General features: G+C 40.2%; 3 protein-coding genes across 3 annotated transcripts; 2 read left to right on the top strand and 1 right to left on the bottom strand.

The window, feature by feature from the left end:
* Positions 1-11,852: 11,852 nt before the first annotated feature.
* On the bottom strand, positions 11,853-12,179 carry LOC125381706. The gene has a single exon (XM_048399151.1). The coding sequence runs from the start codon at positions 12,177-12,179 to the stop codon at positions 11,853-11,855; it is 327 nt and encodes a 108-aa protein (XP_048255108.1).
* A 22,556-nt stretch (positions 12,180-34,735) lies between these two features.
* On the top strand, positions 34,736-53,334 carry LOC124137654 (multidrug and toxin extrusion protein 1-like). Its single transcript, XM_048399150.1, has 10 exons — positions 34,736-34,808; positions 41,814-41,926; positions 43,195-43,296; positions 44,536-44,546; positions 46,470-46,540; positions 47,055-47,154; positions 49,497-49,539; positions 50,176-50,220; positions 51,302-51,399; positions 53,202-53,334. The coding sequence occupies exons 1-10, from the start codon at positions 34,757-34,759 to the stop codon at positions 53,332-53,334; spliced, it is 768 nt and encodes a 255-aa protein (XP_048255107.1). The 5' UTR covers positions 34,736-34,756.
* Positions 53,335-54,669: 1,335 nt separating this feature from the next.
* LOC124137631 (multidrug and toxin extrusion protein 1-like) lies at positions 54,670-69,244 on the top strand. The gene is made up of 9 exons (XM_048398740.1): positions 54,670-54,767; positions 56,135-56,202; positions 57,045-57,153; positions 58,487-58,562; positions 59,489-59,558; positions 62,554-63,331; positions 63,866-63,960; positions 64,509-64,560; positions 67,484-69,244. The coding sequence occupies exons 1-9, from the start codon at positions 54,716-54,718 to the stop codon at positions 67,804-67,806; spliced, it is 1,623 nt and encodes a 540-aa protein (XP_048254697.1). The 5' UTR covers positions 54,670-54,715; the 3' UTR covers positions 67,807-69,244.
* Positions 69,245-72,089: the final 2,845 nt, after the last annotated feature.

The following is a 72,089-nucleotide window of genomic DNA, read 5'->3' as shown; positions in this document are numbered from 1 at the left end:
CAGCCACGATTTTCAGAATGATAACGCCCGTGCCCATACTGAGAGAGCAACAAGAGACCTCCTCCAGCAGAATGGCATTAGAACCATGCAGTGCCCTGCCCTCAGTGCCAATTTGAATCCCATTGAGCACCTGTGGGAGGAGATTCAAAGACGGCTGAAAGACGTCCGACCAAGGCCGACAACTGCAGCTGAACTGCGTCAGGCGTCCCTCAGAGTGTGGGCTCAAGTGCCTATGGTCCTCATCAACCCCCTCATCCATTCCATGTATCGACGTTGCACGGCAGTCATCAATGCACATGGCGGACACACGAGATACTGACTTATGATGCAATTTTCTCAGAGACTAGTGTTGTGTTTCACTTTAAGAACATTTGAAACTTTAATTTCAACCTTGATGGTCAGTTTTGCCAAGTTTCATCTTTTTAATATGTCTCGAAGTATGTTTACAGTGTTTGGACAAATAAGGTTTCTCATATATCTATTCATGGAGACGTTTATTTTGCGGTTCAGTATATATTGAAATACTTGTGGGATGTTCATACAGCGTACATATGAAAGCAAGATGTATGGTTCCTTTATCTTCTTCTTGATTTAATGGGTTTTGTGGATACTTGATACAAATGGCAAATGCTAACTCTGTTGCACTTTTTCTAGAACGTCATTTCACTTAGGACTAATAAAATATTTATTTGAAACCTTTACGTTACTCTTGGAAGATCGTTTCGCGACAGAGCAATTGTCTTACACGGAGAGAAGACACACACACAGACACACATTATAGTCGAAGAATGGCGAAACCTAGCATAGCTTTGGTATCCAACCGTGCTGAAGTTTTGCTTCTTCTTTGTGGAATAGTTAGGTTTGTAAATAGTCAGAACTGCTTCGATGCTGCAATACAACATGACAAGTACATGGAACACCAGGCGTTCAAGAAGCTCGGGAGTCCGTCTCTGTATGACTGTGCGTCTGAATGCCTTGCGTCCTCTATATGTCTCTCCTTTGGTTTTGAACACAAGACACGTACATGCCTTCTAAACAGAAACAGCAGTGCTCGTGTAAGCATTTCTCCAAGATCTGGGTTCGACTTCTGTGATATCCAACACTGGCCCAAGATATGTCATTCTTCACTCTTTACACGTTTTCCTTCCACACGCTTCACTGACCTTCACTGTAGCTTCACTACAGGGTAGAATAGGTCTTCAGCACCCAATGCTAGGCGTAAAAGTTTTACACCGCACTAAGCAATATTTCAGCTATATGACGGCGGACGAAACATTCCAGTGATTGATATCATGAGCATCGATCCACGCAATTGGGATCGATGACATGCTTCAACCAAGTCAGCGAGCCTAACCACCCGATTCGCTTAGTCGCCGCCTATGACAAGCATAGTCGCCTTTTACGTCAAGCATGGGTTGCTGAAGACCTATTCTATCACGAATCTTCACGGGTCTGCCGTAAAAGGCGACTAACAACAAAGAAAGAAACAAAAAAACAAAGAAACCAATCTCATTAAAATCAGATCTTAGTTCTCGCTATCTCTAAACAAAGATCTGAGGACATCCCATTACAGGTCACGTCAGAACCACCTTTTATCCGACCAATCAAAGCGTCGCTTACCAGATCATGAAAGTGACAGAAGGAATGTGTTTTCTAATCATGATACCTCGAACTCGAATGCGTTAACACGGTGTATCCCAAACGATAGTTACGGCCCGTACGACTGATTCCGTCAAAATTATCGTCTATCTCTCGCTTCAGATGGAGAAACATTGAACGGAGAAGGCGATGCACGGTATATGTGGGAAGCACTGCCATAAAATCTCAACCTTATATAAGACAATCCGGATTGTTCGTTTGTTCAGTTTTCGTAATTTTAATCGAGAACTGTGTCAGCATAATGTTCAAGCGTAGTAAAGTTCGAGAAAGCTGCTTCCTAATTGGCTGATGTCGATTTCTTGTTAGTCATTCCAAGTTCGCGAAAGGTCGTTCTGACGTGACCCGTAATGGGATGTCGTCAGATCTTTGTTTAGTGGCAATGAGAACTTAGATCTGATTTTAATGAGATTGGAAACAAACAAACACAAGCTTCACCAAATTGTGCTTGACTGAGTCACAGATGTGGTCGTGAATGTAACTTGTTGAGGATAAATTCATAACGTTGTAACTTAAATAACAAATTGCTTATTGTGGGGCATATTGTTTTCTGTGCAGTTCATTTTAGAATTGACTTTCACTTATTGTGAGTTCATTGGAGTATGAACCTTCATAGAGTGAGGGTCAAACTGTATGAACGTCGGAGCTTGCGACAATTTTTTATCATAATTTCTTACCTCAAAGGATGTAGGCCAAGATCTATACACAATTTTGTTTAGTACATGCGATTTCATGTTTACACTGACAGCCACACAACAACAAGCTGTATCATGGAATAAAATAGTTCAATGCACAACTTGCTCTTCAGAAACATCTTACGCAACACATGTATTCAAATAATATCAATATTAGATGAGACAGATCTGTTAAGAACTACCTCAGTAAGTAAGTCACAATGACAGCGTGTCGTAATACTATTATGTCAAGTACAAGATGTCAAAATGGCCGACGCGATAAACGTGACCGGAGAGATTTCGCGAGTTGCTAATGAACCTATGGCGGTTACATGTTTTAGTCATCATTGATCAATTGACCGATCATTGAAAGGCGATTAAAGACGTATCAAAATGACACTAAGGTTAACTCATAGATTGCCGTAGACTGCAACTGTTAGCCTAGACACGGATCGAGTCGATACTACCATAGTTTAGATGTGCATTTCTTTGTTTTGTTCACGAGGATGGGTCGTAGCGAGTATATTCGTGAACGAAGGTGCAGTCAAACTCTCTGGCGTTTCTCAATGTATACTAAAACGCTGAGTTCAAGATTGAAGGGTCTAAATGATCAGAAAGAACGCTTCTGTACGTATTCGTGCTTGGGACGTCCCAAGGGTTTTCCCAGGAATGTGGAAGTAGTCCGTCAGTGTTTGCGTCATTTCAAGAAAGAAACGTATGAACGAGGTGACCGATCACTCGTCCAATTGAAAAGCTGTATATCGCATAAACTTCAAATAAAAACATGATATTAATATATTCCAGGGTGAAGTGCTTCTTCAATGTATCATATCGTCACCTCATTAACTTATAAAACCTCTATAGATTGGGTACATCATTGGCGGATCTATGAGTTGGATCAGACATGAGGACTGACAGGGATAGTTTTCAAATGACAACATATACTTCCTGATAATGTTTATGCTTGTGGACTTTGATTATATGTACATTGTCAATGACATGCTGATGTTACATATTGTCGTTTTTACAAGTATTTCTCATTAGATGGATTCTTATCTCAACACAACGAGTGACATGTGTCTAATGATTCTCAGTTTGCTACCACTTCGACAACTGGGGTTCTGAATAGCATTAAAATTACTTGGTGTCACGTGGTGGACACCAATCTTTTGAGCCGATAATTCTCATCATAAACTTGAGGGGCCATGACCTTTTGACCCAGTTGGTCAATAGGTACGTCTTACATCTACATATACTACGAGCATCTGTTTCATATAGTGCATGTATATATGACTGTGATATAATGCAGTGCGTCAGAGTGATCGATTTTCCAGTCAGCTGTTAGATAGGTGCAGGTGCCCGTGGAAACTAAGGGAGCTACCCTTTGATTTGTTTCTGAAACAAATTACATATGCCTCACATTGTATGCCCTTTTCTTGCAGTCTATTCAGAAGTGTTTTATTAAACTGTGACCTGACAAAGACTGCAGAATTGGGGATAAACTCCCAATGCCCATCAAATGCCCCCAACAGGGAGCGCCTCCACTGGCCTCTCACAGTCAAGGCTCCTGGCCTTCACATGTCGGAGCTTTTCTCGGGGTATAAGGCTGCTACCTGAAGACTGAAACCAGATGCTTAGGGTAGAGGGGGCTCGTCCATCGTGTCTGGCTTCTCTTCCCGGCGAAGGAAAGATAATTCCCAACCCTACTGCCCTGGCTAAACGTGTAAACTCCCACAGCAAATCGAGAGTCGGACTACCGAAAACAATCTGGTCAACACCCTTTTTGTGACACCTCTATTACAAGCAGTACTGTCTCATACCTTTCCCTCGGATCTATCAGTGATGCTGAGAGGATGAGGGTGGGGCTGTTGCATGGGCCAAGATCGGCGCACTGGAACGACAGCACAAAACGGGAAGCAGCAGTATAGTAGGTAGAACATGGCGTTCGGGGTGAAGCTCTCGGGCAGCAAGGTGCTGTATCAACCCAGTTAGCCTGCTCTACTGGATTTGTGTGGAGCATCGCTCTCAGTTCCTACCACAACGCCGACCAGGGCACAGACTATTCCTTTGTCTGCTGCAGGATCAGATGTTCCCCTTACAGTATGCGTGTTGTTTAACGCTGCACTCAGCAACAATCCACCCATGTGACGGTGGTCTCTAAATAATGAACATCAATCCATGCAATTGGGATACCATGACATGCATCAACCAATTCAGCGAGCCTGACCGCCTGACCACCTGATCCCGTTAGTCGCCTCTAACGTCAATCATGGGTTGCTGAAGACCAATGCTGACCCGGATCTCCTCTTACAGAACCTTCACAGAGAGATGCCAAGCAAAGATGGGACCATCTGAGATACACTCTCCACGCCACTGCTCTCTCAGCCTTTGAGAAGAAGCAGGGGGCTTGCTCGAAGTCCACTCCTACATGCTCACCCTTGTTTTTAAGGCAGGGCATGAACCGGTAACAGAATGCAAACACTGTATCAACCAGAAGCCCCTACAACCCCTCAGAACAGAGAGAAGCAAAGTCCAGAAAACAGCAAAAATGTGTGAAGTTGTGTGGCTCGATTACTAGACTGTCAGTTTCAGATATGATTATTTACAGACCACCGTCATTCAGTTGGAATATTGCTGATTGCTTTGTTCAACAAAACACAAACTAAAACCTCGTGCTTTACTGTTGATGTTTGATTTAGTTTACATAAACTGTTTGATTTGTGAGAGTGCGAACGTAATATAATTACAGTATGATAGATATACAACTTGAAAAACATATCATAACAGCTGATGCATCTGAATATACAAATAAACTCTTTACAATTATTAATTTCATAAGCGATAACCATGTTCATGTATATTTTTCAAGGCAAGTCTGTAACATCTTTTGACAGGGTTCAAGTCTATAAGTACAAAATTGACCATTGCGTTTTCCACACGAAGCATAAGACATATGTCCTTACATCCAATGATGCAGTTATATACTGTACACTAGTCGCACCGTGCGGATTCAGGGACAAAAAAGGTCCCCAGTAACCATAACTACATAAGATTAACATGTATGGGATGCTCTGGCTGTGTTACTTGGTAGCTCGTTTATCTTCGTACCCCAGTGGCAAGGGGTGTAGCACATGTTATGTACCGCTGGTTCCCCAGATCCAGATTTGATTATTTACAGCCGTGATGTAACCTGAAAATTGCTGACTGCAGCGTTAAACAAAATTTTCTCACACTACACTCATATGTCATAATTTTAAAAACAAAAACAAGGGACAAATGGAAAAACTTTGTTTTATAACTTTTGTAAGATACAGTCAATATTCTTATCTAATTGTTCGCTGTCCTTACTGGATGTCCTGAAAAGATTTGTTATGAAACGAATCTGTTATTTGGTTTTTCTTTTACAGAAAACAATTGAGAGCTTTAAATATTAAATGCTGAAAGTGGAAATTTGATCTTAGAACTTGACTTTTGCCATTTCTGAGGGTAGATTCTAAAGCAAGATATATGAGGAATGTGAACTGTTTTCAATATCTTATCCTCGAATTAGTTATTTCTGACAGGGTATGACATAATGCTTGATGTAGATACCACCTGATAAAGGCAATTGTGTTACAATATTTCAAGGGCAGTTCCTGGGCTTCACATGGGCGATAGGTAGCTATCTGACGCCTTAAAATCAGACGCTTCGGGCAGAGCTCGAGAGAGCTCATCAGCCTTGACTGGCTGCTCTTCTTGGAGAAGGAAAACTCTCACTCTAACGCCCCGCTGCCTTGCAGCTGTACTCATTCTACAGTCAGATTCCCTCAGGCAGTCTTGTGTGTCTTCAACATCTTTCAGCGTAGCCTCTGATACTAAGTAGTACAGGTATATATTCTCGGAACGTTCGAAATGCAAAGAATTCTTAAATTTACCACAAAGTCTAAGACAGGTCAAGAGCTGTCGTAAGTTGGTGACAAACATTTAACATGGTGGCTTATGTTTTGATTTGATGCAGGCAGGGTCACTAAAAGAGCATGTTTGTATCGTGACCACGTCAGACCACCTCAGACCACCAAGACCACATCAGTGGGTATCGTGTGCCGCCTCGTGATGCAATTGAAAACTTAATAGATCTTGTCCATCCCTATCTTGAGCGTCCTTAAGGTATTTCAGCAAGAGGTGCTTTCAAGCAGCACTTGCTTATTTACATGGAGTATCACGTTCAATTGATTCAACACTTACTGCATTTGTCACTACTCTTAATTTCATAAAGATTCCGAAAGATGCACCAGCAAGACGCCTCGTGAAGGCAGAATTTTATGCCATTGCTGGTTTCTAAACGTCATCAGGTATATTGATTGGACACTTATTCCGATCATGGGGTCAGCTTATGAGGTGGGTTACGTGTGCAGAAAAGCGGTTCATTCCCTCAACATACAAGCCATGCCACACTTCTACACACGATATCAGATATGACAGCATCATCTTCCAACATAGTCTGCGTGTGTCTGGGTTTACAAACATAATCAATATCGGTCTTCACTTCCCTGGGGAACTGTATAATGCTGACTTTCTCCTACTGCACTGTCTGGTCATAAAAAGTTATCATTGCATACCTGGACTTATGTTTGTAATGTAGGTATTTAATTTTATTCAAAATTTCTTTCAATATTGTGTATATTAATTTTGGCGAAATCGTATGTGATGAAGATCTTGTCCGATTACGTTCAACATGGTTAATGTTCAACATGGGTCCATATGTTTAAAACTGGGATATTCACAATATATGTCGGTTCTGATTACAAGATTACGTTTGGGCCGGTAATGGTCCTACTACAATGAACACATGTTTTGAACACATTGTATTGACATTTGCTGCCTCTTTCCATCCTATAACTGGTGCACATGCTGTCGGAGTTGGCGTTTAAGAATAGGGTCTAACTGAATACTGATTTATGTTTTTTCTTTTATTATGTAATGGGCGATCTTTTTGTTCCAAAGGGCAATAACTCTCAATGATGTAAGTGACGGTCCATCCTGTCGCTTCCGGTCTGGGTCCCTGATCAATGTGCGCTGTGACAACTAGTGGCATGTAGGGACGGGGCCAAGCTTAACCATCTGTAACTAAGACACACATCGGCATACCTGAAAAAAAACGCCATGAAAAACGGTATGTAGCCACGGCATTTTCTATGTCAGAAAGCAGCGATTCATTCTGTCAGTCTGGGGTAACATGTCACATCGATGTAATAATGTCATTTTATTTATCAGCCGTTGTGTTATTTCCCACCATAAGTCCTTAACTAGTGTAGCATTCCAATCTTAACAAATAATTTTCATACTGCCACTTATATATAATGACTGCTAAAATGTCATACATGTGTAATCACACAAGGACAAGTATATCAATATGTCAAATAAAATTATAACATTGGGCAATGCAGATATCTATTGGTGTAAAGAGAAAAAGAATAGCATTCTTAATCGTTTGTGAGGGAAACTGAAACATCAGTTTAGAATAAGGAAACATACTAAGGAAGGCCTTATGAAATTAAGAATGAGCTTTATCAATTACAATAACCTGATCATTGTGAAGGCAAACTGGATGTAGGCCCCGCAATGCTATTACAATGATTATAGAGATCGAAAATAAATATGAATATGTTGTTTTTAAGTTATAAGATGAAAAATTGTAGATGGTATAAGTTGTCGTAATTTCACTTGGCTGAACTATTACATAACCCATCACACCGTACATCTACCTCATTAAAGTGACATTAAAACCACCACATGCTGATTTTAGTATCTTTTAATCTTCACTAGCCAATAAACGTCCCACCCCATATCACTAGCCATCACCATGACACGCATATTACAATTGTTTACGACCCACTAACGAGATTCAAGTCTTTTAAGGACTGGCACATGGTCACTATGCAGCATGGGAGAAAGGCGGTAAACACCCCTAAGTGTGTAAGACAGCGCAGACCGTGTGTGTATTTATTCGTGCTTACGTTAACCGTCGCAGCTAGTACTCGATGTGGCGTTCTCACGACACTACAATACCTACATTCCACGCCCGAAACTCTCCCTAACACAGGTACCGCCAAATCTTTGACCGTCAACGTTACTGGCAGCACGTGCTTGACGGACCAAATCACGCTGTCAACTTCGAAGAGGGTAACAGTGTGCATCAAGGAAGCCTCCCCAATTGTTGACATAAGACAATTTCTCAATAACAGAGCTACAATTATAGGTATAGCAAACGGTCATTAGCTTGTGTATTCCCAATATAGAATGAGTTCACAATGCTTTGTAACCCATAACCTCTGCAGCAAGTATATGAAATACAGACAGTAAGCCCCGCACAAAGAACTGGAATTGAACTGTACCTGGCGTAATTGCTTCGATGAGATTTGTACCCATAAAGTTCTTTAAAGCGGCTAAACTCTGGAAAATGTAGTGAAATATCCTGCCCAGAAGGTTCGAAGCACTCTACAACATACTTCCTGGGAACATGATAGGCAATCCAGTTGGTACAGGGCTGTGAGCTTACATCCGAGGTCACTATGTACGCTTCTGGCGTACGTTTTCGTGATAAGCGCTCCTATGGACTCTCAATAACCAGTCTCTGGGAATGGTATCGCCGTAAATACTGGACATTTGACGGTTATTTAGAGCAAAGTTATTCAGCTCTCTGGTTGTCTTGCATGGACATAATTGCTATACTTATTAACTAATGCCAACTACCTGAAAGCATCAACCTCTATTACACAGCTCCCTTCTTGGTAGCATACCAGTGTCACGGGGTTCTGCAACTGTTGTTGTATTTCAAAGAATTAGCACTTCTCACCAGTTCTGTTTTCAAGGGAAGGCCATCTAGAAGATATCTGGGCTGAAGAAACAGGTCACAGTGCAGCCAGCCGGCCAGTCAATTCAACTTCTCTTGTAGGAGTCACTAGTGTGTGTCATCTTTTCATCCAAAGGCTGCATCCATCCTGCATGTTTATGTAATTCATTTTCCCACTTTCGTCCCTGTACCATCCTTGGCACTGAAGGACATTTGACATCACATCCAGTCTGTAGGTTAGGCAGTTGTCAATGTAAGCTCTGTAGGGGTAGGTGCCTAATGACGGTGTTATTTCGGTCTGATTTTGACCCAGCATTACAAGTACCTGTTTAAACATGGAGTGTAGTACATTGTTCACAGGCCCTACATTATCTGTAGTGGCGACGTCAGACCCATTTCCCTCGATTCTTTTGAATACCACTCTCAAATAACACTGACTCAAATCTATGTCATTATTTACAGGGTTAAAATCAAACCGTATCGGCCCCCCACTTGTAATGGTGGTAGTAGGGGTAAACCGTACAGCCACTATCCTGCATAGAAGTCACAATGGCTTGCACTGAAAACAGGTCCAGCTCTGATTTTGAACACTGTGCTTCTTCAGGACGTATCATCTTTTACCGCACAGCTATTCTGCTCTTCTTTATCAATTTCTTACGTTTCTTACCCGCGATAGGTGCTGAAGACAGAGCATACAGAGATTCCCGTTTCACTCCTCACACACCGTCGTTCAAACTTCTTGACCTCTCCTTTTAAAGCTTTCCCTAGGGGAAACATTACTGTATACAACATCGTCCGCCAGATTTGTAAGAGCCCTCACACCGCTTTTCAGGAAAGACTTACCTACATTTTTTAACAAAGGCATTGCTATCCCACCTAGAATATTCCCCAGACCACACCCCCTTTGATAATAATGTCCCGGATATATCGCAATATCCCCGTATTCGTACTGGGGCCCAACGCGTTGGCGCTTCATTATCTGCGACGTCTGAAGTGTAAAACCACAACAGCTTTATCGACCTGAAATGCTTTTGTCGCTTTTGCTGTTAGTTATGTCATACAAAACACAAATTTTCTATTTCTGTGAAGCTTTATACCTTAATATGTATAATTATCAACAATTTCTAGTATCTTTCCCAAAAAATAAAATATCGATTTGGTGGATTTGGCTGGGCCCCCTCCAAAGATTACTCTTTTGGTTTTTGAGATATTTACATTTAGCCTCCATTTTAAGCAATATTGATTAAAGGAATCTTATGATTTTTGTAACCTAGATTGGGTATCGCTAAAAAAGACTGTATCGTCTGCATAGAATAAAACTAAACTATGTAACCCTACTGTAATGTCATTTCCTGATGTACGATTCAATCAAAACGCTTTGCATCCTTGTTTTGTTAATCACGGTTCCAGATCATTTAAAAATAGTGGTGGTTACAGATTTTCGCCCTGTCTGACACCTGAATGGCAAGGGAAATACCCCGATTCTGCATTATTTGATTGTAGCATTTATGTAATATTACTGTACATATTAGTTAGAAAACGGCCCTCAATTCCACAGTTTTGCATTTTCGACCACAGTCCTACTCTCCAGACAGTATCAAATGCCTTTGTAAAATCTACACCACATGAGACACAAGATTGAAAAATTCCGAATATATTGGGGGAATGCTATCTTTTATGTGATCATTCTAGGAAAAATCTAGTCCGGAAGACTTATTTCGTTTAAGCTTCTTTGCAGCTTTTATAATTTCTTCAGTCATTACATCATCGTTTACGATTTTATAATCATAAACTACCGGGCAAAAGAAAGTTTTCACCGACTTCACTTGACCAAACACCAAAAACAAAGGCATATGTGAGATTTATGATGATTAATTTATAAACAGAAATCATTTTCCATGAATTAGAATGAACATGCATTGTAATGCCGATATTGCATTCTCTGCAATACACAAAGAAAGAGTCAATGGGTCCAAAATAAAAATTACACAAATCAGGGTTCATTGAGAAAGTGCATGAAGAGTCCATTAATGACACAGTAGTCATGTAACACGTCATCAATAGCGAGTGTGACCACCCTGGGCATCCATGCACGCCAAAACACGCCTCCTCATTGACGTCGACAGTCGGCGGATAACGTCAACAGGAATCCTGTTCCATAAGTTCCATAGAGTCTGTTCAAGTTCCTGTCGGTTCGCTTGAGGTGGTACATGTTGTCTCAGCTGACGATCAAGATGATCCCAGAGATGTTCAATGGGGTTCATATCTGGAGAACAAGCTGGCCAGTGCAATACATTGACGTTAACGTTGTTCAGGTGGTCTTGAACAATTCGGGCGGTGTGAGGCCTTGCGTTGTCTTGTTGCAAAATTAATCCTCTTGGCTGATGTTGAATAAAGGGCACCACAACAGGTCTCAACACTTCATCCCTGTATCGCTGAGCATTCAGGTTTCCTCGGATGATAACCAGCCGTGTTGTAATCTGGCCACAAATGCCACCCCATACCATGACGCCTCCACCTCCAAACGGGTGAACCTCTATATTGCAGTTTGGCGCCAGTCGCTCTCCCCTTCGTCGAAAAACTCGATCTCTGCCATCGTTCCTGAACAGACAGAACCGACTTTCATCTGTAAAGAGCACTCTCGTCCAGTCACGTCGCTGCCACCGACGTACAGTTCGTGCCCATTGCAGTCAGCGTTGACGGTGTAGACGGGTCAAGGCCATTCCACGGAAGGGTCGGTAGGCTCGTATACCAGCCGTACGAAGTCTTCGAAGGACTGTTCGTCTGCTGATGGCATGCCTTAGTGCTGTTGCCGCCGTTGACGTCGCCGTCACACATCTGTTTCGGAGGTGAATCTGCCGGATGTAGCGGTCTTCGGCCGGTGTTGTCACTCTCGGTCTTCCCGATCTTGGCCGGTCTTGAGTCTCTCCTGTCTGTTGGTAGCGGATTATCAACTTGCTGATGGTGGTTTGGGAGCAGTTGAAAGTTCTGGCTAACTGACGTTGAGTAGCCCCCATATTGGCCATACCGATCGCTCTGTCTCGTTGCACTTGTGTAAGTCTGGGCATATTCTTTGTGGTTTTTTTGCTTACTGAATGCCTGCTCTGTCAAACGTCGGTATTTATGCCACAATCACGCACGTGCATTAGGACCAATGTCTCAAAATCACGTTTTGCACGTTTTCAACAATGCATGATTTGGAAAGTTGCGTTCGAAAATCTGCGTTATGGTCATGTTGCATTTGGGCGAATGTTTTCTGCGGGGGTTCAAACCTGTACCAGCTTTTTTGCTTTTTATACAACTATTTTTAAAGTGAAAACTTTCTTTTGTTTATAATAAAGATGCATCAGGAGTTTTCGAATTGTTTTCTTTCTCACTTTTAGTTAGGATCTTCCAAAATTCTTTTGGTGAGTGGTGAAGGTTTTGACGAAATGTCTAATTTAGATTGTCTTTATATTTACGTGATGTATACTTTTCTTGTAAATCTTTTCCTCTTGGTGATATGCCAATCTATTAAATTCTGCTTTTGATTTTTTGAGACGCTTTTTTTGCTTTATTAATTTTCTTACGAGATTGTCTGCATTCTATTCTGAACTAAGATTTTTTTTCATGTTGTCTGGGTTATTACACATATTTTCAGTATCAGTAAATATTTGTGTTTACATCAGGTTTATATAGGTTGAATATTTTTCTCAGAGTTTTTGTTTAGCTTATATATGGTAGATACATCATTCTTACTGCCCTCTGCATCAACCTCTTTATTGATAGATGTTGTAATTTGAGCACTTACTTCGACATCTGTTATTTTATCATCTGTGAAGCAAGCATGACATCAAATATTTTGTCAACATATTTGTTTACATTTGATTGAGTTAAAACAATATGATTATCATCATAAAGAACAACATTGACATCAATATCACAATTATTATAACATTAACATTATACAAATATGTTTGCCATTGATTGACATGGAATCCTTGCTTCATGGACTCTGTTAAAAATAAATGGGGTACAGGTATGAAAATTCAGGACATCTGTGACATCAATGTTATTATGTGCGTCTGTGTTTGCATATGCTTGGGTAAAAATATTTTCTTCATCAGAATGTTTTTCTTTATCTAAGGGTACATGAATATTCAACATATTTATGACTTATGTTGTATCATATATGTTCTGAACACCAACTGTGTTTTTATTGGTGTTGCTCGGTACATTTATCGTAAACGCTTCCTTGGAATTATGTATAAATAGGGTGTGATCTGTGGTATTCAGACTACCAGATACATTGTGAGCATAATTTGTGTTATCATCATCACATCTGTCAAGATTTTAACACACAAAAAGATTAGTACCTCTAAAATAATTTCTTTGTTTAAAATCCATCCGAACAATTTTGGGGGTCATTGTTGATTATGTCTGTGTGAAGTTGATACTTTTTTAAACATGGGACAGGAAAGGTAGGGTGTGTTGGGATGAGGTCAACTGATTGGGGGGGGGGGGGGGGGGTATTAATTTGGTAGACTTAAAAAACGGGTAATCCAAAAATTTGGAAACGCTTTAATTTACATTGTATATCAACATAAATTAACAATTATTAGTTTTGTTACCACCCATTGGCCACAAGTTCGAGCCATGCAAGAATGGGCTTGGACAGTTTGCTCTTTCGGCCTGTGTTTTACGTTTTTTGAAAAGAGGGAAGTAAGATATTCGTTCAGGGTGATGATCCTACAGTTATATGTAATGATTCGTACTCGAAGCATGGACAGTTAGTACTACGTAAAGTCCCAGAATAAATACTCCCTTGGTGATACCACAATATTATGTCATGATAGGTAAGCACAAAACACTTTACATTTAAAGAGACACATTAATCTCACTTAAAAAGACACATTAATCTCATGTAACACACGAGCGTTTGACCATCGTCTCTCATTCACAAATAGATGCAAAAGTAATGTGTTTTAGACACGAGTAGTGCTGTGTTCTATTTACAAGCTGTATCTATCGCAATATATAGCAAAAATATTGTTAAGCATCTACCAATAAACGTCTGGAACATCCGATTATATTATACGGTTAACTTTACTGGCCAAATGCCAAAATTGCTCCAATCTATTACCACAACTAATATTTTTGAATAACTTTTCCACCTCCAACTTTGAGAAGTGCATTTGTATGTTATATTTCCAGACTCTCTCTGGTCCCTGTTTAGGAATGTCATGTCCCCTGACCACCAGCTGTCAAGTAGATCGACATGGCCGTGCAACATGTGTTCCAGGTATGTTGTAACTGAACTTTAACGTTTACCACAACATAATTTCACCTTTTCACATATCACAATACGGGTACTTTTTTAACAGCATGTAATGAATATAATAGTTAAAGCGTACGAAAGACTTACAGTGCCACTTTGGTAGTATAATTGTATTTTTTAAATAGATTTTTTTTTCTAGTTATTTCAATTATTTAATCGTTAATTCAAGTTTTTCTAATCTACAATAACTAGAAAACGATCGACATTACGAGAAAATACGTGAAACTTCGAGAAAATAATCGAAATTACGAGAAACAAACTTGAAATATCGACATATTATAAGTATTTGTAATAACGACAAAATATTCAAAATATCAAAACAAAGTAATTGAAATAGAGTGAAATTATTTTAAATTACCAGTCTGAGACAAAAATCGAAACTTTGGTCAGTTGTAAAAAATATTCGGAATAACGAGAAAATATTCGAATAAAAGTAACCAAAATAGCACTATTAGGCGTTCGTCGGCGATTGGTGTTGGCGTTGGGTTTGCATTTTTTGGATTAGGGGAACCCGTATCCCTGTTGCATGTGATTATCTGTACAGAGTTTCCGGGCTGCGGGCATCCTCCTAATGTACTCGGGGCCAGCGTGAGCCATGACGGACACTACCAGGGTGCTGTGGCAAGGTATTCATGTAAGAAGGACTACATGGTCTGTCATCAGAGAAACACCAGTGTCTGTCAAGCCTCTGGACAGTGGGAGAATGTGGCAAGTCTCTGCGGAAAGTTCAGATGGAGGAATCCAGTACGTATAATGATGTTCCATACCACATTTTCCATCTGAACGCAAAAAAAATGATCTGTTAATAAATTTAGGATACAAAGATCAACATGAGCGCTATTAATTCTGTAACAATGTTGTACATAAAACATGTAATAGGGCCATATTAACAATGTGCCCTGTTGGGACTCCGGGGTAGAACTGGATCCCAGTAACCTATGTTTGGCAAAAGGGTCGACTAAAATGGATCGCGAATTCATGCTCTGTGGACCCGTGATGATCCGGAGTAGAACAGGTCTTCAGCAACCCAAACTTGCTGTAAAAGGCGACTAACAAGATCGGGTGGTCAGGCTCGCTGACTTGATTGATGCATGTCATCGGTCCGAATTGCGTGGATCGATGCTCATGATGTCAATCACTGGATTGTCTGGTCCAGACTCGATTATTTACAGGCCGCCGTCATATAGCTGGAATATTGCTGAGTGCGGCGTTAAACAACAAACAACAACATGCTCTGTGACTTAGCTGATTGTATGACATGGTGCCCCAATGGAATGGATTCCAGGGTCTGTTATCGTCTGCAAGAAAGCTAACTAACAGGGGTCAGGTTACAGAGTTAACATATCAACTGCCATGGCTGGCTGGACCAACATCTTTGCCAGTGGTCAGGAATTTTTTCTAACATTTGCATCTGTCAACTCTTAATGTCTTAACTCTGTCTATGCTCCAGTGTGACTGTGATTAAGGCTTCGTTGTAAAACACAAGGATAATTTTTTTGTAATTGACCTGGCACAGGCCTTTAGTGTCACGTGTTTGCAGCTACAGCCAGAGATCTTGCTAAACTGTTATTAAATAAGGCTTTTCTTTGTAATGCTTGGGTCGCACTAGGAGATACATCACTGTCAGACCTTAGTCATTTTGACAAAATTGTTCCACGAGTCCATGATGTTTTCTTGAATGAAGAATTCAGCTTATTAACATTTTCATCGACTCTTGTCGCTTTTGTTTGTTTGTTCACCGATGAAGATTTTACACACAATGTTTGTATTGTCTCCAGTTTGTCTCCAAATTCAAATTCCTAGATAACTTTATTGGTGTTCCGGATATGTTTTTGCAATTGGGCCATCTAACAACCATATAACATTGTGAACGAAGTTTCAAAATATGTCTGTAAGAAATTACTATAAGGGAAATGGGAGGGCTAGACTGGGCAACATGAGGTGATGACAGCAGCACTCCATGGAGGACAGAGCTTGGCAAGTGAGACAATATATATGCCTGTCATTTAAACCATTATCTGATGGTTGTAGAATGTGATTTTAATTGATAATGACCACAGCATGCGTAGCCTCAATGAAGATGCTATTCGTCTCTGAATATCCCATCTCACCGGGGCTCCTTTTCAATGTTGTTGTTTTCAATTTTGTTTCTATTCAAATTATATATTTTCAGAGACTATGCGTCAGTCTAATGTTTTCTTACAAACTATGATATATAAGGAGCACGTTAACTGTAACATGTTTAACGTTTAGGTATTACAAAACTAATATTTTATTGCAAAATTGCCTTCTGCTAGATGAATGCATTGCAAGATCAGGATTTGTAGGCTTTCGTCATACTCATTGTATGAGTCGAAATCATTGAGGGAACTGTTTTAAATCTCATTTTTTGCGATAATTTGTAATTTTAGATCACACCAACCTATCGAATCCATTTTTTAAAGTGTAAATGTTGACACTGAACATAAAAACTGTTTTAAAAAACAGCCTTGATATAAAATTTGTTTCTTAAAACTGTGAATCCAGCATTAATTATATTTTTAGGAATATTTCAAAGCCTTTGTAGATCGGTGGTATGCAGCATTTATTCCGTTGATAGCTTGAACCGTGTGTAATGTCACGGTCCTTATCGCGCCATATACAAGTGGTAGTAGTTAACATCATGTCGTGGATAAGCAAGGATACTGTCTTTTGTCATGTATAATTGACTACAGTATTTGCATTTTATGTAGAGTGCAAACATCCCGTATGATCTGCCATGTTGGCCACAAAGCAAGTTCCATGTTGTTGTCATGGCTACTCCAACCACAGCTTTCAGGTAACGAGGATCTCTAATCCACTGCCTCATGTGAGTGAGTTTTGTTTTGTGATGATTCAAACAGAATTTCAGATGAAAATTATATGAATTGATCACTGAAAACCAGTGGGGACACTAGATGTTCGCGATAAGCATGAATAAGTGGAGTAAAGTTACAAATTTGACGAATAATGACGAAGTTTGATGCAATTTCCTATTTTTTAACTTATGCCATATGCTATATGTTGTCATGTTCGGTCAGGTGAGCAAATGACTGTCTTTGCACATATTTGTGGCGGTTGCCACCAGAGGGGCAGGGTAGTATCACCTTTTGCATCACCTGCATCACTTCTGGCTTTTCTTCACACATCAATCTGACACGCCGTGATATAAGTGAAATGACTTTCAAGGTGACGTTAAACCAAACCCACTGCAACACTTATCCAATTCATTTAATACCAGTTATTTCCCCAAGCATGGAAACAATCAATCAAAATTCATCATGACAAGTGAAACACAATCAAATGTTCACAATTGGAAAATTAATATTGGAGGTGCAACGTGCCATTCAAATAGAACCGTTTTGGTGACTTATTATCAATAAAATAGAAACCATCTATTCTAGGATATTGGCAAATCTATGTGTGTATTTAATCATTTGAACATAGGTACCATTTATACCATGTTTAATCATTCAAAACTTCATATGATGTTTTCAGATAATGGTGTAGTTATTAAACGCCTTTGGTCAAGACTGCACAGTTACACAGCCATTCTCTTCCATCTACATGGACACTGTTCCATCTCTCATGGCAGACATCAGATCATGAACAGATAGCAAGCAATTCTGTTTCCTTTAATTGGCTTACCAGCCAAGTTTTTCATTTTGTTTTCCATAAGCCGAAAATCTTGATCAGCTGATAATAAATTTGGCAAGTGTCGCATTATTGCACTGACAGATGTCACTGATTTCGTAATTTGTTGTCTTCAGTTATTTTGGGTGGATTAAATAATGAGTTTGTAAAGTTATAATTCCTGAGGTATTTATTAATAAGATTGTGTTTGCGTTTATGGAGTTATGAACGTAAAAATCCATAAGTCCCAGTTAGCACACAGCTTGTTACATTTATTCGGTTATCCATCGACACATATTGAAAGGCAAAGCAGAGGAGAAAAGTATCTGAATGGATCACTAAAAAAACAGTGATGACACCAGGTGTTTGCAAAATGTTCTGCCTTACTGGTAGCACCCGTCACTCGCGCAATTTCACAAAAGAAACTATAGTGTCTCTCCAAAATCAGTTCAACTACTCATTCATCTGGATTTGTCCATGACATGTAACGGATAAAAGGAAAATCAATCCATCAGTCAAAAGACAAAAGATTTCCAGGGTGTCTTCGGCAATTCTAGTGGGCCAAGGGGACGCATTTCTTTATAGTTTGTCCCTTTGTTTCATTTCTACCTCAGTTTGGTTTTGTTACAGGTGTTCTGTGAGGCTGACGGCAGGTGAGGACGTGACGTTCCTTTCAGATTTCAGATTTGACGCTGAAAGTGGAATAAACCTGACAGTTATCAACAGCAAGTTTCACCATCGTTGGGGTATTGAGGAGATACGACCGCTTCCTTTAACTGTAGGAAAGGAGTCTGAGATCCAAATATCTCTGAATGACGGAGAGTATAAGGTAGGATCAGAGTTGGAGTGTGTTGAACTTTGGTAATGATGTTTTATTTGTAGGCGAATTCTGAACGACTTTCACTGGGGTTGTAAATATCATTTGCATCACTACACATTCAAAGAACCGTCATATTGTGAGAAAAAATATAAGTTTATGGAAAAAAAAGAAATATGTTCCGTAATTACAATTAAAGCAAAATATCTGCATGTATAAAACGGTGCATGTTTTTACTTTACAGCTTGTGGTGGATGATGTCGTGATCAACTTTCCTGAGAGACTACCGGGAAAACAGCCTAACCGCATACGTCTAGGAAATGACTTCATTGTACGTTTAATGGAAATCTATCTCTAATTCACAAGTACCAACAATGCCGCACTCGCATTTGAGGCATGTGTCTTTCGCCCTGGATATGCGGGATGAAACCTTAAAATGGTTCAATGGTGTAAAATAAATATTTAATACAAACAAATCGATTGTGTCAACTGCTAACCAACTATGCAAATTACAATAAGGTTTCTCCAGCTGTAGGAGTTTCGTACCTGCCACTCCACTGTAATGTATTAATTATTGTAAGGCACCTATATTCGCCGTTATATGTTCTTTAAGCGTGCAAGAAACATGTGATCGTTTGCCCGAATGATACATTCACCTGATTCTGTTCCTTCGTTTGTCAGCCCAATAGACCTGGTCAATCAAGCAATATATTGTATTATTTGTGTACTGAGGCGGCCACAGGCCTTTAGTAGATGATACATATACTTGTTTATGCGCAATGAAACAACGTGTATTCCTTTAAGAACGCTGCATGAAGTTATGATTATTGAAAGGGTTTGTCATTTTTATTTGTAACCGAAGGTTATTTATAGTTACTTTCATGCTGCAATCGAATTATTATCAGATCTTTGCTACCACTAAACAAAGATATGAGGACATTCCATTACAGGTCACGAAATTTCGCAACGTTGATTGACCTGTGAAATGACGAACAAGAAGTCGACATTAGCCAAGCAGCTTTCTCGCGATTCACGGCACCAGTTTTAAACTGGCAACTTCCCTTCCAGACTACGCTTGTAAAAATATTGAAACTTGGAAAATTGAACTAAACAAAAATTCTGAAATAATATACAGTCGAGTTTGTATGGCATTACTTCCCATTGGCTATGGAAAGTCGCTTTCGTTTCAAATGTTTATCACTCTGAATCGAGAGACGGAATCAATGGCTTGTCGTATAGCCAATAACTGTCGGGTACCTCGTTCCCTCCGTGTTAACCTTTCCGAGGTTGCATGATTAGAAAACACATTCAGAATGTCGCCTTCGCGATCTTTCCCGATTCACGCTCTGTTTGGTCAGCTGAAAGGTATTCTGACATGACACGTAATGTGTGTCCACAGATTTTGTTTAGCGGTAACGAGAACTGCATTGTGTACTCTCCTTTGGAGGAATGAAAGCTTATATATATTAATGAGATTGTATAATGCTGTTTTTTGTAATTCAAATTAAGCATGTCAAATGTGAATAAGATGCATTAACTTCTAATTGTAAACAAACATATATAATATATACCAAAAAAAAATTCTGTTACTTTATGCATCATTTACTGATTCGGTACCATTTGAATACATAATGTTGGTATACGAGTAGTTTTACATTAAGGATATTTGTCGGATTGGTTGCAGCAGCCAAATTTCTCTTTGGATTTCTCATTCTCAAAAATATCATACGTTATTTAACGTGTATTATCTCAATTATGTTAGTAGTATATGCTCTACTGGAAAAATTCTAAACATACTATTTGAAAATTCTAATCTGCACTATTATCAATGTATTATTGATGGAAATTTATATCTAGTGACATATATGGTGAATTTTACACGTGCATATTTCAACTTTTATGTGAAGGAAGGTATTCTTTTAAACGTATGTACTAGTCTCTGGCTGTGTACACATGCATATGTTTGAACACATGTATAATACTACTCTACGTAAGGTTTCCAAGGGAAGATGGCGACCCAAGCTGGACGCATGTGAGAGCGCTCTCCCAATTGTGTGGATCTTTCGTAAATATTTGACAAAGCAACCATAAGAAGAAGCACATACGTCTTCCCCAAGAACTGAAGATAAGTATAATAGATACGGGCGGTTGTACATTTGTATTTTGTGGTACAGAGGAGAAAATGCCGTCTCGACATAGATATAGGAAGAAATCCGGCAAACAGGTGAGAAGCACAAGTGAGAAACGGAAGCCTTCGGGGTCACCTACAGACTCTCTGCCACCGAAAACACCGAGGCAGCTAGTACAGTCTACCATACAGATGCCTTCCGTTTTTACATTCGAAGCCAGTACACCTGAACAAACAGCTGAAAACCAGGACACTGAACCGGTAAGTGAGAAACAACACTGTGATCAAAATCAAAATCTCTCACAGGACAGTTTTTCTATGAACGTGTCGGCTAATCAGAAGGATATATCGTATCCATCAACAATATTTAACTTTATAAATGATGCCTCCATTGACATTCTCACAACTAAACTCAGCAGAGCTCTCATGTTGCCCCAACTCCAAGACAAGTTTGCCAAGTTATTTGAAAGTGTAGCAAAGGATCTTATCGAAGGTCTAGCCAGAGATATTGTACAACCGCTAAAGCAAGAAATCATTCATCTTCGACATGAACTCGAGATGAAAACTGATGATCTTGAACAGTACAGTAGAAGAAACTCTCTACGTATTAGTGGCCTACCTGAGTCCAAGGAGGAAAACACGGAGGCATTAGTGATGGAGGTCCTCAGAGACTTACATCCTGACCTTACAGCATCGGACATTGACAGATGCCACCGAGTCGGTAAGAAAAACATGGATAGGAACAGACGTAAAATTCGTCAGCTATAGAAACAGGCACAAAGTAATTTCAAACAGAAGAATGCTGAGACAAAATAGAAGTTCAGTCTATATAAACGAGGACCTAACCAAGCATCGAAGTAAACTGTTCAAACTGACCCGAGACTTAAAAGCAAAACACCTAATCTCTTCCACGTGGACTTATGATGGCAGAGTGTATGTTGAGGAACAACCCGAGGGTGTTATGAGGGCAATTCAGTGCGAGTCTGACCTGGACAGATATCGTTGATGTTATTGAGAACTTACATTACATTAGATTTGTACCCTGCACTGTACAGCTTCAGTTACAAGTGATCCATACTGCGATACAACAGTGATACAAAAGGATCTGCCAAAGTATACTTATAGTAATGTCATCAAAACTAACTACTGTCACGTGTCCACACAACGGAAAACACTCCATGTATCTGTTGTTACAGTTACTTGAGTCATGTACTATAATTGTATATAAGTTTACCTCTGTCTCTACTTTCTGTCAGCCTTCCTATATATTCCTACCGAAACCTTCCTGTATCCTTTTCCTATTGCTTTCTGGTGTACACAGTTTTATGATGACTAACTATCCTTGCCATAATTCTTTGTCAAGATCTGCATTGCCGGTTTTGTTAAATATGCATGATATTTTGTTCTCGCAGTTATCTTACTATTGTCAGTGTTCCCGATCACACTACCACACACCTATGAGAAGTATGTATATATTTATCTTACCCAATGGGTAATGATGTAATTCAACACCGTGTGGTGATCGGGGTTTTCAATTGTATTTTGTGTCAAAAGAGTCTGCGTTGCACACATAAACTCAGCCTAAGTAGTACTTCATTCACTGTATTTTTTCTGAACGAATTTTACAAATTGTGTGATATACTGCATGTCGAATGCAGAGCGTGCAGCGTGTTTGTATTTCTTTGTTTCATACAAGCTCAGATCAGAAGCGCTAATGTAACAATTGTATTGTTATTGTTGCTCATGCTAGCCGGGGACGTACATCCAAATCCTGGACCACCGAACCGTGACAACGCTGACCAGTCACTGTCTATATTTCACCTAAATGCTAGAAGTATACGTAACAAACTCTCTTATTTAAGTGAATACCTTTCAGATTACAGCGTCGTTTGTTTTACCGAGACACACCTAGATGACAGTATTAAAAATGAAGACTTGAGCTGGGAAAACTTTTACGAACCGGTACGAAAAGACAGAAATATGTTCGGTGGTGGTGTTATGATATATGTAAATAAGCTGTTATCTTTTAAAAGAAGACACGAATTAGAAAACATGCAAGACGAATCGATATGGATTCAAATATGCTTACCACAAAGCTCAATTTTATTGTGCTCTGTCTACAGACCTGAACATAACTCAGTGAACTTTTGGACTCGCTTAGATGATAGCATTGAAAATGCCCTGGATATTTCGTGCAAGATTACTATTGTTGGTGACATAAATGAAAACATGTTATTGTCCAGGAGCTTAAACGTAAATGAATTACTAAATAGGAAAAATCTACACAATATCATAACCGAGCCTACCAGAATTACGAACCATACCAGTAGTTTATTGGATCCTATTATTATCAGTGAAGATATAAAAGTCATCGACAGTGGTGTAATTGATTTCGATAGTAAAATTAGCGACCATAGGGGAACTTACATTGAAATAGACACTGGTTTGCGAACAAAATTAGCATATAAAAGAGAAATTTCATGTTTTAAAAACGGTGACTTTGATAAACTCAATTCGCTCATTGAAAATACTTGCTGGAATGAATTATTTAATCAAAATTCAAATGTTGATGAAGCATGTAATCTGTTCTACAAATACTTGAATAAATATGTTAAAATATGCATTCCAACCAAAGTAGTAACCATTCGTCCAAAGGACAAACCTTGGTATGATTTCAGTTTAAGACGAGAATCCAGGAAAAGAGATAGATTAAAAAAGAAGGCTAGAAAAAGTAAAAAGGAAAAAGACATTCGGGCCTATAAAAATCAGAGGAACAAAGTAAATAACATGAAATGTCACGCTAAAGAACATTTTTACTCAAACCTCGATGAATTGCTATCAGAACTGCATGCAGAAAACAAACCCTCTTACTGGAAAGTTTTACGTTATGTTGTGAAGAACTCTGGCTCAGCTGACAACATAGCCGCTCTTAAACAGTATGACACGGACGAGCACCCGACAATTTTCACTGATATTGAAAAGGCAGAGAAACTGAATAAATATTTTCAATCTATATCTGATGTCCACGATACAAGAACAACTATGCCCGACTTCACATTTCGTACAGAGACAGAGATGAACAACATAATCATATCTAAAAAGGAAATTGAAGACATAATACAATGTTTGCCTCTTAATAAAGCCTCCGGACCGGATAAAATTTGTCATAAATTATTAAAGGAAACTGTATATTCTATAAGCGAAGCATTGTGTTTACTGTTCAATATGTCACTACAATCAAGTATATTTCCATCAGTGTGGAAACAAGCAAACGTTATGCCATTATTTAAGAAAGGTGATCACACTATCGTTTCTAATTATAGACCGATATCACTCATTAGTTGTTTAGGAAAATTGTTTGAGAGAGTTGTGTTCAAACATTTATATAATTACTTTCATGAGAACAAATTGTTGTATAAGTACCAATCTGGGTTTCAGGCTGGTCACTCAACTGTCCATCAACTAATAGAACTTTACCACCAAATTTGTACAGCGTTAGATAACAAAGAAAACTATTGTATCGTATTCTGTGATGTATCAAAAGCCTTTGATCGTGTATGGCACAGTGGGCTTGTGTATAAATTAGAGAGGTATGGTATAAAAGGCCAATTGTTAAAATGGATTAGCAGTTACATAAGTAATCGTAGCCAAAGCGTATTTGTGAATGGGGAAATATCCAAACCAAGATACATGAAGGCTGGCGTGCCACAGGGATCCGTGCTTGGTCCTTTACTCTTTATTGTTTATGTAAATGACATTGCTGATAAATTAGACTGTATGACAAGACTGTTTGCCGACGATACATCGATTGGCATGTCATCCAATGATAACAGTGTACTGAAACGTTCCTTAAACTCAAATTTAGCAATCTTAAGTAAATGGGCGAAACTTTGGCTCATAACTTACAATCCCGATAAGACCAAATCGGTTCTATTCTCTCGCAAAGACAACAACGGAGGTCTAATACTATATTTCAACGGAAAAGAAATCAGCTCTGTAAACAGTCATAAGCACTTGGGTGTTATACTTGAAGCCAGTGGCAAATGGTCTTGTCATATAGATACCATAATTAAAACAACTTCCAAGATGATTTACTCAATGAGAAAACTCAAACATCTACTTCACAGAAATACCATTAACAATATATATAAAATGTTCATAAGACCATACTTTGAATACGCATGTGAGGTTTGGGATGGTTGCACCGGAAGACAAAGTGAGAAATTAGAACAATTACAATTAGAAGCTGCACGCATTGTAACTGGTCTACCTAAATATGCCCCCAGGCATTCATTATATTACGAAACCGGTTGGGAACCCTTAGTTGAGCGTAGAAAGAAACGTAAACTTTGTCTTTTCTTCAAAATTAATCATAACATGGCCCCTTCCTATCTAACAGATATTCTACCCAAAACCGTTGCTGCAAAAAACTCATACAGTCTCAGAAACTCTGAAAACATCAGTGTTCCTCTCACAAGACTAAGACATTCGTGTGAATCCTTTTACCCATCGTCTATCCGATTGTGGAACTCTATTCCGTTATCAGATCGAAATTCTACGATTTCTTGTTTTAAAAATTCGCTACAAAAGCACAACCCCACGTCACCTGCGTACTTCGCTTATGGAAAAAGAAAATATAATATCTTACACACAAAACTGAGATACATGTGCAGTCAGTTGAACTATGATTTATATAGAATTGGTATAAAAGATCACCCGAACTGTACATGTTCGAATACATGTGAAAATGCATATCATTATCTCACCGAATGTCCATTGTTTAGTCATCACCGTGAAATTATGTTAAACAGCCTTAAAAATATTGTTCATAACATACCTATTGATGTACACTTACTGTTACACGGCAATGCAGATCACGTTGTTACAGAAAATGAAGCTATATTTAAGGCAGTACAACATTATATATGTACAACTAAAAGATTCGTGTAAAGAACTGTTCATTCAATAATGTTACTCTCTCTCTCTCTCTCTCTCTCTCTCTCTCTCTCTCTCTCTCTCTCTCCCCCTCTCTCTCTCTCATCTATAGTGTTTTATGTTTTATGCATATATATTGAATTTGAAATTGTGAATATTTTGTAAATACCAGGGAGAGGGCATTCTAAGTTGGAAGAACTTGTCCCCCAATCCCGTTCACTCCTTGTGAATAAATATGTTTAAATCAAAATCAAGGTTTCGTTGGTTACAGTTCAAAATACTGTCTGTGTGTCTGCTAAATATTCTTCAAAGCAGCTTAAAACGACAAAATGGTCCAGTACACAGTTAATCCTTTGCCAATTGACTTCTTCTCAATCCATCTAATTTCTAAATGTAGTTTTTGTACTCTTAAAATCTTAACCATGTTCTGATTTTACAAGACAGTAGATACACGAGAACACATTACAGTTCAACTTCTAAATGCTTCTCAAAGAAGAAACACTTAAACCTGTTTGATCACGTGTAACTTTAAATAAATATGTATGTTTCCTCCGCTTCTCGATTCATAATTTATCCTTTCATTTCGTTGAATATACTACGACATGACTTGAATATACTTCAACATGACTCGAATATACTACATGACTCGAATATACTACATGTTTCGAATATACTATAACATGACTCGAATATACTTCAACATGACTCGAATATACTTCAACATGACTCGAATATACTACAACATGACTCGAATATACTACAACATGACTCGAATATACTTCAACATGACCCGAATATACTACAACATGACTCGAATATACTACAACATGACTCGAATATATTTCAACATTACTCGAATATACTACAACATGACTTGAACATACTTCAACATGACTCGAATATACTTCAACATGACTCGAATATACTACAACATGACTCGAATATACTACAATATGACTCGAATATACTACAATATGACCATCAGATTTACTTCAGGGTTGCTGGTGTCAACAAACCTATTGAGTCAATTACAGTCACATCTGCATAGTACGTCAGCATCTCTCAAAACCATACACAGTATACAATTTGATATTTACGTCAATGAAACGTCGGCAAAGGGAGTTCCTGTCACAGCCCGAGTCACTCTGGTTGCAAGGAAACACGGATGATTTTTTTCGTTCAAAGCCAAGGACTACTGATTGCTATGATATATATTGTTCAGGACCGTAAGATGCATCTTTGCCATCTTCCCGAGGCAAGTGAGTTAACTGACTTTAAAAGTCCAATTTCCACCCTTGCTGAACTAATCTGGTATTATGGAGTTAGATTTTGGCTTGACTATCGAGTCTGTGCATAGTCAAATCAAAATCTCCCAACGAAATCGAAATCCGGTTCGTAAACTGTCGCGCAGATTTTAGGTCGATTGCAGGATTTGCAAAGCATGTGCACCGTCAACTCGTTGTCAACAGATATTTACCAAATCGTTTCATCTTTGTAATAAAGGTGCTCATTTGATTTGTAAGACCCGTTTTATCACAATATAGACCTTGATTATCGATCAGATCGTCTTGACTGGGGGCCGCCATTGTGTTTGAAGCAAATGCATGTGATACGAGAGGTGGAATCTGATTGGTCCATAGGAAAGGCATAAAAGGGACATCACTCGTAATAGCCACTGTTGGCGCTACGATAGAGCCCAGGAATTTCAGTCTTGTTCGGCAAGGGTGGAAACTGGACTTTTAAAGTCAGTTAACTCTCTTGCCTCGGGAAGATGACAATAATTCAATTTCACGGTCTATGAATAATATTCTTTGGTAGTAAATACAGGGTTTGGAAAAGAAAACGGTTCTGCTCTTTCAGTTAAAGGAATTTCAACACCATAATCATCGACTACAGGGAATCATTATTCCGCTAAGCAGACGGTTGTAAACAATGCATGGTAGAGGGGAGGTTACTCTGAAACTACTACAGTTCTGTACACAACGCCAGAGAGGCTAAGCCTGCTCGTCGGTAGAGTGTTCGACATGACGGTCTCGCGTATATGACGATCCACCACGACCACCAAGGTACGAAGGATACTGTTGGTTGTAGAGAACACGTCGTTTCCTCTTCTTCTACAACCAAAACGTCTAGGGTGACGGCGACAACTCGGCTGTCGTGAACTAGTAAGTTATTATGTGTTGCCACTGCAGATATGGCCACCGCACTACGCAGCTGTTCCAAAAAGGCAGCTGAAATCACACTCGTGTTCGACTGTAAGGTACGAAAAAATCTCACGGTTGTGGGGTCAATTTGTCCCTGAACTATAATTGCAGAATGATTGTCTTGCAGGTATTTCACAAGAGCTTTCAACATTACAAAAAGGTTGCCTAGTTAATCTGAGTACGTTTCATTTGCACCGTTGACTTGACCCACAATCCTCAACGCTGGTTCCATATATCGTGCTGATTTGCAAATGTTTTTCAACAACGACTGTCTGGTGCTTTCACACAACGTCGACTGTCGTTAAAGCTACAATCACACAGACAACGCGACCGCGATGCAACCTCTTGGCGACTGATTTCCTTTGCGACCGAATGGCGATCGCTAAGACCGGTGCAACTACTTCTGCCTATATTTGGAATTTGGGTATGACCAACGACCAATCATCGATAGGCTTTGCAACTTGTCAGTGATTGATTGGTGACTGTTCACCGCAGGTACGGCGAAATGTTTGCAACTGGTTGAGACCGATCGGAGACAAGTCAGCGAATCTTCGGTGACTTGTTGCAACTGAACGGGGACTGGTCGGTGACTAGTTGTCGATCGATCACCGATCAAAACATAATACATATAAAAAGGGTGCTTTTCTGAATCAAATCATTTCTTTACAAGTTGTCAAGATGTTAACAGCAGAACAGTTACAGTTGCTCCGCCTGCAAAGAATATATATAAAAACGCTGCAGTTGCCGCCATGATGATTTACAGAAGAATGAAACGGACAAGGCGAAGGCAGTTTTGGCTTAGACATTGGATCGCAAGAAGGCCACAGCTAGGAGACTATGGGAATTTGATGGCAGAGTTTGAGAGAGAAAGTCGTGGTGACTTCATGGGCTACCTCCAAATGGAATCTGTCAACATCGGACATCTCTGGCTCTTCCTCCTCACAGCAGTTGTCTCTATTGTATCTTCTGCAATTTCTGGTTCTTTTGTTTTCCTGCCTTTACGGACCATAGTGATGGATGGAAAAATTGATGTGAACTTTCTGAGTACTTATGACAAAATGATGACGTAATGAACAGACATGTCTTTTCAGAGACGTTGTCATGTTGCAAACCCAACCTCGACTGATCGACGCACGCTTGGAAACCACTTTGCAACCGATCGACAACCAGTCACCGATAAAGCGCCGGTCGATCACCGCCTAATCACTGATCAATCACCGATAGGTCACCACTAGGTTGCCAAGAGTTAACACTCTTGTGTAGACGAAACCGATCGCCGCATAGTGGAAACAAATCTGTGGTCGCAGCCAGTCCTTTGTGCATGTTCAAAAGAATGGTTGCGACCGAATGGGTTTTGCGACCGCTCTGAAACCTTGTAGCGACCCCAGTGAAACCTTTCAGAGACCCCTGAAACCTCATTGGGATTGTCAAATATTTTGGTCGCCAGGAGGTTGCATCGCGGTCGCATTGTCTGTATGACTGAGGCTTTAGCTTCAAATCTGAGAGTCCTTTCCAGAGAGTCTTTTACAGCATGAAATTCTCCCTGTAGATCAGTCAGTTCACTCACAGCATGTCGTATTTGGGACGGAGCGAGGCCACCATATTCCCGCGAATGACGTTCGCCTTTTAAACCCGATGCACTGGTTTGAAGGTTGTCCTGAAGGATTAGCCTTGACGTTAATCCTGTTAATTCATCCACAGAAGCCTGAAGCATTGACAGTTCATCTCCATTTTTCTCAATACGTGTTATTGCTTGTTTGCATGACACCCTTTTCTTCCGACATGTCTGCTCGTGGGAATGCACAGAGATAAGACTGATGGTTAGCGATCATGACGTCACTAACATATGACGTCGCTGCTTGGTCACATGACTACACAAGGCTTGGGCTCTTTCTACCTAAAACAGTGTTTATTGTTTGTTTGTTTGTTGTTTAACGCCGCACTCAGCAATATTCCAGCTATATGACGGTCTGTAAATAATCGATTCTGGAACAGGCAATCCAGTGATTGACATCATGAGCATCGATCCACGAATATTGGGATACGGTGATATGCATCAACCAAGTCAGCGAGCCTGACCACCCGATCCCGTTAGTCTACATCTGGTAGAATTGTAATGACATGTAGCCTGGCTTGGCCATGTTAAATAAATTTTCCAACTGGTATTGATTTTATAGTTGTTTGGTAATTCAATTGTTTCGTTGTATTGTATTATTTCCGAATAAATATATCAATACAAGAATGACGGCTAAACAAGTGAATTGATGCTTTAAGTTAAGTTACATTCTCAAATAAATTTCCTTAAATGCTTCACAATATTTGAAATTTCGGGATCCACCAACAGTTCATAATAAAAATATTTTAACCAAAAAAATCTTCCAAATTATCGGAACGTGTTGCAAAACGTGTACTTTGCAGCTCATGATAAAAACTCGACTACTTGTGGCTGCCCACTCCCACTATACTGGAACCAACTGGTTGGTAATATAATCACAGGTGACTTCCCTTTTGTTTACAATAACATCGTCAGTTACTTAAATAAGGCAGAAAATAATTGGGATCATTTTCAATTTCATTGTGGATGCTGGTGAATCGTATGCCACAATAGAGAAAATGAGTCCATTGTACGATATCTATTTGGATAGGGTGCATGTTGGTCGTATATCACATGTTTTAAATAACAGCGACAAATCCCTTTCCATATTCATAAGTCGAAGTGTCGATCGAACGTACCAAATGTTGTATTTGGGATAACACTTTCATAGTAAAGTACAGATTCCAGTATTTGTTTGGGTTGAGTTCCATACAGGATTCGAACCCACACTGCAGAGTGAGGTACCTAATGGCCAGCACACAAAGTCAGCGATCTAACCCACTCAGTTACCGAGGCTTCAACAAAAATGAATGTCCGGTAACTGATAGTCCAGATCACGTACTTTGTGTACCCCTCTGACAAGTGAAAATTGGCACGGCTAAACACGTATTTAAGTTGCAACACTCTTATGTAGTCTTGTAACATTATGAACCTGTTTTGCAACACTATTATCTAGTCTTGCAACATTATCATTTAAGTCTTGTGACATTATGAGCCTGTCTTGCAACATTATCATGTAGTCTTGTAACATTATGAGCCTGTCTTGCAACACTATTATCTAGTCTTGTAACATTATGAGCCTGCCTTGCAACACTATTATCTAGTCTTGTAACATTATGAGCCTGTCTTGCAACACTATTATCTAGTCTTGTGACATTATGAGCCTGTCTTGCAACAGTATTATCTAGTCTTGTAACATTATGAGCCTGTCTTGCAACAGTATTATCTAGTCTTGTAACATTATGAGCCTGTCTTGCAACAGTATTATCTAGTCTTGTAACATTATGAGCCTGTCTTGCAACACTATTATTCTGTTTTGTAGCATTATTATTTTAGCTTGCAACCCTAGTATCCAGTCTTGCAACATTTAAATCATGTCTTGCAACACTGTTATCTTTTGACATCAGTATCTGGTATTATCACGCTAAACTTGTAACAGCATAATACATTTTCAAACAAGGAGTGACTGGTGTCTAAAATTTGCTTATAGATGATTTAGAATTTTGTTCAGTTCCATGTGTTTATTGCCGACAACAGCTGTGTGAAGAAACACCATTCAACGAGTTTTAAATAAATCATCAGATAGTGTTTTACAATTGATAGGCTTTATATTTAGTTTGCATGTTGACACCAGCAATTACAATTCATGCTTGGCAACGTCGCCCAAGCGCTTCCAACAGCCTCTAGGTATTGTAGCAATCGACGAACAAATTACAATCCATAAAGAGGTAACTGAAGCGCAAAGTATTCATAAATGTGTGGCCATAATTTAAAAACAGTGTGTGCTACTTACTAATATTTACTTAAAGATGGGATTCGTACTCTCTGTTTGCGCCCAAACATAAAACACCCAGACATCTGCTTCTAGTCTAGTCTTGTAACATTATGAGCCTGTCTTGCAACATTATCATGTAGTCTTGTGACATTATGAGCCTGTCTTGCAACACTATTATCTAGTCTTGTAACATTATGTGCCTGTCTTGCAACACTATTATCTAGTCTTGTAACATTATGAGCCTGTCTTGCAACAGTATTATCTAGTCTTGTAACATTATGAGCCTGTCTTGCAACACTATTATCTAGTTTTGTAACATTATGAGCCTGTCTTGCAACACTATTATCTAGTCTTGCAACATTATCATTTAAGTCTTGTAACATTATGAGCCTGTCTTGCAACATTATCATGTAGTCTTGTGCCATTATGAGCCTGTCTTGCAACACTATTATCTAGTCTTGTAACATTATGAGCCTGCCTTGCAACACTATTATCTAGTCTTGTAACATTATGAGCCTGTCTTGCAACACTATTATCTAGTCTTGTAACATTATGAGCCTGTCTTGCAACAGTATTATCTAGTCTTGTAACATTATGAGCCTGTCTTGCAACAGTATTATCTAGTCTTGTAACATTATGAGCCTGTCTTGCAACAGTATTATCTAGTCTTGTAACATTATGAGCCTGTCTTGCAACACTATTATTCTGTTTTGTAGCATTATTATTTTAGCTTGCAACCCTAGTATCCAGTCTTGCAACATTTAAATCATGTCTTGCAGCACTGTTATCTTTTGACATCAGTATCTGGTATTATCACGCTAAACTTGTAACAGCATAATACATTTTCAAACAAGGAGTGACTGGTGTCTAAAATTTGCTTATAGATGATTTAGAATTTTGTTCAGTTCCATGTGTTTATTGCCGACAACAGCTGTGTGAAGAAACACCATTCAACGAGTTTTAAATAAATCATCAGATAGTGTTTTACAATTGATAGGCTTTATATTTAGTTTGCATGTTGACACCAGCAATTACAATTCATGCTTGGCAACGTCGCCCAAGCGCTTCCAACAGCCTCTAGGTATTGTAGCAATCGACGAACAAATTACAATCCATAAAGAGGTAACTGAAGCGCAAAGTATTCATAAATGTGTGGCCATAATTTAAAAACAGTGTGTGTCCTACTTACTAATATTTCCTTAAAGATGGGATTCGTACTCTCTGTTTGCGCCCAAACATAAAACACCCGGACATCTGCTTCTAGTCTAAAAGTCAAACCACATAAACCTACAACTAAGCTACACCCTAGTGTCAGACTGATTTTGTGAGGGCACGGGTGGTCCAATTGTCTAACGCGCCGCAATCCGTTGTGCTGAATTGCCTCTCTTGGTCACGCCAGAAACCTATGATTGTGGGTTCGAATCCCGGTTCGCCCCAATTGAATTTCAAGGTTTGTCAGCACCATACCCGTGCTCGTGGGTTTCATCAAAGTGGTTAACATCTGTGACCTGCATTACTTCGGGCTTTCCTCCCACATTAAGCTGCATATCACTAGATACTACAAGGGATCATTGTTTGTTTGTTGTTTAACGCCGCGCCCAGCAATATATTCCAACTATATGACGGCGGTCTGTAAATAATCTGGTCTGGACCAGACAAATCCAGTGATTGATATCATGAGCATCGATCTACGCAATTGGGATACGATGACATGATTCAACCAAGTCAGCGAGCCTGACCACCCGATCCCGTTAGTCGCCTCTTACGACAAGCATAGTCGCCTTTTACGGCAAGGATGGGTTGCTGAAGACCTATTCTACCCCGGATCTTCACGGGTTTAATCCGATAAGAGCTATGTGTCTGTCTTAGAGCACATCCTAATAATTGAGATCGTGAAATGGATACAAGCAACAAAAACAATTCTATCATCATAAACAATCTCTCCTAAACGCAGAGTCCATTCGACAATATCATAAGTATATGTATTTATAATTCAATACTATTATGCCACTACCATTATGGACACCGATTATAATGCGAAAAGTTCACGCAACAGGCATGACCACTGTCCACTCAATATACAAAAAAGTACGGCAAAATTACAATAACCATGCTGCTTGAACGGCATTGTTGTATAAAGTGAATTGTATATTGGTTTGGGTGCATTATTGGAATGTACCATATGTTTCCGTGTTTTTTTCTAGTGAACATTTGACTTGTCTTTGCATGTGTTTGTTACGGTTGCCACGACTGGAGCAGGATACGCTCACCTTTTCGCTTTTCGGGAAAACCTGGTATAATCACTTTTGGATAGTGATTTATAAACACACGCTCATGATATAGTCAGAATCGTACCATCGAATGCTATTAGCAGAGATTTCGTGTGGCAATGGAAAGGGTTTTGTCGCTTATATTTATACAACCCGTGAACTAATGATGAGTATCTATTGGAGCAGAGCTTTTGGTGTTGAATACAGTTGCTATAAATTTGGACAGTAATATCAGTTAGTGTTTAAAATCATAAACTAAAGCAAAAAGTGTATATCCTTAATATATCATACACATACCACCTACATACGCTTTTAATTTATAGCTAACGTCACAAGAATACATTATCCACATTCACCTTGCCAGCAGCTGTGGCAGACTGAACGTCGTCCACACGGCTGTTCTATGGGGTTGGCAGGAGTAATGGACTCTTCAAATTCTGATGAAGAACAAAAAGGTTTGTCCTTTAACCATTTGTAGAAAGTTACAGTATTTAGAAATGGTGATTAATTCCATATTACTCTTCTAGGTAACTACCATCGATCACATGTTCATCATGCAGATTGCATGGTGGTGTGTTGTGTTTGGTATTAAAACACTAGGCACATTCTACAGTATATGCTTTCATATGCATGTAACGCTTACTGATACTCCAACATGATTATGTGCAACATAGTTCTCTTAATGTAATAGTATTACCCATTAATGTTTGACATTAATATGCAATGATATTCCTTTTAGGAAAGCAATGGCATTCTTCTGGAATGTCAGTTTTCAAAACATTTAACATTTTCAGAGAATTGCGAGTGATATACGTTCTCCATATGAACTTTCTTACATAGTTGACTTGTGATTCCAGTTCCCGTTTCGTTACAATGTTTACCCGTTTAGATGTTCGGAGGAGAACCAAATCGTGTCGTGAAACGCCAGAGATAATATCTGCCGAAACAAATTCTTTTGGGCATAAAAGGCAAAATAGTAGTTTACTGATTTCATTGAAAGTAATAACGATTTCTTAATTATGAACTATGCCTTCTGCATTCAAGTGCAGAGGTTCTACTGCTTACAAGTAAACAGAAAGAATTAAGAAGCATGATTTATGCAACACAGTTAGGGAATGAAACGCATAGATGGCAACAATAATTTCAAAAGAAAATTTCGTTGATGGAAAGTATGTTTTTGCACTGCTACATGAAAAAACCCCGTGTACATGATCTTTTTCATGTAGCATGTCAAAAACGGTTTTATTGTCTTTGGTAGAGTTAATATCGATGAACTTTGACATCTGCTTGATTTGTTTTCTTGGGAAAGTTTAATTCAATTTACACGTGCAGGTAGTGGAATTTGTCAGGGGTTTCTTGTGAAGGGTTATAATTAGGCTGTACACAATCTACTGCAACTGAATATGTCGTTAAGGATACGATAATATACATGGCGCACAATTTGGGTGTTTGCGGGTTGTTGGGAGCATGATACTCACACACGTTGTTTTGTAATGTGAACAGCACACAATGACTGTTCAGCTATCAGGTGCTCGTAAAAACTCTTTCGTTTAACCGTAAAGAACGCTTACACAATGCCACGGCTTGCTGACAATCAGCCACGACGCGCTATGAATATGTTGCAAACAGGGATGGCGCAACACGAAGATGACAGACGTTTAGTATCTATATACACACACATGACATGTAAGATTGAATACCATTTTTTCACAGGTCAAGACTCAACATAAGACACATATTAAAAGGATGTTTATAATATTTAGTGAAGTTAGAAACTCGAGGGTATTATCTGTTATTGCCCAGGGCATGGATACCAGCAACTGACTGCCGGCTTTTCAGTTTATGAAATCTATAATACAGCATTATAATGCATTGGAAATAATTGCCGAATAAATAACAGTTAGTATTTCTTTTATGTGGTAACAGGTGCAGTCAGATAGTTAATTATATTAACCCCGCTTCGTTCATGTTGTTTATGGCAATGATTATTCACACCTAGAATAACAGTGCCACAATATAATAAATTAATTTGTCATCAGTAACTGATGGTTGGAATTGATACGTTTAGATATAACTCTTTGACAAGGTGTAATGCAAATTGATATAAATCCACTCTGTGTAAAAAACCCATCATTCTGACCAAAATGGTTCTAATATAGTGATGATCCGGGTTCCAATGAATTCATGCCGTTCAAAATGTCAATGAGTGTAAACTCTTAAATTTTAGTCTTCTGTAACAAACATTATCCATCAGTACACACAGCGTGTACCAGAGCTGTTTTGAGCAACATGTGACGTATGCACTTATTATAGAATACTAAAAATATAAACCCGGCATTGTTAACGTCATTCGAGTCTCATTTAGAGTTGAGGTCGGAATGACGTCACACTAGAAACGACGTCATAGCTGAAGAATGTTGCCGTCATTTCACAAATTGTGATCCCATTGCTGTTGCGACTTGCTGTCCTCATATATAAACACTAAAATTCGTCTCTGTATGTAGACGGTAATAAATAGAACACTATGTTCGTGTTCATGCCACACTATGTTTACGACAATCGTGCTAAAATACCGGTAATTATTCATGCTTTTCAAAATGTCAATGAGTGTAAACTCTTCAAGTCTAATCTTCTACAACAAACATTAACCATCAGTACGCATAACATGTACATGTACCACAGCTGTTTTAAGCAACAAGTGACGTGTAAATCTTCAGGTGCAATAAAAACTTTACCTTACATAGTCGTCTTAGGCGACGCTCAATTATACTAACAAATACTACTGTTGTGCGTCGCATAGCACGCACAACATAAAGGGGAAGGAAACGCAACAATAATTTCAAAAGAAAATTTCATATATATATACCCCATATATACTGAACCGCAATAGAAACGTCACCCAAAGTAACATTGCATGAACAGTTGTAATTTAAATATCTTTTGTCAAAGTTTCTAAAATTTAACAATTCCTTTTCCGGAAAAATGAAATTTGATGATAAAAAAACCCAAAGCAGATGATAATAAAACCGCATCACGGCAACGGCTATGGTAACCCGATTTACGATGCACGTGAGTTCCGAGTAAATTGATATGCACATGCGTTCCCCCATTTCTTGCCCTAAAAAATTCCACCCAGATCGGACAACATTCATTCGTTATTGAATTGCTACCACATGCCAAGATTGACAAGAAATCAGCGACACCAAGCCCTTGGACGATTGCAAGCTGGACAAACCGCCCGGCAAGTAGCCAATGCATTTCAAGTCCACGTAAGGACCATATAAAGGCTCCATCAACGGTACCAGACCACAACACCACAGATGACCGACCACGTAGTGGAAGACCAAGGGTCACCACCCGACGTCAGGATCGTCAGATTGTGCTACAGTATCTTCAAAATCGCTTTGTTACTGCTGCGGAAACAGCTCAACAGACCATGGGGACACACCAGCTACACATTAGTGCGGACACCGTGCGTCGACGATTGACGAGCAGCCACCTCCACTGTCACAGGCCACACCGAGGACCCATTCTGACACCACGTCATTGCCGGGACCGCCTTCAGTGGGCAACACAGCACACAGAGTCGTTACTGTATCTCAACAGCAGATGGCAGAGAGAGAGAGAGAGAGAGAGAGAGAGAGAGAGAGAGAGAGAGAGAGAGAGTCTGGCGACGCCGCGGGGAACGTTATTCGGATGCTTGTGTTGTTGATGGAGACTCGCTGGGTGGTCCGGGCATCATGGTGTGGGGTGGAATTGGTCTTGAACAGAGGGTCGGCCCTTTGGTCTCCCAGAACATCGGTCCAGGGAGAGACAATGGTGTCACAGCAGCTCGGTACATTGATCAAGTCTTGAGACCACACGTCATACCTCATTTGGCACGTCGCCGCAACTACGAGTTTCAGGATGATAACGCCCGTGCCCACACTGCGAGAGCATTAAGAGACTTCCTCCAGCAGAATGGCATCAGAACCATGCAGTGCCCTGCCCCCAGTCCCACTTTGCCTATCGCTTGTTCTCGTCACTGGTTAGTGGTGAGCTGACTGAAGTCTGTTTCCATGTCATCAGTGAAGATGCTGTTTCACGTGTTGTTCGTGTATTATGTTTGTATATGCTATGCTGATGTGAATAAATTAATTTTGTGATGTACATATTGATTAGCCGGCTACAGCATTTGTGAATAAAATATGAATTCCGAATGATATGAATGTAATTATACAATAAAATAAACAAAACAACAGTTCGATATTATTATTAAATATTAATATATCACCAGAATTATAGAATTAGAAGTGAAAAAACAACCTATGTTATTTACTATTTCTTTTATATTTTTGGCTGGCTATATAGATTTTTAACCTATAACCTAATCCCCTATTGTATAGGGAATTGTCACGGTTAAGTGATTTCTATATCTGAACAATAGCGACTGGCAAAGTGGAAACCCCCACATCTTTATAGGACTAATCTAATTTACATATTGAGAGTAATGTGTAACATCTGCATTGTTTGTACCTAACAGATATGATGTGAAACAGTTGGTAATGAAGGATAGATATAAAAAGAGATTTGTAAAAATGATTAAATATAACAAGGTATGATAGGTATGTGTGTGAGAGAGAATGGTAGACTACAGAACAAGGTATGTATGTGTGTATGAGAGAGAGAGAGAGAAAGAGAGGGAGAGAGAGAGAAAACGAGGGGAGGGAGGGAGAAGAGTGAGAGAGAGAAATGTGACACAACAAGGTCTTTTTGTGAGAGAGAGATATGACATAACAAAGTAGATCTGTTTGAGGGAGAGATGAGAGAGAGGGGGAGTGAGAAGAATGAGAGAGAAATATGAGACACAACAAGGTAATTTTGTGAGAGAAAGATATGAAGAGATGTGACATAACAAGGTTTGTGTGTTTGAGAGAAAGGTGAGCGAGAGAGAGTGAGAGAGAGAGGGAGAGAGAAGAGGGAGAAAGTGTGTTTGAGAGAGAGGGAGAGAGAGGGAGGGTGAGTGAGAAGTGAGAGAGTGTGTTTGAGATAGAGAGAGTAAGAGAGAGGGAGTGAGTGAGAAGAGTGAGAGAGTGTGTTTAAGAGAGGGATATGAAGAAATATAAGGTATATGTTTCAGAGAGTGGGAGGGGAGGGAGTGAGAAGAGTGAGGGAGAAATATGGCACAAGAAAGTAAGTTTGTGAGAGAGTGATATGAAGAAATATGACATAACACGGTATATGTGTTTGAGAGAGAGAGAGCGATCGATGTGGGTGGGGAGGGGAGTGAGAGAGAGAGAGAGAGAGAGAGAGAGAGAGAGAGAGAGAGAGAGAGAGATAAGTATGACACAACTAGGTATGTGTGTGAGAGAGAATTATGAAGAGATATGACATAACAAGGTATATGTATTTGAGAGAGAGAGCGAGAGAGAGAGAAGTATGACACAACTAGGTATGTGTGTGAGAGAGAATTATAAAGAGATATGACATAACAAGGTATATGTGTTTGAGAGAGAGGGAGTGGAGGGAGTGAGAAGAGTGGGATGGGAAATATGACATAACAAGGTATGTGTGTGAGAGAGAATTATGAAGAGATATGACATAACAAGGTATATGTATTTGAGAGAGAGGGCGAGAGAGAGAGAAGTATGACACAACACGGTATGTTTGTGAGAGAGAATTATGAAGAGATATGACATAACAAGGTATATGTGTTTGAGAGAGAGGGAGAGAGAGAGAGAGAGAGAGAGAGAAGTATGACACAACAAGGTATGTTTGTGAGAGAGAATTATGAAGAGATATGACATAACAAGGTATATGTGTTTGAGAGAGAGGGCGAGAGAGAGAGAAGTATGCCACAACAAGGTATGTTTATGAGAGAGAATTATGAAGAGATATGACATAACAAGGTATATGTGTTTGAGAGAGAGGGAGAGAGAGAGAGAGAGAGAGAGAGAGAGAGAAGTATGACACAACAAGGTATGTGTGTGAGAGAGAAGTATGAAGAGATATGACACAACAAGGTATATCTGTTTCAGAGAGAGGGAGAGAGGGAGAGCGAGAGGGGGGGGGGGGGGGGGGAGTAAGAAGAGTGGGATGGGAAATTTGACACAACAAGTATGTTTGTGAGAGAGAGATATGAAGAAATATGATATAACAAGGTATATCTGTTTGAGAAAGAGAGAGAGAGAGAGAGGGGGGGGGGGGGGTTGAGGGAGAGAGAGAGAAAGGGAGACAGAAAGATAGAAAGATAGAGATAGGCAGTTAGAAGGGTGTGAGAGAAATATATATATGACACAACAAGGTATATCTGTTTGAGAGAGAGGGAGAGAGAGAGGGAGAGAGAGGGAGGGGAGGGAGTAAGAAGAGAAATATGATATAACAAGGTATATCTGTTTGAGAAAGAGAGAGAGATAGAGGGGGGAGAGAGAGAGAAAGGGAGACAGAAAGATAGGAAGATAGAGATATGCAGTTAGAAGGGTGTGAGAGAAATATATATATGACACAACAAGGTATATCTGTTTGAGAGAGAGGGAGAGAGAGAGGGAGAGAGAGGGAGTAAGAAGAGAGGGGTGGGATATATGACACAACAAGGTATGTTTGTGAGAGAATTATGAAGAGATATGACATAACAAGGTATATGTGTTTGAGAGAGAGAGAGGGAGAGAGATAGGGGAGGGAGTGAGAAGAGTGAGAGAGAGACAGGGAGAGAGATATATGAAGAAATATGACGTAACAAGGTATGTGTGTGAAAGAGAGGTATGAAGAGATATGACACAACAAGGTATATCTGTTTGTGAGAGAGGGAGAGAGAGGGAGGGGAGGGAATAAGAAGAGTTGGATGGGAAATATGACACAACAAGGTATGTTTGTGAGAGAGAGATATGAAGAAATATGACATAACAAGGTATATGTGTTTTAGAGAGAGAGAGAGAGAGAGAGAGAGAGAGAGAGAGAGAGAGAGAGAGAGAGAGAGAGAGAGATAGAGGAGGGAGTGAGAAGAGTGAGAGGGATAGAGATATATGAAGAAATATGACATAACAAGGTATATGCGTTTGAGAGAGTGGGAGAGGTTGAGAGAGGGAGAGAGAGAGAGAGAGAGAGAGAGAGAGAGAGAGAGAGAGAGAGAGAGAGAGAGAGAGTGAGAGAGAGAGAGAGGAGGGAGTGGGAAGAGTGAGAGGGATAGAGATATATGAAGAAATATGACATAACAAGGTATATGCGTTTGAGAGAGTGGGGGAGGTTGTGAGAGGGAGAGAGAGGGAGAGTATGACACGACAAGATATGTTTGTGAGAGAGAGATATGAAGGTATATTTGTTTGAGTGTGAGAGAGATATAACACAAGGTATGTGTGTGAGAGAGAGATATATGAACAGATATGACATAATAAGGGCACGTGTACTCAAACCTTTTAATCCTGTTGTTTTTTTTCACTGTAAATGGAATTACGATAATTATTTCCGATGGTATTTGTGTGCAGCAGAAGAGACCGCTCCAAAGACATATCATCGGTGTTTGAGACTTAACAAGTGGAAGTTCTCAAAGGCTTACAAAGATGAACTCCGGGCGATGCTGACCCTGGCCTGGCCTGTGGTAAGTTACACAATGATGCAAATAAATACCAATTCAAGACGTCAACGTCAACGTCAGAGAATCATCAGTCTCGTATTTCTGCTGAAACAGATCCCATATGGCAAAAAAATGCAATTTAGTAATAGATTATGAATACTATGAAAGGATAACTGAAAAATCCGTGATTATCGGCGGAATATCGCATGTGACCAGACACAAAGTCAATACAAAACCTTAATCAGTTGTAGTGTATCAGATTAATTGCAATAACATTATGCATAGCTCAGGGGCACGGGTGGCCCAGTCGTCTAATGCGCCGCGATTCGTTGTGCAAAGATGCGTCCCTTGGGCACGCCACAAACCTATGATTGTGGGTTCGAATCCCGGTTCGCCCCGATTATGTTTCTAGGTTTGTCAGCACCATATCCGTGCTCGTGGGTTTCACCGAAGAGGTTTACGTCTGAGACCTACATCACTTCGGGATTTCCTCCCACATTAAGCAGGCACGCCGTAATATAACTGGAATACTGTTAAAAGCGGCGTCAAACCCAACTCACTCACACACACTATGCATAGCTCGAAAGATTTCAGGATCATTGTGAATACAAGAATACCGCAACACAGAATATCATATGTGTTTATATACTATCCAACTTTTGATAGGGATCATATGACTATTAAATGTACAGTTTACATATTTGGAGAATCGGTTTTGTGTTTCATAGAAATAAAAGAAATATCTTCGCAAAAAGGGAAGCAGTATATATAAGGCAATCTAGAGCAGCGCATCCGTCACAACTCGCCCCTTTCCGTAACCTGCAAGAAGACTCGTCCCCCTATCGATGAATGTTATGTCCGAAAATACGACAAACCAATCAGAATGCGCGGATGATTTTAAGTTCTTCGTCAAAGAATCCCTCACAAATAATGTTTGATTTTACATATGTCTTGCATCTAAAATATACCCAAGACACAGTTAAATGTGTTCAATCATACTGTATAATTCCGCACGTCCAAATGTGCTTTAAATTGCATCTGAAATATATATATTATATGGGGAAATAACATTCGAACCATTACGCAACGCGTTGACAATTGTTTTGGGTATGCCCGTTTGCGCTAAAACGGAGCCCGGTCGCAGAAATGGCCATGAGGGGTGCACGAGTCGCTATTCGGCTTGTCCCGGAATAACACGAGTTGGTCACGAATGAGAGCAGCGGTGAACGTTTGAGTTTACGTTAGAATTCATAACAAGTCTATTTTATCAAGTTTACGGTTTGACATTACAGACCGTGTCCTCAACACTGGAGCAACTTATCCTCGTCACCAATGCCATGTTTACCGGTCATCTTGGCACACTCCAGCTGGACGCTACAGCTCTTGGACAGGCTGTATGTTGTTGCATATGCTGAGATTATTATTGATATAGTTTGGGCATCGTAAATGTCATCAATGAGGAACAGTAATTATATTATGAGAGCCAATGGCGATCAGAGTACAGTAAAGTACGGTTATAACGAGCTCAAAGGGACTACAGTAAAGTACGGTTATAACGAACTCAAAGGGACTACTAATTTTAGTTTGTTATAACCGTAGTTCGTTATAAGCATATATACAGCATAACTACAGCAAATAGTCGGGACCAAAAAAGTAAGTTCGTTATATCCGTCAGTTCGTTATAACCGTGGTCGTTATAACCGTAGTTTACTGTACTACTTTTAGTTCGTTATAACCGTAGTTCGTTATAAGCATATATACAGTGTAACAACAGCAAATAGTCGGGACCAAAACAGTAAGTTCGTTATATCCGTCAGTTCGTTATAAGCGTGTTCGTTATAACCGTAGTTTACTGTATATATTGATTATTCATAATATTTTATAGCTATACGGAAACGAACTGGGGTCATACAATTAATTAAAACATAACTGAGGTTTAAGACATATTGACATTCTCTGAAGTGACCTTGGAAACCTCATTTGGGGACAGTGCTAGGTCCCAGTCTTTGACCCGTCTCACTTCCTAACTTTTACCAAAGTCAAATGATTTGTAGCCATGATATTATAAAGAGATATATAACCATCTGGAAACCCCTATCTTTAACTTATTTGGAACGTTAGGCAATATTTTATTGAGCAAGCAGGTATCACGGCGGTGTATGAAGTTTATTAAGGTAGTTCCTGCACGTTGTTCTCATTTGAATATTTATCGTATTCCAATATTTATGATATCAAGTATGTTTCATCGGTTTATAGAATCAATAACACTATCCAGAATATGATAAACGTCCTGAGCACACAATACGTTAAATTTACTGAAATGATAAAAATACATGAGCTTCCATCAGCTGCTTTTCTTGATATTTGTTCATATGGTTTTCAGAAAATTGCATATCATATACTTATTTTAATTTGATTCCCCTCGAGAATAATTGAATTGTGATAAAAAGTATGTGACCAGTGCAGAGGCTTTAAATAAATTAACATTTTAAAAACAAAGAAAACGTCTTTTTAAAGAACACGTGTAGCTTTTTATATGAGCATAAGAGAACTTACATCTATTTTTCACAAACTTGAGCCTATACCAACATTCACCATACGCACAGTACATATATGTTCTATTCATGCTCCAGGTCATCGATGTGTTTGGTTGTTCGATAGTGGTCGGTATTAACACTGCTTGTGATACGCTGTTCTCCCAGGTAAATATGTCGAAAAAATATATTAAAATAATATTAGACCGTAAACACATCACATTACATGTCTGAATGAATGCATTATATTAATGAGTAGAAGAGTTAACAATTGTGTGATGAGTTATCGATTCGTTGTTTGTTTCGTTTCCAGTTTCATGAACAATACTATACTATTAGTTAAATATAGTAATATATTAAAATAATATTAGAGCCTAAACACATCACATTACATGTCTGAATGAATGCTTTATATTAATCAGTAGAAGAGTTAAAAATTGTGTGATGAGTTATCGATTCGTTGTTTGTTTCGTTTCCAGTTTCATGAACAATACTATAGTTCCTGTTTGCAATGTATCGTTGAGCTGGCATTTACGTCGGAACGCAACATCCAATCACAATGGCCTATTTCACACAGTGTGCACACAGAAGCCAAAGTGTGCGCGTCTTTTACTCACAATCACTAATGCAACTGCATCAGTATCACAAGTTGCAAGTGTTCGACTGTGGGACAAGTACCGTCGAACGGGTGGGGGTTGCAATGATGAGACCTGGGTGTTGCAGTCCTAAGAAAACAACACCTAGACAAGCTCGTCTCATTACATGAATTGCACTGTCCAGTAGATTCAAATCTGTTCCTGTTATCAATAGAGAATTCCGTACAATAACAGGAAGGCAAATTTCAACATATACCGTTAAAACCGGCTCTATGAATCCAGCCTGAAAGCAAGGCGGGCAAAGATATGGATGAGCTAGGCAACACCAGGGAGGGGCTATGCGCCTATGGCGTTACAGACACTGCGGGAGCATCAGGAGACCTCCTCCAGCAGAATGGCATCAGAACCATGCAGTGGCCTGCCCTCAGTCCCGATTTAAATCCCATTGAGCACCTGTGGGACGAGATTCAAAGACGGCTGAATGACGTCCGACCAAGGCCGACAACTGCAGGTGAACTGCGTCAGGCGTTCCTCAGAGTGTGGGCTCAAGAGCCTCTGGCCTTCATCACCCGCCTCATCCATTCCATGTATCGACGTTGCACGGCAGTCATCAATGCACATGGCGGACACACGAGATACTGGCTTGTGATACCATTTTCTCATAGACTAGTGTTGTGTTTCACTTTAAGAACATTTGACACTTTAATTTCAACCTTGATGATCAGTTTTGCCAAGTTTCATCTCTTTAATATCTCTCAAAGTATGTTTACAGTTTTTGGACAAATAAGGTTTCTCACATATCTATCCATGGTGACGTTTCTTTTGCGGTTCAGGTTATATAGAAACGTAGTAAAGGGTGACAAATGTCCGAATTAATTACTTAGGGACCCACGTTTAATACTCGGGAGTGGGAGTGCGAGAGGGAGTGGGGGGTGGGATAGGGAGTGGGAGAGGGAGCGGGAGAGGGAGTGGGGGGGGGATAGGGAGCGGGAGTTGGAGAGGGAGTGGGGGGCGGCATAGGGAGAGGGAGAGGGAGTGGGAGAGGGAGTGGGGGGCGGCATAGGGAGAGGGAGAGGGAGTGGGAGAGGGAGCGGGAGAGGGAGGGGGGGGGGGGGATAGGGAGCGGGAGTTGGAGAGGGAGTGGGGGGCGGCATAGGGAGAGGGAGAGGGAGTGGGAGAGGGAGCGGGAGAGGGAGTGGGGGGGGGGGGGATAGGGAGCGGGAGTTGGAGAGGGAGTGGGGGGCGGGATAGGGAGTGGGAGAGGGAGTGGGAGAGGGAGCGGGAGAGGGAGTGGGGGGGGGGATAGGGAGCGGGAGTTGAAGAGGGAGTGGGGGCGGCATAGGGAGAGGGAGAGGGAGAGGGAGTTGGAGTAGGAGTCGGAGTGGGCGTGGGATAAATAAAAAATAAAACTAAGCATGTGTAAATTGCATATTGTAGCATGTTACATGTTCGGTTTCAGACATATGGTAGTACCAACAAAAAGAACCTTGGTATTTTGCTTCAAAGAGGTAGGAAAATCTATTGATAACACAATATTTTTAATACACTGAATATGACAGCGAATCTGTAAATAAAACGTACATGTTAATACGGGTAATACCAGTACTGTTAGATATTACACACCAGATGACGCATTAAACCGGAGCCAGGGAAATAATACTTACATGTTAATACGGTTAATACCAGTACTGTTAGATATCACACACCAGATGACGCATTAAACCGGAGCCAGGGAAATAATACTTACATGTTAATACGGTTAATACCAGTACTGTTAGATATCACACACCAGATGACGCATTAAACCGGAGCCAGGGAAATAATACTTACATGTTAATACGGTTAATACCAGTACTGTTAGATATCACACACCAGATGACGCATTAAACCGGAGCCAGGGAAATAATACTTACTATAACGCCCTTTTAATGTAAATGGTATGGACAGTAACATATCCAAGTTAGCCTCATCTATCTTTTCAATGAAAAGGGAAATTCAAACTGATTCATGGTTTCATTTTAGCCCTGTTGATCAACATATTGGCATGTTTTCCCTGTGTTGCCCTCTTCATGAACGTCGAACGCATACTGTTGGCTTTTGGACAGGACCCAACCTTATCCAGGTGATAATTAGTTTCTGATATTATATCTATTCTAACAATGTTTTGATGTTATAGTTAGAACACGGCTCGGGAAAAGCCTCTATCCCGAGCTCGAGGTTTGGACTTTTTTTACCCAAGCCAAGGAGTAGTGTTAGACTAACCTATAAACCGTCTGAATTCAAGAAATACGAGAAAGAATAAAACAACATCGGGATACCCTGTAGTGACAAACAAACGACTGCAGTCCCGGTATAAAACGAATTCGGTGACAGCGGGCGAGAGAAAGACCACATGCAGCATGCAGATAACTGAAGTCAGTGACATGTAAGATTGAATACCATTTTCACCAGTCAAGACTCAACATAAGATACATATCAAAAGGATGTTTATAATATTTAGTGAAGTTAGAAAGTCGAGGGTATTATCTGTTATTGCCCAGGGCATGGATACCAGCAACTGACTGCCGGCTTTCCAGTCTATGAAATCTATAATACAGCATTATAATGCATCGGTTCTAATTGACGAACAAATTAGTTATTTCTTTTATGTGGTAGCAGGTGCAGTCACATAGTTAATCATATTAACCCTACGTCGTTCATGTTGTTTATGGCAATGTTTATTCACACCTAGAATAACAGTGGCACAATATAATAAATTAATTTGTCATCAGTAACTAATGGTTGGAATTGATACGTTTTTATACGACGTCATATACATATATATATATGTATATATTTAAGAATCGACCTTCACTTTGTGTGAGTGAGGGCCAAACTGTATCAACGTCGGAGCTTGCGACGACGTTCATACAATGTTTGGCTCTCACTTTATGAAGGTTCATACTCCAATGAACTCACACAAGGTGAAAGTCAATTCTTAGAATTTTTTATCGCAATTTCTTACCTCAAAGGACGTAGGCCAAGATCTAAGCACAATCTTATTTGGTACGTGTGACTTAATGTTTACACTGACAGCCATACAACAACCAGCTATATCGCGGAATAAAATAGTTCCTCAAAAAGAGAGGTGACATGAGCGTATGGATACATAACTTGCTCTTCAGTAACATCTTACATAACACATGTGTTCAGATAATATTACCATTAGATGAGAGAGGTCTTAAAAGAACTACCTCAATAAGTCAGTCACAATGACAGCGCGTCGTAATACATTTACATCAAGTACAAGACGTCAAAATGGCCGACACAATAAACGTGACGGGAGAGATTTCCGAAGTTGTTAATGAACCTGTGGCGGTTACATGTATGAACGTCAATTTCGCGGCCATGTGCCCGACCTCTCGTCCAATGGAAAAGCCGTATATCGTGTAAATTTCAAATTTAAAAAATTTAATATATATACATGGAAACCCGGCATTGATAACGTCATTCGAGTCTCACCGTGACGTGAGTTCGTAAAGACGTCACACTAGATACGACGTCATAATTGAAGAGTGTTGCCGTCATTTGACAAATTGTGATTCCGCTGCTGTTGCGACTTGCTGTCCTCATAGGTAAACACTAAAATTCGTCTCTGTATGTAGACATCTTCTTCGGAAATAAATAGAACATTATGTTCGTGTTCATGTCATACTATGCTTACAACACGTGCCTAAATTCCGGTAATTATTTCCTTCCCTATGATACCGGAATTTAGACACTCGTGTCGTAAACATAGAATGACATGAACCACTCATATAACATCCTCCATTTATGACTTTAATCCCTTATCTGTTAGCCATACACAAGCCAATGTCACACATGGACAACTGGTACGGGTGATGCCCAGGTGATTAATGTTTGTTGAAGAATGGCGGCATGTGTTTATGAATCACTATCAAAAGGGATGATACCAGGTTTTCGCGAACCGACAGGTAAATGACCATATTACCAGCTCACTGCATCTCGGAATATTCATGGGATATGATGGTACAGTTCACTGTACATGAAGTCTGCTTCAGTTGTCTTTATAGTATACAACGCCAGAGAATAACCAATTTCCAATATCAGATTCCATTGGGTGTAAATTGAAAATAATAAGAAAGGATAATTGAAAATCAGTGATGGCACCAGATGTTCGCCTTTAGCATTCTGTCTACTGGTACCTGTATATTACTTTACTGACTCGGGGCGGTCGGGTAGCCTAGTGTTTAAAGCGTTCGCTTGTCGCCCCAAATACCCTGGTTCGATTCCCGACATGGGTGCAATATGTGTCCCCCGTCGTGATATTGCTGGAATATTGCTAAAAGCGGCGTAAAACCATGCTCACTCACTCACTTTACTGACTCTATCTCGTACTCTGGATCTCACATATATCGTCAACTTCGAGACAAGATAATCTATTTTCATATTGCTATATTTCAGATTAACGGGGAATTATGTTACAACCTGCATACCAGGATTACCGGTCAGTTTCACTTTACCTCTGATTACTCAATAAATAAAATATCTATTGCTGTGAATAACTGCCTCGCCAATATAATTGTAAAATGTAAATATTCTTAACCGGGTGATGTGAAATATAGAGGGCAATGAATGATATATTCTATTGATGCAGACAATCGTTGCCAAGATAAGGCCACTGAATGATATATTCTATTGATGCAGACAATCGTTGTCAAGATAAGGCCACTGAATGATATATTCTATTGATGCAGACAATCGTTGTCAAGATAAGGCCACTGAATGATATATACTATTGATGCAGACAATCGTTGTTAAGATAAGGCCACTGAATGATATATACTATTGATGCAGACAATCGTTGTCAAGATAAGGCCACTGAATGATATATTCTTTTGATGCAGACAATCGTTGTCAAGATAAGGCCACTGAATGATATATTCTATTGATGCAGACAATCGTTGTCAAGATAAGGCCACTGAATGATATATTCTATTGATGCAGGCAATCGTTGTTAAGATAAGGCAACTGAATAATATATACTATTGATGCAGACAATCGTTGTCAAGATAAGGAAATTGAATTATATCTTATGTTGATTCAGACAATAATTGTCAAGATATTCCTTGTAATAATTTAGGCACTGGCGGCGATGATGGTGATGTGCAAATACCTTTGCGCCCAGGTAATGTTTCTTAATTTTTTTTATCTAGGGTCTTTTGACCTGCTTCAAATATGTTAATGCTTCAAAGGTAATTTGACATAACAGTTATACCAACTTAGAATGATACACCTGTGAATCGAATACATTTACCTGCGACCGCCTCCGTGGTCTTGTGGTAGAGCGTCAGCCCAGAGAGCGGAATGTCATGGGTTCGATTCCCGGCCACGGAGATAGTACTTGTTGTTACCCTGTCTGGCGCTCGGCATAAAGGAGCTAAAACAAGGACAGGTCGGCTCTGAGTCAGTATACTGTGTCTGAGTGGGGTATTAATGTTAAACTGCGGCATAGTATCTAGGTGAGCTAGCACTATAAGTCGGCATCAGTCCGGACTAGTACAAGCAGCCACACACACACACGTGCATGCATGTTGTTATATAAGTGCAATAATCTTGGACGCGACCTTAAACCAATTTCACCTCATCTTTACCTGCCTGTTTCTGTCAAGTGTATGTCGAATGGGTAATCACAACGGTTACTGGTTTCTGTATGAGCAAAGCTTCCCAAAACAAATCAAAAGTTCATTACACTCTGACCGCTATCAGCAGTATAACAGGTACACGGATGTCATAAACGCATGTAGAGTATTCATTCATACATAGATGCGTGTGATATATTACCTAAGGTTTTGATGAGGATGCAGATATAAATAGTAAAACGCTTTGGGGTGGTTAACATTTGCTCAATGTTTTTTGACAGCGTTCAGATAATATTTGTTCTGAACAGCTTACACATTTTCAGCATAGTTGCATTTCCGTTTTAAATACTGGACACATGAAAAGCTAGTGGACTTCATCTCGAAAATCGTGTTTTCAAAAAGCTTCCAGATTTGATTGAATGTGGTATGTGTTCCATCTTCCTGTTTCGATAGTTGTTGCACATTGAATGTCAGTGAAGTACACCATTGACAGTATTGAGATTAGTAATTAGTGTTTTAATTATACGTATTTATATTTGTTTTAATTTTCATTGTTATATGTTATTATTATGTATCATTTATTTTTTATTAATAATAATTTATAATTATTTATTTCCTTTCCTCCAGGGTATCGTGCTGCCCACGCTTTTGATCCTTACGCTTAGTAACCTGTTCAACCTATTCTGCCTGTATGTGTTCCTACCCTGGGCGGGTCTGGACATGGTGTAAGTTCAACACTTCACTAGTACATTAGTGAAGGATTGACTGGGGATTTCTGTCGGTTCATTGAGGTATGATTCGAAAAACCGATGAGCAAACTGTATGAATCCGCGTAGCACCAGGGGAGCGGACAAAAAACGGGAGAGCGATTCGCGTCCTTCTCGACGTTCGGTCTCAAAGCTTAATTTGGACAATGAATATGCATGAATTTCGCTAAATGTCCTGTGCATGACGTGAGCAGAAAGGGAATTCCCCTGACTGTAATATTGGGATTCCCCTTCATTCCGTTGCAATAAAAGTAGTCCGCTTCAGTGGGCGTGGCTTAATTGTTTACATTCATTGGGAAATGAATGCAATAACACGTGACCAGTTCAGCTAATCAGAATGCATGCAGGAATTACAATGAACAAAACAGAAATTTAATTATTTACAAATGAATACAGTTAGTTTGTATAGTGAACTCTTTTAACTCGATATATCAGACGAGGTCAACTTATGGTACCGACAAAGGGCATCCTAGCCAATTTGCAGTTTTCCGGCAACATTACATTTGTAATGTTTTAGTCAAATCCAATTTCCAAGAGCATACTTTCTTTTGCCTGGGAGTTTATCAGCACTCCGTTTGTCTCGAACTACGGATGACTCGTTTAATTTCTAAAAGTCTTAAAAGACTTTAAATTCACGAGGTTGGATATAAACGGATATGTCTGTTGTTCCATGATACAGTATGTATATGTAAATACGCACCTGGACATAATTAAGCAGCGTTATGTATTTCCATATGAATAAGCATTTTCAAACTCCTATCCTGTATATATATTTTCTGACGAATCACCCCCCCCCCACCCCCCACCCACCCACCCCCATCCCCCCCCCACACACTCTCACACACACACACACACACACACACACACACACACACACACACACACACACACACACACACACACACACGCAGGCACGCACGCAGGCACGCACGCACGCACGTACGCACGCACGCACGCCACACACACACACACACACCACGATATGCTGCGCGTGATTTCCAAACTGTACACGCTAATCTTGCACGAGACAAATGGATCAATGACGTCTCATGTGATGCGTTCATGAGCATCGGTTCACACAACAGTAAGTTCGTTTGTGCATCGGACCAACCTTATATCTCTTGAATATGAGTAAGTCTTCATATGTTAACCAACATGTAGGGTATTCGCGTGTCTTCGCGGTGAGTATATATCGCTACGACATATCAACTAAGTATCACTGTGTATCAAATCAGAGTGATTGGTGCAGGCTTGAAGGGATGGTACATGTGCTTCTACAATTTCATTATAAAATCTACGTGATTTCAAATTGATCGCAAAGATTGAGGTAAATGCTTCATTGCAGTCCGGCTTTTTCTTCTACTCGAGAACTTGCGTTGAACACTCTCATAGATGGTTTTAATTATGAGCGGCAAAACCTTTTGCACTATCATTGTACGATTCCGACTATATCATGAGCGTGTGTTTATGAGTCACTATCAAATAATGATGATACGAGTGTTCGCGAAACGGTCAGCACATCCTGCATAATGTCACAAACACGTGCAAAGGCATGTGAAATAACCACCTCAACAAACACGAGAATACATGGTACAAGTCAAAATTGGGAATTCCAATGGACAGAAGATTTGTCACGGATGCATCCCATTTGGAAACGATCTCCAAATGGTTTAGCTAAGATTAATGTATGTGACAAAAACCATCAGTGAGTCACTTGTGTAGTGCTGGTCCATTGATTGTAGGTCATTCGTTTATTGTAGCGGTGCTGCCCTGGCGATATGTCTGGCGTACGGATCAGGCCTCATCATGCACGCTTTGTATATTCATGGATTGAACACCCACAACTCTACTTGGGCAGGTATCAATTTGTCAATGCGCAGCACTATTTATTAGGAATTTAAATGATGTCCTCCCATTAGTTAGACGTCCTAATAGTTAGACAGCTTATAACAACACTTTAAACGGTTGAGTGCACACTAATCCTTATGCTTCTTACTTCAGACTTTAAAATGGAATAGTCCAGATAAGATCTGACAAACAAAGCAAAGCAGCTTTAAATAGATACTTTAATATTATACTTGACATTTAATGACACTTTACATTTGATAAATTTTATACAGTTTGTAACAACACTTTGTGACAGTTTTTGGTAATGTACACTTTACATTTAATAACTTTTACAGTTCATTTATCCCAGACGAAGCAAGTGTCCACAAGCATCTAAATACTCAATAGCAGACTTGTCACCCTGCTGCATCTGATCTTTGATCTATGGCTGCTTGTACTTGTCCCGCTTTATGCCGGTTTTAGATTGTTAGACCACTGAGAAACAGTTTAACATGGATATCCTACGCATTATACTAATGCCGAGCCGACCATGAACCGACCTTGTTTTTTCTCCTTGAATGCCGAGTATCAGGCAGGGTAACAAGTGTCATCTTATGGCGAAGTGGTAAACGTCTAAGACCTGCATCACTTGGGTCTTTCCTCCCACATTAAGCTGACACACCGTGATGTGACTGGAATACTGTTAAAAGCGGCGTTAACCCCAACTCACTCACTCATTCCATATAAATATAGTGAGTGAGCATGGTTTTACGCCGCTTTTAGCAATATTCCAGCAATATCACGACGGAGGACACCAGAAATGAGCCTTACACATTGTACCCATGTCGGAAATCGAAACCCGGGTCTTCGGCGTGACGAGCGAACGCTTTAACCACCAGGCTACCCGATCGCCCCCATGTAAATATAAATGATATAAGAGACCTTTGTACGATTCCGACTGTAGCATAAGCATGTGTTATAGATGGTGTCTATGTTATGATATAACGCAAATATTAGATTTATTCGTGAACTACATCGTCATTTTAACGAGTTATATAAAAGTGCCTTTAGGGGCGGACCATTGGATATCTAGGGGAGGGGATGGAAGCAGGGATTTTAGATTGTGACTAGACATTTTTCAGCTACACCTGCAAAACTAGATATTTGTTTAATTAAAGCTGTGAGCCTAAATATTTTTTATATGAAAAAACATCTTGCAACAATGTATTTTCGTGGCTGATAATTTCTTTCTCTTTTCAACAATACTAGTAATTATCTTTTTAAAGCTTTTTCTGGGACAACATATTTTTTCTATAAAATCCAAGCCAATGTTCATTTTGTGCAAGAACGTCTAAGATAGTACCTAGGACATGATTATTCTTCAGGCTGGTCGCCCAAGTGTTGGCTGGAATGGGGGCGTTTCATCGGTTTGGCGGTTCCTGGTTTCATGATGGTCGCTCTGTCTTGGTGGTGTATCCAGTTCATTGTTGCACTGACGGGTATGTGGTGTGGCGAGGTGTACGTTGTTGTGACGGTTATGTAGTGTGGCGAGGTGTACGTTGTTGTGACGGGTATGTGGTGTGGCGAGGTGTTCGTTGTTGTGACGGGTATGTGCTGTGACGAGGTGTACGTTGTTGTGACGGGTATGTGGTGTGGCGAGGTGTACGTTGTTGTGACGGGTATGTGGTGTGGCGAGGTGTACGTTGTTGTGACGGGTATGTGGTGTGGCGAGGTGTACGTTGTTGGGACGGGTATGTGGTGTGGCGAGGTGTACGTTGTTGGGACGAGTATGTGGTGTGGCGAATGTGTACGTTGTTGTGACGGGTATGTGCTGTGGCGAGGTTTATATTGTACTGGGTGGTGCTGTACTTTGGTTGTGTATCCAATGTAAGGCGGTCTGTCGAGGTGTATGTATAACTGGCAGGTACTGAGCCTTGGTGGTGTGTCGAGGGGTGTGTATAATTGTTAGGTACTGTACCTTGGTGGTGTGCCGAGGGGTGTGTATAATTGTAAGGTACTGTACCTTGTTGGTGTGTCGAGGTGTATGTATTAATGGCAGGTACTGTGCCTTGTGGTGTGGACCCGACAAGATCCGGGGTAGAATAGGTCTTCAGCAACCCATGCTTGTCGTAAAAGGCGACTATGTTTGTCGTAAGAGGCGACTAACGGGATCGGGTGGTCAGATTCGCTGACTTGGTTGATGCATGTCATCGTATCTCAATTGCGTGGATCGATGCTCATGATATCAGTCACTGGATTGTCTGGTCCAGACTCGATTATTTACAGACCGCCGTCATATAGCTGGGATATTGCTGAGTGCGGCGTTAACAACAAACCAACCAACCAACAACCTTGTGGTGTGCCGAGGTGTATGTATAACTGGCACGTACTGAGTCTTGGTGGTGTGCCGAGGTGTATGTGTAATTGTTAGGTACTGTACCTTGGTGGTGTGCCGAGGTGTATGTGTAATTGTTAGGTACTGTACCTTGGTGGTGTGCCGAGGTGTATGTGTAATTGTTAGGTACTGTACCTTGGTGGTGTGCCGAGGTGTATGTGTAATTGTTAGGTACTGTACCTTGGTGGTGTGCCGAGGTGTATGTGTAATTGTTAGGTACTGTACCTTGGTGGTGTGCCGAGGTGTATGTGTAATTGTTAGGTACTGTACCTTGGAAGTGTCTATGTAGTATATATGTAGTACTGGAAGGTACGGTACCCTGGTTTTGTGTTTAGGCGTATATATAACTAGTAGGTACTGTACCTTGGTGGTGTGTCAATGTGCATGTATTGCTGGTGCAGCAGACAGTGTTAGATACATGGTTGTGTTTCAATGAATGTCTTGTATACAGACTTGTCCTTTCATTTCCAGGTTATCTTGGTAAGGTACAGTTAGCAGCTCAGGCCGTCCTCTTTCAAATTGTCACCACGTCCGACATGGTAGGTTCATACTACTTACAGCCACTGATCTCCCAGCAGAAGGGGGCACGGGTGGCCAAGTCGTCTAAGGCGCCGCGATTCGCTGTGCAGAGTTGCGTCCCTTGGACACGCCAGAAACCTATGATTGTGGGTTCGAATCCCGGTTCGCCCCGATTATGTTTCTAGGTTTGTTAGCACCATACCCGTGCTCGTGGGTTTCACCGAAGTGGTAAACGTCTGAGACCTGCATCACTTCGGGCTCACCTCCCACATTAAGCTGACACGCCGTGATATGACTGGAATACTGTTAAAAGCGGCGTTAAACCCAACTCACTCACTTACTCTCAGCAGAACATTAAAATTGGTGAATGGGTCCTCATTACATCGGTCACTGATGTGCCTGGTTTGGACGCGATTATTTACAGGCCGCCATATTATAGCTTAACCTCACTGACATGTTTCAATGTCCCATCATCATCATGTCAAATGTGTGTACAACGTGTCTATTAGTTGTTTAGATACCAAGGTATTGCTAATTTGAATAAGAGTATAGTTCGCTTATAAGATGGGGTTTAGATAAACAAAGTTAAATCAAGAATTATTTATTTATGAAGTCGTAGACCCGAAGTAAACGTATTACCCTCATATGATTCCGTATCATAAATATCATATATTAAAAAAACCCATATTTTTATTCCTATAATAATCTCTTTATGGTCTTTTAACGTTTTTCTTATTATAGATTTTAACACACTAAAATAACTTTAGAAACTGTACGAATGCATGGTTTGCAGCCATATTTCTTTAGATACATCGGGAATACTGAATAAAAAGGACAATCTGAAAAGTATTCCTCATTGTAGGTGTCCTATGGGATGTCCACGGCCGCTGGCATGCGTATAGGCAATCTACTTGGAAGTGGTGACCACGTGGCTTGTCAGACAGCCTACTCCGCTGCAATAGTGCTGTCAGGTGAGATCAGGTGTTATTCCAATAGTGAATTGCATGCACTTTGGTAATTAGAAACAAACTCTGATGTGGTCGGTACTATTTCAAGTGGTAAAATTGTCGAATTATCACACTAACTAAACATGAAACGTCAACGCCAGAGAATAAACAGTCACCATTATCCGACGAAACAGATTCCGTAGCAGCGTAAAGGCGGTGAAAATTATATGAATAGATCACTGAAAATCAGTGATGACACCAAGTAATCGTGAGAAGGGTAAGCATGTCCTGCCCCTCCTGCCGCTAGGTCTACGTAATTGGTTTAAAGGTGAGGTGAAATGGGGTTTAACGTCGCGTCCAAGATTATTGCACTTATATATGTACGTGTGTGTGTTTCTTTGGATGCTTGTACTGGTCCGGACTGATGCCGATTTATAGTGCTAGCTCACTGAGATACCATGCCGCAGTTTAACATGAATACTCCACTCAGACACAGTATACTGACTCCGAGCCGACGCTCTACCACTAGACCACGGAGGCGGTCTAATTGGTTTAAAAACCTAGTGTCGGTGAAATTGAAAAAAATAATACGTTTAAACATACTTTTTAAGGTTTTTCTTAAAATGCAGAACTAGGCGACCCTCTTTAGTGACAAATGTTACTAAGATGAATATACTGGGCTTCTTTGAAGTTTCTTTCATAACTGGACAGTGTCGTAAGCAAGCATTAAGAGGCACCAGAAGCTTCAGATGAGTGTCAGAGAAGCGTTAGAGAAGCGACAGAAAAGCGCTAGAGAAGTGCTGGAGAAGCGTTAGAGAAGGGCCAGAGAAGCGCTAGAGAAGCGCTAGAGAAGTGTTAGAGAAGCTTTAGAGAAGCGTTAGCAAAGTGCTAGAGAAGCGTTAGCAAAGTGCTAGAAAAGTGTTAGAGAAGTGTTAGAGAAGCGGTAGAGAAGTGTCAGCTAAGTGTTAGAAAAGTGCTAGAGAAGCGTTAGAAAAGTGCTAGAAAAGTGCTAGAGAAGCGCTAGAGAAGCGTTAGAGAAGCGTCAGCTAAGTGTTAGAAAAGTGTTAGTGAAGCGTTAGCGAAGTGCTAGAGAAGCATTAGAGAAGCGTTGGAGAAGTGTTAGTGAAGCGTTAGAGAAGCATTGATAAGAGTATGTTGAGATTCATCAGTCAGACCACGGGTATTCCCAAGTGGTCAGTCGTTGATGTCTTTTAGCCACATTCATAGGACACCCACAAAGCTTAGTGACAACCTTTACTGGCCATATCAATCCGTGGCTTCGAATCCCAGGAACCTGTCTTAGATTTTGTGGAATTCTTTTGGGTACAACAACGTTTTATCATCGTTTCTGTTTCAGGAATCACATCTGCATTGCCGGGTTCGGTACTTACAATATTTAGAAGTGTGATAGCTCATGCATTTACAGAAGATAGGTAAGTATTGTACAATAGCCCAAGGCCCCACTTGTTATTCATATGTTTGTAGCCTTAATACCTCTACAGAATTATGTTTCTATGTTTGTAAGCATCATTCCCGTGCTGGGTAGTAACGGTTTAAGACCTGCATCAACCCGACATCATGATATGAACAAAAATCCTGTTCAAAGTGGCGTTAAACCTCTCACTCCTCTATCTCATAGTCATACCTCTTTCGCGGTGTAGTTTCTTTGTTATTTAACGCCACACTCAGCAATATTCCGGCTATATGACGGCGATCTGTAAATAATCGAGTCTGGACCAGACAATCCAGTGATTGACCTCATGAGCATCGATCCACGCAATTGGGACACAATGACATGCATCAACTAAGTCAGCGAACCTGACCACCCGATCCCATTAGTCGCTTTTTACGACAGGCATAGTCGCTTTTTACGGCAAGCATGAGTTGCTGAAGATCTATTCTACCCCGGATCTTCAGGGGTCAAGAGTTTCAGAAACGTAAACAGGAAAGCATAACGACATGTTAATTTCACTAACTGAATATTCGCTTACGTGTGTAACTATGATGTCTTCATGATTAAGTCGGGGGTAGCATAGTGGTTTAAGCGTTCGCTTGTCACAGCGAGCTCCCGGGTTCAATGCCCCCATGTTTGAAGCTAGTTACAAGCGTCGAAAACTCATGCTCACTCAGTCAAGATTTACGTTAACCAAAGGAGGTATATGCTTAATGTACATGGTTACAAGGCTTCTTGATTGCAGGAGTGGTGGGTTGCCTATTGGTTACAGTTTTGGCGCTTGACGCCAAAGGTCTGGGTTCGACCCCCCACAAGCGTACCATGTCCTCTTCGTGATATATCTAAAAGCGGTGTAAGTAAATATAGACACACTTACTCACGATCAGGTCATAACTATCATTACAGTGAAGTTGCTGATCTCGTGACGCAAGTTCTGCCCATCCTGACCATCTACCTATGCATAAAAAATGTAGTTGTAAGTATTTTGGGATCAAACTAATGACGTTTTTTATTCTTACATTTGGATAACACAGTATCTGTATACACGTCTACAACTGAGAAACCAAAAGCTACAAAACGCTTTCTTTAATGATAAGAAATCTCTGTTGAAAGCACAGTCGATTGTATGATTCCGACTATGTCATGTGTTTATGAATCACTAGCAAAAGGTGATGGCACCAGGTGTTCGCGAATAGGTGAGCGTATCCTGCCCGATAGGTGACATCAGTCACAAACACTTGCAAAGGCAAGTCAATTGTTCACTTGAAAAAACACTGGAACGCGTTGTACAAGTGAAAATACGGACAACATAATTTTTGTCACTGATACATCAAATTTGGAGATGTCCTCCACACGTCTAACATAAAACTTTATGGAATATTTTCTGAGGGCTTGAATGTTGCAACCCTGGTCCCGCGTTAGGTTTTATTCCACGTAATTTATTCTGCCTCTCAGAAATTCACGTGCAGCCTTGCCCATTGGCGGGTTACATAGTATTTTATCAAGTTCACGTGGTACAATCACATCTAATCTCATTCTGACATGGAGGTATGATGACAAATGTTGAGCAACAGTCAAGAGACGCTCTTTGAAATCTTCATTGAAAGAGCATATTCGAGTGTACCTCAAAAGTGAAATGTAGACAACAAAGGCTGTAGCAGCTGAAAAAATAAACCATCGTGTCTGGACCAGACAATCCAGTGTTAATGACCAGAGAAGGAATGAAGTGAAAGACAATATGTTTTGAGGCAAAGGGTAGTCAGAAATAGAATCACTTGTGTTGGATTTGATCATGTAAACCTCAAGCTAACGCTTATGCCAGTCGATAAATAGGTGACGAGTAGTGCAGTATGGGGTGTATAGTTTGATCTCACAAAGCTTGTCTGTTTGATGTGTAACGCCGCACTCAACAATATTCCAGCTATATGACGCCGGTCTGTAAATAATCGAGTCTGGGCCTGACAATCCAGTGATTGACATCATGAGCATCGATCCACGCAATTGGGACACAATGACATGCATCAATTAAGTCAGCGAGCCTGACCACCCGATCCCATTAGTAGCCTTTTACGACAAGTATAGTGGCCTTTTACGGCCAGCATGGGTTGCTGAAGACCTATTCTACCCCGGATTTTCAGGGGCCTCTCACACAAGCGATATCGCATGTTAGAACCAGAATTTGATTATATATGCTATTTTTTCTTAACCTCTTAAACCTTTAAAGATATTTACAAGACTGTCTAGCAAGAGAGATGACTTCAGCTTTTCAATGGTCAACTTTCCCTTCGTGTCGAGCAATACATCTGCAGTTCCATCCTTTGGTGTCAACATTTCAAAACTGTTGAGGTACAATCAAGCATGCTCTTTCTACCAACATTCCAAAGAGCGTCATATGACTCTTGGTTCAAAAGTTGTTTGATCAAGGTTACAACATTAAAGCCTCAGTAAAGATTTTAAAAAGTGTTAAGGTAGACATGTGGAGGACATGTGCCATATGTTCCTGTGTCTTTCAGATAAACAATTGACTTGCCTTTACATGTGTTTGTTACATGTGCTCTGGTGGGGCAGGATACGCTAACCTTTTCGCTAAAACCTGGTATCATCACCATGGATTCATAAACTCATGCTCTAGATACTCTGCCTTGGACAGATATTTCTGACGACAAGGAAAAGGCTTTCGTCGCTTGTTTTTAACCGCTCAAACTATTTGTCAGTTACTGATTGAAAGAGGCTGTACATAAGGTTGCGATAAATACGGAACAGGACACTTATGAACACCGTGATCAAATGTAGGTTTTACTTAATTCTTCTTCCGCCCATGAAGCTCCGAGTTAGTATTGGTCTTTAGTAGGACTACTTTAGTAGTATCTATGAGACGACGTGTCACCACGACATATATCATACCTCAGAATCATCCTTGTAGATTTAATTTAAGCAACAAAGCTTTGATTCTTCTCCAAACAGTAATATTGGCTCTCCAGGTCAAAGTACCTTTCCATGTCTTTAAGAGGCGGATAACGTGATAGTGTGACCAGGCTCGCTGACTTGTTTGATGTATGTCTTTGTATCCCAACTGCATAGATCGATGCTAATGATTTCAGTCGGCGGATTGTCTGGTCTAGACACGATTATTTTGCAGACCGCTGTGTGGCGTTAAAAAAACAAATACAAAAAACAAACAAAAAATTCTTCAACTCGCATTGAGTAAAGTTAATGCAAGCCCTGGCTTGAACGAGCTCCACTTATTTTAAAACATAGATTGTGTACATGAAAAATTACTTAATGTAATAAATCGCATTCAGCTTTATCGGTATTGGACATGGTAAATTAAAGCGACAAAGCTCTTTCCATATCCAGAAGAAATCTCTACCAAAAGCAGAGTCGATTGTACGATTCCAGCTATATCATGGGCATGTGTTCATTAATCACCATCAAACATTGATAAATAATGCCTCTCATTAACTTATAAACAAGATAATCTAAACTTTAATTTCTTCCAGTTTTAAAAAACTTTTTGTAAGCTTTTCGAGAGTTTTTGTTTTCATTTGGATATAGATACTCGTATATCTTGTTTTTTTATGTTATTATTTCTTATATTTATTTGGAACATTGAACTTTTTCCAGTATTATGACAATTCCGATCCTTTGTGTAATATTAGATATTCCTATATTAGGTCTTTGAAAGGCATTTAGAAGTGATACACATAATTAATACAAGGAGGAGAATATATTCTGATCATCAATAAAGAAGTTGACATCCATATATTCTCTTCCTTATTCCTATATTGGGGGCCGTCGGGTAGCCTAGTGGTTAAAGCGTTCGCTCGTCACGCTGAAGACCCGGGTTCAAATCCCAACATGGGTTTTTGGTGTCCCCCGCTGTGATATTGCTGGTATATTGCTAAAAGCGGCGTTAAACCATACTCACTCACTATTCCTATATTGTCCTTATGATTATATTTCCCCTCCAGACTGTATTAGGCGGAGTTGTAAGAGGTATTGGGCACCAACGGTTTGGAGCTTGTGTCACCTTCCTGGCATACTATGCCATACTCACTCACTATTCCTATATTGTCCTTATGATTATATTTCCCCTCCAGACTGTATTAGGCGGAGTTGTAAGAGGTATTGGGCACCAACGGTTTGGAGCTTGTGTCACCTTCCTGGCATACTATGCCATACTCACTCACTATTCCTATATTGTCCTTATGATTATATTTCCCCTCCAGACTGTATTAGGCGGAGTTGTAAGAGGTATTGGGCACCAACGGTTTGGAGCTTGTGTCACCTTCCTGGCATACTATGCCATACTCACTCACTATTCCTATATTGTCCTTATGATTATATTTCCCCTCCAGACTGTATTAGGCGGAGTTGTAAGAGGTATTGGGCACCAACGGTTTGGAGCTTGTGTCACCTTCCTGGCATACTATGCCATACTCACTCACTATTCCTATATTGTCCTTATGATTATATTTCCCCTCCAGACTGTATTAGGCGGAGTTGTAAGAGGTATTGGGCACCAACGGTTTGGAGCTTGTGTCACCTTCCTGGCATACTATGCCATACTCACTCACTATTCCTATATTGTCCTTATGATTATATTTCCCCTCCAGACTGTATTAGGCGGAGTTGTAAGAGGTATTGGGCACCAACGGTTTGGAGCTTGTGTCACCTTCCTGGCATACTATGCCATCTGTCTGCCTCTGGGGCTCCCCTTAATGTTTCTAACATCGCTGGGCATTGCAGGTAAGATTATTGCTTATTGGCCATTGTCTCGCAAAGTTATCAAAAGCCACGTGGGGATTCGTGTTAGAATGGGTTCCCAACAACCTGTGCTGGTCGTAAGAGGCGACCAATTGGATCTGGTGGTCAGGCTTTGTGACTTGGTTGATAGCGTATCATCGTACCTCGACGGCGTGGACCGTTGCTCACAATATCGATCACTGCATGTTGATGCATGTCATTGTGTCCCAATTGCGTGGATCGATGCTCTTCATGTCAATCACTGGATTGTCAGGTCCAGACTCGATTATGTACAGGCCGCCGTCATATAGCTGGAATATTGTTGTGTGCGGCGTTAAACAACAAACTGACTAATCAAAATGTCTTTATTTTATGGTTTTGTGAAAAGGAATTATGAGGTGGGCAAACAAACAAATTCGTCTATTCCGCGCATTCTTTGTGTGCATGACCTATGACTGTGGGTTCGAATCCCGGATCGCCTTGATTTTTAATTCACTCATATATCAACCTTCGCTTAGCGTCCTGGCTGTATTTCAGGTATTTGGATTGCCTATTGTGTCTCCACTGCGTCCTTAGGCGTGTGCTTCCTCGTCAGACTCAACAAGATTGACTGGAAGGAAGAAGTAGTCCTGGTGAGAACTTGCATGATGCTGATATTTTATTTTTTGCACATCTTAAAAATCACCTAATAACTCCATTGACTTATTATTATTATTATTGTTTAGTAGTTTTAGCAGTAGTATCTGTAGTCGTAGTAGTGGTAGTAGTAGTAGTAGTAGTAGTAGTAGTAGTAGTAGTAGTAGTAGTAGTAGTAGTAGTAGTATAAGTCGGTGTTATCGCATAAACAACTTCCAGGAGCAGTTGTACTGAAAATATTTTACCTTGAATAAAATTGCTGATAGTGTGACGCAGGATAGCACCAGCTTGTCGTAACAGGATCGGGTGGTCAGGCTCGCTGACTTGGTTGATGCATGTCATCATATCCTAATTGCATGGATCGATGCTCATGATATCAATCACTGGATTGTCTGGTCCAGACTCTATTATTCACAGACCGCCGTCATGTAGCTGGAATATATTGCCGAGCGCGGCGTTAATCAACAAACAAACAATGACCCCTGGTAGTATCTAGTGATATGCATGTTGTATACAAACGGTAACGGCTGCTTATATCCTTCAGGCCCAGGCACGTACAGGCGCAAACAGAAATTGCTCCGAGTTGAATGGCGGTGGTAAGATTACTTGGAGACCTTACTTGCAGCTGTACCGAACCAAGCCACACTTAAGTGATACTGTCATGTTGGTAGCTTTAGCTCTTTCAAACCAATCTAGGTTAGGCATCATGAAAACCAAAACAACATGATATATACTGTAGACACTCTGGCGGGTTGGCGTTATGGGTGTTTTGAGTTTGACAAGTTCTGAGAATGAATAATAGTGAAATCTTTTGTTGTGGACATTACATGATGTCATTGGACCCGTGGAGATTCCGGGTAGAATAGGTCTTCAGCAACCCATGCTTGCCGTAAAAGGCGACTATGCTTGTCGTAAAAGGCGACTAACGGGATCGGGTGGTCAGGCTCGCTGACTTGGTTGATGCGTGTCAACGATCCCAATTGCGTGGATCGATGCTCATAACATTAATCACTGGATTGTCTGGTCCAGACTCGATTATTTACAGACCGCCGTCATATAGCTGGAATATTGCTGAGTGCGGCGTTAAACAACAAACCAACCAACCATTGAGGTATATCCATAAAAACGTGTGTCCATTGAGCACATTGTTTCGCTGTGACAAGTCTGTGACATTTGAAAAATGGACAAACTTGAAGAACGTGAATTGATCAAGTACTTGCACAAAAAGAGCTTAACACCAAAAGTCATCCATGAATATATGAGTACATCACCATGGAAGGATGACCCTTCCTATGCCAGTAGTTAAGAGATGAGAGCCTTGGTGTCGACCTTCGTCCTGGAAGGCCTGTGACGTCCACAACGTCAGAAATGATCCAGAGAATCCATATGGTGATGACCTTCATTTTGCTAGTTCAGGGGGCATTCCTCGGGAGTACAATCCATACACAGAAACTTTGGCAAAGAAGAAAGTATCAGTTCGATGGGTTCCAAATCTTCTGACATGACTGTAATCAAAAGCGTCTCAGGCACAACATGTCTCGTGATAATCTAGCTCTGTTTGAAGCTGGTCCATAAAGGTTCTTGCAACGATTTATGACAACCTGGATGAAACCTGGGTTCACAACTTTCAGTCACAAACCACAATCAAAACAGAGGACGCATTTGACGACTTCACCACAACCACCAAACAAGGCAAAGACTGTCTCATCAGCTGGAAGAAATACGGCTTCCGTGTTCTGGGATGCCGAGGGTGTCATCATGGTGGCTTGTCTTCCAAAAGGCCAGACAATAGACGGAGCATATTATGTTGCACTTTGGGGGCAGTTACGTGATGAAATTAAGACTTAGAGACATGGGAAGCTGAGAAAAGGTGGGCTCCTCCATGGGGGCAACGCGTCAGTTCACAAATCAGTCATTGGCATGGCTACACGAGTATGGTTTTAAACTCCTACAGCACCAACCTTATTCTCCTGATCTGGCTCCAAGAGACTTCCATCTGTTCCCAAACCTGAAGAAAATTCAAGCCAGAGCCCATTTCGACTCGAACGATGACTTAGCAGCGGTGGAGGACCTTATTGAACCACACTGTTGCCATTTGTGCGGCATTAAACAACAAAGGGCGCAAGGTCCTCTTTTAAAAAAAAATCTCCTTCTTTTACCTAGTATTTTATTGATAACCATTTGGTTAATTTGTAAAGTAATTACCTATCATGATTGGTTGTTAGCGAAACGTTTGACAAAAATAGCCTCCTGCCTAAAAGAATAACACACAATACAACGTTGATGTTATGCTACGCCTGCTATTTCGATATAAATCCGAAGAACGAGTGATTAATTAATTTATGTACTTAATTCTAAATTCTTGCGCCCGATACATTTGGTAAAGTATTAATTTATTCGTGTCGGGTCGCATAAATACTGCCGAATATCCGCATATCCTATATGGAAACTGTGTTCTTATGCAAAGGCACTGTAAACATTGTTGCGACAGTGTCAGCAATTTAGCGTGACACGGCTGCGTGAGGATTCCGGGTTCGAAGATAACTATCGGGCGGTCGGGTAGCCTGGTGGTTAAAGCGTTCGCTCGTCACGCCGAAGACCCGGGTTCGATTCCCGACATCGGTACAATGTGTGAAGCCCATTTCTGGTGTCCCCCGCCGTGATGTTGCTGGAATATTGCTAAAAGCGGCGTAAAACCATACTCACTCGAAGATAACTAGATAACTGATAGGCGAACAAACTGACACGTCAGGTGAAGAGATTTATCATATATATAATGGTAATGTGCTAAACCAATCCGATAAAGTTGACATCAAGATCCGATAAATTAAGAGATCAAGCAGGGCCTACTTTTAATAAGCTCCATATATCGACTCGAAACCTTTGCTGGAAGACAAATATTGCCTCATGTTCCCAAGAGTTTCGGAAAGAAACATGGCTATAAATCATTTGGCACTACATAATGATTAAGGGGTTCACTCAGGCGTTGTGACCCGTGAAGATCCGGGGTAGAATAGGTCTTCAGCAACCCATGCTTGTCGTAAAAGGCGACTATGCTTGTCGTAAAAGGTGACTAACGGGATTGGGTGGTCAGGCACGCTGACTTGGTTGATGCGTGTCATCGATCCCAATTGCGTGGATCGATGCTCATGATATCAATCACTGGATTGTCTGGTCCAGATTCGATTACTTACAGACCGCCGTCATATAGCTGGAATATTGCTGAGTGCGGCGTTAAAGAACAAACAAACAAACAAAACTCAGGCGGTGTATGGTTTTCAAAGTTACTTGAGTAAATGAATATATCGCGTAAGGTTATCGCTGTTTTCTGAAGACTGATTATATGATAAAAATGAATGATAAAAGTGTGATTCCGGATCGTGAATAGTGTATATATATATATGAGAAATAAATATCCTTAATACGCTCGTGACAAAAACACGCATTATACAATATGTCTTCTTGATATATCATATTATTGCTAGGAAACACTCGGCTAATAATCTATGTGCATTTCAGACTACTCTCCATTGATTCAAGAAGACTGTACCAGTGATGATGAAGACTCCTCGGATGAAAATCCAGCCCGTATCAACGAGTCAAGGGTCAACGTGAAGAGAATAATTGTGTCCCGACTAATATTAGTACTTTCTGTTATTGGCATTCTTGCCTTTGGCATCATAGTAAGGACTATGCAGGGATACTCGCATTTTCCGGAGAGCGTCGCTGTTCTTGGACTGCCACAGAATACCTTGGAAACTCCCGGTGCCAATCAGACTGAACCCTTCACAACTCTACATGTGGCAGACAAGACAGACCTAGGGAATATCACTGTGGAATAGAAGCATGTAGGTTTATAACCGAAGGACGGTGTGGGATAATGGCCATTGGTGACCCATGGGCTATGCATTAAGAAATGAGAAAAATCGGCACTAATCATCATTTAAGTTATCAGAAGTATTTATATGAATGAGAATTTCAACAATTGTATGTGTGGGACATACTAAATGCATTGGTGTAGCAAAATTTGCTGATTTTAGAGCTTTTATCCCAATCAGAATGACGGAATATCCCAATCAGAATGGTGGAATGTCCCAATCAGAATGACGGATTATCCCAATCAGAATGACGGAATATCCCAATCAGAATGACGGATTATCCCAATCAGAATGACGGAATATCCCAATCAGAAGGGCAGAATGTCCAAATCAGAATGACGGATTATCCCAATCAGAATGACGGAATATCCCAATCAGAATGACAGAATATTCCAATCAGAATGACGGAATGTCCCAATCAGAATGACGGATTATTCCAATCAGAATGATGGAATGTCCCAATCAGAATGACGGGATAATGAAAGTATAGACTCATGTTGACGGAGGCTAAATTTGAAACAAACAAGAGATGATTGATGTGTTTCATACGGACATCACAGTTGTGTTTTGGACCTTACATTTGCCGTGTTTCGGCGACTGTTCTCAGATTGTAACGTTTTGATAACGTTTGTAATAATTTGGTCAAATCCAATTTTCAAGTGTATACTTTCTTTTACCCGTAAATTTAGTTAATCCTATAGATTTTTCATTTCTATATGCAAGTGACGTCTAAATTTTATGGTGTTTAATAAATGGTTGAAATTCAACTGGGACTCTGTACATTTGCATGTAGAAGATCAAACTAGAATATCAAAAGATGGTGATATTAATATCATGGCAATGTGACCGCCCATTGCTTAAATTAACAAGAAACTTAATTCCACGTGTTGTTTGAGTGCATTTTTTTATATGTTAAAGGAAGAAGTAGATATTTACTCTATTTCTATGTTCAGACATGTGTAAATATTATGAATACCATAAATGCTAAAATAATCTAAGTTTAGCTATTTTTGTTAAATAAATATGAATTATTAAAAGTAACTTCCTGAGGAAATAAGTGAATTGAATTATACCAAGTGCTATGAATACTTCTTGTAAACATGATATTGTGCTGTTGGTCTCATGGCCGAAATACGAATATACATGTACATATTTTATATATCTGATGTACAGTAGGATTATGCAGTTTAAGTCATACTCTATTTTATCATTTCAAACTTTTTTAAGATTGTCATCTTGCATGAATACAATCTGCATAGAGTAAAGTCCATTTTCATGTCGTCCAATAAAGTATTCGGTATCCTTAATGGAACTTAGTTTATAGATAAAAGGTTAAGGAATTAATGGTTTGTTGTAATAATATCTTCATTCAAATGTAAAATGACATCCTTCCAAAATGGGTTGTTGGCTGATGCATGTCTTCTCATCCCAGTTGCGTGGATCGATGCTCATGATGTCAATCACTGGAGTGTCTGGTCCAGACTCGATTATTTACAAACCGCCGTCATATAGCTGGAATGTTGTTGATCTGCAGTGAACGTAAAACCTAAAGAGTGAGTGAGTGAGTATGGTTTTAGGCCGCTTTTAGCAATATTCCAGCAATATCACGGCGGGGGACACCAGAAATGGGCTTCACACATTGTACCCATGTCGGGAATCGAACCCTGGTCTTCGGCGTGACGAGCGAACGCTTTAACCACTATACCCGACCGCACCTAAAACCTACAGAACTTCAACAGTCACATCTTGAATGTGAAACCGTTGAGAGTTGATCGCACAAAGTTACTTAATTTTGTCCGGTATCATAATTAAGCACATCACGTAGACAAAATGAAGAATTGGGATACAGTCTATATACACAGTCTCGACTAAATATGTCCAGCAATAGACTAAACTGGAATGAATACTAGTCATTTTCTATACGTCTCCCGGGGTTGTCGTTCACAAAACGACCTCGTACACGGATATTTCTGTAAACTCGTACACAGTTTAGTATGCGAGTGAGTGAGTTGGGTTTTACACCGCTTTCAGCAATATTCCCGCAATATCACAGCGGGGTACACCAGAAATGGGCTTCACGCTATACCAATGTGGGAGTAAGTATGTAATCTCGTACATGACAAAAATCGTACACAGTTTTATATAAGGTGATTCTTAATGGAAATATATACTTTGATCATGTGAAAATAACAAATGCTTGCCTTTTAAGATTTTAACACGCGTTTACTATGTGCCATCATAATGTTTGTTTGTTGTTTAACGCCGCTCTCAGCAATATTCCAGCTATATGACGGCGGTCTGTAAATAATCGAGTCTGGACCAGACAATCCAGTGACTGACATGCATCAACCAAGTCAGCGAACCTGACCACCCGATCCCGTTAGTCGCCTCGTACGACAAGCATAGTCGCCTTTCACAGCAAGCATGGGTGGCTGAAGACCAATTCTAATCCGGATATTCACGGGTCGCCATCATAGTGGTTACTTTTGTGTGAAGTATTCAGTTGAAAATGAGAATACGATGACATGCATCAACCAAGTCAGCGAACCTGACCACCCGATCCCGTTAGTCGCCTTTTACGGCAAGCATGGGTTACTGAAGATCTGCTCTACCCCGGATCCATTGATTGTTGTAAACAGTTTAATTCAGAAAGTGTTGCCAGTATTCATATTTGCAACAAATAATGTTGTCGCGGGTGATTGGATGACGTTGAAGGTCAAAGTCACTGAGCGTGCTAAAAAGGCTCGTGTGTACAATGTTAACTGGGCATTTTTGTCGTGATTTGGCGAAACAGATCAGAAGGGTGGGACTTATTTTGAGATTCTCGATAACCTCCGATGAAGGTCAAGGTCACGAGAAAACATAGAATACTTGATTTTAATTAATAGAACAAAACATTTTTCAGCTATTAGTGGTACTTTTTCGAAACTTTCCATGTGTCAAGGTATTGTCAAAATGTAGGGTAATTGAATCTCACGAACATAAAAATCCAGACTGTGCTGCAGTAACCTTAGCTTTGTGACACCTCATTAGTTTCAATTGAAATTTTCAGGCAGCTCATTGCTGAGATTGAAAATTCAGGATCGTTGAACCGGATGTGCTTGTAACTTTCTTAATAGTGAGTGAGTTGGGTTCAACGCCGCTTTTAACAGTATTCCAGTGTGTTAGCTTAATGTGAGGAAAGCCCGAAGTGAAATGCAGGTCTTAGACGTTTATCACTTCGGTGAAATCCACGAGCACGGGTATGGTGTTGACAAACCTGGAAGCATAATCGGGGCGAACCGGGATTCGAACCCACAATCACAGGTGTGGTTGGAAACTGGACTTTTAAAGTCAGTTAACTCTCTTCCCTCGGGAAGATGGGGAGTTAACTGACTTTAAAAGTACGGTTTCCACCCTTGCCGAATTAGGCTGGAATTCCTGGGCTCGATCGTAGCGCCGCTAGAGGCTATTATGAGTTATGTCCTTTCTAAGCTTCTCCTATGGACCAATCAGATTCCACCTCACGTATCACTTGCATCATTCGTGAGCAACTCATGTTTTTCCGAGACATGCCGAATAGCGACTCGTGCGCCACTCATGGCCATTTTTGCGTCTTAGCACAAACGGGCATGCCTAAAACAATTGTCAACTCGTTGCGTAATGGTTCACATATATTTCCCCATATATTAAATGTATTTCAGATGCAATTTAAAGCACTTCTGGACATGCGGAATTATACAGTATGATTGAACACATTTAACTGTGTCTTGGGTATACTTTTAGATGCAAGACATATAAAAACAAAAAATATTTGTGAGGGATTCTTTGACGAAGAACTTGAAATCATACGCGCAATCTGATTAGTTTGTCGTATTTTCGAAAATAACATTCATCGATAGGGGGACGAGTCTTCTTGCAGGTTACGGAAAGGAACGAGGGGTGACGAATGCACTTGCATTTGTTTCAAACAAAATGGCGGCGACCAGTCTAGCGGATCTGATCGATAATCAAAATCTGTATTGTGATAAAACGGGTGATACATCGCGAAGTGCATCAAATCACGAGATCACCTTGATTAAAAACATGAAAAGACTTGGACAATATCTGTTGACGAGTTGGCGGTGCACATGCTTTGCAAATCATGCAATTGACCGAGATGTGCACGACAGTTTTACTTGGACTATGCATAGACGCGTTAGTCCAGCCAAAATGTAACTCCATAATACCAGCCTAGTCCGGCAAGGGTGGAAACTGGACTTTTATAG

This window comes from Haliotis rufescens, unplaced genomic scaffold, assembly GCF_023055435.1.
Source record: "Haliotis rufescens isolate VD_foot unplaced genomic scaffold, xgHalRufe1.0.p SCAF_19, whole genome shotgun sequence".
Lineage (NCBI taxonomy): Eukaryota > Metazoa > Mollusca > Gastropoda > Lepetellida > Haliotidae > Haliotis > Haliotis rufescens.
This window is presented reverse-complemented; position numbering and strand designations above follow the sequence as displayed.

What these genes read in the sequence shown, in the direction of transcription:
- LOC125381706 (XM_048399151.1), bottom strand. Translation starts at nt 12,179, where the DNA reads ATGGGGGCTACTCAACGTCAGTTAGCCAGAACTTTCAACTGCTCCCAA.
- LOC124137654 (XM_048399150.1), top strand. Translation starts at nt 34,757, where the DNA reads ATGGGGTTGGCAGGAGTAATGGACTCTTCAAATTCTGATGAAGAACAA. An exon ending in CCTGCATACCAGGATTACCG is followed by an intron (nt 49,540 to 50,175) that starts GTCAGTTTCACT and finishes GTAATAATTTAG; the next exon opens with GCACTGGCGGCGATGATGGT. An exon ending in GCAAATACCTTTGCGCCCAG is followed by an intron (nt 50,221 to 51,301) that starts GTAATGTTTCTT and finishes CCTTTCCTCCAG; the next exon opens with GGTATCGTGCTGCCCACGCT.
- LOC124137631 (XM_048398740.1), top strand. Translation starts at nt 54,716, where the DNA reads ATGATGGTCGCTCTGTCTTGGTGGTGTATCCAGTTCATTGTTGCACTG. An exon ending in TTGTCACCACGTCCGACATG is followed by an intron (nt 56,203 to 57,044) that starts GTAGGTTCATAC and finishes TCCTCATTGTAG; the next exon opens with GTGTCCTATGGGATGTCCAC. An exon ending in CTCCGAGTTGAATGGCGGTG is followed by an intron (nt 64,561 to 67,483) that starts GTAAGATTACTT and finishes TGTGCATTTCAG; the next exon opens with ACTACTCTCCATTGATTCAA.